Source organism: Euprymna scolopes, chromosome 46 (assembly GCF_053919585.1).
Source record: "Euprymna scolopes isolate OS-2025 chromosome 46, ASM5391958v1, whole genome shotgun sequence".
Classification (NCBI taxonomy): Eukaryota; Metazoa; Mollusca; class Cephalopoda; order Sepiida; family Sepiolidae; genus Euprymna; species Euprymna scolopes.
The window spans coordinates 60,740,239-60,812,327 of NC_136527.1; the positions used below are offsets into that span (position 1 = coordinate 60,740,239).

Below are 72,089 nucleotides of genomic sequence, written 5' to 3' on the forward strand. Positions count from 1 at the left end.
TTTTTTAAACAGTAATGAATTTTCCGAACTCAATATTTTTCAATTTTTAAACTTTAAAAATCTATCAAAATTTTTCTATTGATTCTTTTTTTACGATATTTTCAGGGTCAATGTGAAATTTTATGTTCTTTCCAATAAATCGAATATAATATTTTAGACAAACGTTTTTTTTTTTATTCACGCCCCCCCCATTTTTAAGTGTCTATTAAAAAGTAACTAATTAATTTAGTCACCGAAAAGTAAATAATTAATTTACTCACAAATTGAAGAGAAAAGGTCAATAAATAATATATTCAAATTTAAAAAAAAACAAAAAAACATAGTGTTGTTTTAGAATTTTACCTGTAAAGTTTGAAGTTTAAAACCTTTTTTTTTAAACCACGTTATTTGTTTTTTCTTTTTTTTTTTTAATGGAACCTTGGTCCTTGCTCCTTTAATTGAAAATAAAATTAGGGCTTGAATTACATTTTTCGAGGAGTTATAAGCTTGGAAAGACAGGGGGTCGAATAATTCACGCCTCCCATTTTGAAATGTCTAATAATAATTAATTTAGACACCGAAAAGTAAATAATTATTTACTCACAAATTGAAGAGAAAAGGTCAATACATAATATATTCAAATTTAAAACCAAAAAAATGTACTGTTTTTTAGAAATTTACCTGTAAAGTCCGAAGTTAAAAACCTTTTTAAAAAAAAAACACGTTTTTTTTTTTTTTTTTTTTTAATGAAACCTTGGTCCTTGCTCCTTTAATTGAAAAAAAATTAGGGCGTGAATTGCATTTTTCGAGGAGTTATAAGCTTGGAAAGATGGGGTGGAGTTATTCACTATTTTCACGAAATTTCTGACACACATGCCGTGTTCATCCATTCATAATAGGATCTATGTATTTTTAGGACCGACGTTACAGGTTGCAGGAATCTCTTAAAGTCAAAAGTAGTAGAGTATCTGCAGGACCGTTAAAAGTAAATTTAACCAGATCGTCGATTAATAGAAGGCAAACGCAGATCCTCACACAAATAAAATAAAAATATAGAAATATTTCTGGAAAATAACGACACCTGACAAAGATCTCGAAACTACTGTATTAAGATGAAATAACATTTATTTACGCTAGGAAATAGCTTTCGATATATAAACACCTGTATTATACACTGTATTTCACTGGCCTCTCCATGTTCGCAGGACGATAAGCAAATCTACTTCTCGTCGACCAGTACTGGTACCTAGCGGAAACAAATTCACTTTTTTTTTTTCACAACCGAGAAATTAGTAATAATGTGCATGCGTGTAACTATGGACACCCTGAACTTCCCCATGTTAAGAACGGTTCTTAGAATCGCCATCCTTAACCTCCCCATGTTAAATGCTTTATTTTTATAAAAAAAAAAAAAAAAACAGAAATTCATGCGGATTTTTGAATTGAAAAAATATGATTCGGAGAAAGTTATAAAATAACATCAGAAATTGCAACACAATCTTTTTTTTTTTCTAAAACTTTTTAGTTTTTAGCAATCGAATTTAAAGAGAGAAATTTGCGACTTTATTCATCATATCTGTGTCATCCATAAAAATAAAGTTTTTAAAGAAAAGGAAATAATAAAATCCATTCAATAATTGATATTTTAAAATATCAATTATTGAATGGATTTTATTATTTCAGTTTATTATCCATTTTTATATTAAGTTAAATGAAATGACAAAAACAAAAAATAAAACACGATAAAATATTTAGTTTAAAACAAATAACGATTTATTAAACGACGTTTTATTTACTGGATAATTTTCGGCATTCACCGAAAAGTATTATCTCCCTTTGTAAGTTCGATTGGTTTATATTTTTAACCCTCTTAACACACGAAAAAAAAGAAGAGGAGTGGCAGTTTCCATCGCAGATTTGTTTATCGCTCGCACATACAACATGGCGACCAGTGAAGAAAGTTACAAAAATAACATTTGAAATTACCACACAAAATATTTTTTCTAAAACTTTGTACTTTTTGAGAAATCGGCATTCACCGGAAGTTATTATCTCCCCTAAATAAGTTCGATTTGTTTATATTATAAATATTTATCAACTATCAAGTTATCAACTATGAAAAAAACTTTTATAATTATTGGAATTTGTTTATATTTAAATATTAGTTGGAGTTTTTTTTAAAGCGAACACACGGTTTAAGAGTTAATCTTGGAATTTGACACTACTTTTAATTTAATAAATTTCGAAATTTGAAAAAAAGTAATAATCGGTTTTCATAAAATCATTCATCTTTTCTTATAAAAAAAATAAATTCTATTTCTATGCAACTTTTCTTGAAAAAAATGAATATATATTCAGTAAATAGGTTTTTTAAATTTTTTTAAAATATTGTATTTTTTATTTTTCTGGCTTATTTGTTCTGAAATTCGTCTGCATCTCTTACTTTGATCCACTCCAGTGACTGCCGGTTGATGGAAAATCTCAAGGATCCAGGTCAAATTCTGCAAGAGTGTCAGAATTTTATTTTATTTTTTTTTATCGAAGTAGTCACCTTCAGCAGTGCAAAGGTAAGTGGGAGGTCAGCATTTTTTATTAGCCTGTAGCATTCATGTTACCCCCTCCCTTCTCATCTTGGCCCCGTTGTTCAGTAGTCATACTAACTGTGAAGCCTTTTCAGCTGGGGAATGTGTGTGCGTGCGTGCATCTCTCTCTCTCTTTCTCTCTCTCTCTCTCTCTCTCTCTCTCTCTCTCTCTGTTTTTTGTCATTTACGTCCTTGCGGACATTTCTCCACCCCCTCTCTCTCTCTCTCATTATTTAGTGTCTTTCCTTTTCTTAGCAGTCTCCATCATCATTACATTCCCTTCTTGATTGTGATTGGCTGCTGATAAACAGTCCCAGAAATCCCCTCTCTTGCGTCTTTTTCAAATTAGTTTCGGATAGGATTTCTAGCGAACAGGAGTCTTTTTCCAGGCTCTCGACCGCAACGTAAATTCATTAGAACACTTCACTAAAGGTAGAGAGCCTTTATTGGAGCAGTTTCAAATTGGTGTTCTAAAATACAAGGAACAAGTGTGATAGGGCTTGTCAACATTTTTATTTCTTCATTTTCCAAGCTGTTGACAGAGAGACTCGTTATCATTGATTTATTTTTTTCATCCCCTTTTTGAAGAAAAGTTTTTTCAGATGAAGAGGAAGCCTGATGGCGTTTTCTGAGAAAATGAATTTTAATTCGGGCGGAAGAAGAAGAAGAAGAAGAAGAAGAAGAAGAAGAAGAATTCTGAGAAAAAGAATTTTATTTTGGACACTCCATACTTCAGAAAAGAGAGAGCTATCCTTTTAAAAAACCTTTTGAAGGTTTCATTAGTTTTGGGGGAAAAAAATAAATAAATAAAAAGAGCCTTGCACGTTTTTCTTCCTGAAAAAATCGCTTTTGTTAAAAGAAACTGAACTTGAGACGAAGTTTCAAAAGAACTGTTTCTGTTTTTGTATGTTCTTTCCCTTTCAGCCTTTCAAGTAAGAATTATTGTTTTCTGGTTTTTGTTTTTATATGTTACCTGAACGGTTTTTTAAACCCGAGTTTTCGAAAATAAAAACAACAATAACATTTTAATTTCTTTTAATAAAATTCGGATCATTTTAAATCATTTCGGGTCTTCATTTGCTCATTTTTTTAATTTACATGTTTATTTTTTCTTATTTTCTCTTTCAATTCCAGTAGTTGCTGACCCTGATAATAGCCCCCTACCCCAGAGTGGCAATGTGCCTTGTTTGGGGTGAAAATGTAATAATAATAAAAACTTTTTTAAAAATGAAAAGCTTGAGTTTCCAGAAGTTCCTTCACTGTCTTGAGGGGTCTGTCAATAAAGAAGATGATCCTCTATTAGTTGGAGGAAACACTGACGGAAATCTCAGAAATGTTGTACAAATTCGCAAATGTGGAATGCAACTGAATGCAAAAAAAAAATGACCGTGTAACTAACATCTCCATCATTACTGGGACACATGACAGCAAATGAGGGTTTACGTCCTGATCCTTAAAAAGTAAAGACTATAAGAAATATAAAGTGATTGAAAAGCTTGGGATGATTTGTGAATTTGTGAATTATCTGCAAAGTTTTTATTTCACATTTCTAATGTTTTGACTCCAATTCTCAATTCAACAAAGAAACGGCTGCCACTTTCTCATACTATTCTGAAAAATCTACTAAATTCTCCACTAAGTACAACAATTTGTCCTAAATAACTAATTACTGTAACATCTGCAAACAACCCCCCCTTACCTCAGTCTTCCTCTACCCTATCCCATCCTATCTTTTACTGGTTTATCCTCTCCCTTCTCCTCCCAGATTAACTTATATCTCAAATTTAATTTTAGTCCCATTTAATCCACCATACAATTATCCGGTGTCATATGTCTGTTGTTCCATTTCGTTAAATTTACCTCACCAATTCCTCCAACACCTCCATCACTAATATTATGAAGTGCACGACATTCCCATATATCCCACCCCTGTGTATATATATATATATATATATATATATATATATATATATATATAGTCATCCACATAAAGTACTGTTTCGCAGTTTAACAGCTCATCAGTGCAGCTAGACAAGCAACTACGTCAAGCCAGGATCGAAACCCGATCCCAAAGTAGCACAGATATGAACACCAATATTCTTCCAGCTTCTAGCTGCGCACTACACCTGAGGGTGTTATAATATTCCCATAACCCTTCATCTAGGCTCACCTGGAGGTGTAGACGCAACAGTAACTTTTGTCTTATATCCTCTAGAACCTTTCACAGCTGATCCGGGCTTATTATACTGGGGGACAAATGCCCCAACGCTAGTTCATCCAATTGTGCCCTTATATGATTGGGCCATTTGACTAGCGACTGCTTGGTTCGCTGTAACTGGCATAACATATGAATTAGTAGCTCTGTAGGAAAGCTTCTCCCCTTAAAAATTCGTTTTTATTTGTTTTGTTTTTTTACATAGGCATCACCACATTATCAAGGCCAAGAGGCCACTCAAGGATAAGGGTTAAAGAGTGTACAGTAGAAATTGGACAATATAGTAATCATTAGTAATGAAAATTTGGTAAATTTGATAACTTATATGGAACGGCTCATCAAGAATTTATTTACGTTAGACTTGAGGACAACCATATTGTAGTCAGCCGGAAAGCAGGAAAACGGAAGACAATTCCACAGGCTGCACGAAAGAAGCTTTGTTCATGGAATCTACGTTTAGATTTAGGCACAGATAAAGAGTGGGGGGAATTATTGATAGTGTTTACAGCTAGACGAGTGTTTCTTGTGAAAGTTTGGCAAGGGGGGACCATAGATTGAAGCTCAGTCAAACACTTTCCATGAAAATAACGATATATCAGAGACAAACTCGCAACATCTCTTCTGTGAGATAGAGGTTGCAAGGAAGAGAAAATGACATCTACGAGGCTATGAAGTCTATTTTGAACTCTATCAAGGCAGGCCAAGTCCTTTCTAGCAGCTCCTGCCCAGATGTGGCAACAGTATTCCATCCTTGGACGTACCTGGCTCTTATATAGATAGAGAATAGCATCAGCAGTGAGATATCTACCGGATCGATAGAAAGATCCCACCATTTTTCCAGCGGCCTTGGCAACAGATTTGATGTACGTGTTCCATTTAAGATCAGGAGTATTGGTGAAGCCAAGAAGCTTGTCAAAACTTGAGGCCTCCTGAAGACGAGAGCCATTCATTTCAAATGATGCCAGATGGGGATCAGAATGTTGATGATGTAAAGAGAGAAGCTTGGTTTTAGATGCATTAAAAGTAACCAGCCACTCCTTACCCCATTGTACTACGTGCTCAAGATCAGAGGAGAGAAAATTGGAGAGAACTTAGTCGTATACTGTCTTAGATGTGCTACCATAAATGGTAGTGTCGTCAGCATAAATGTCTACAAATGATGTAAGGATGTGATTTGGAAGATCATTAATATAGATCAAGAAAAGAGTTGGCCCCAGGATGGACCCCTGAGGGACACCGGCATTAATACTGTGAGCTTCTGATTTTTGCCCCTCAACTACTACTCTTATTAACCTATCAGAAAGAAATGATTTAATAATTAAGAAGACATTTCCAGCAATACCATAGCTAGAGATCTTATGAAGTAAACCTTTATGCCATACCCTATCAAAGGCCTTAGATATGTCAAGAGCAATTGCCCTAGAAAGGTTGCCTCCGTCGAGAGATTTTCTAATCCTATGAGATATAACTGTAAGCACATTTGCTGTAGATCTGCAGAACGGAAACCATATTGAGTGTCACTAAGAAGGTTATTTTTGTTGAGATGGTTGATTACTTCTGTATTTAACACAGATTCCAGCAACTTACTCATGACGCACAGGAGACTTAATGGCCTGTACTGAGAGGGTGATGAGCGATCCCCTGAATTCTTAAATACAGGGCATACTGATGAGATTTTCCAGGGAGATGGGAAACTATTCTCCTTAAGACAACGTTTAAACAGTTTTGTAAGTATGGGCGCTAGTTTAGGTTGAAGTTTTTTGAGTACTATAATTGGAATACCGTCAGGGCCAGTTGCTTTACTGGAATCAAGGTTTTTGATTAGCTTGGCAACATCACGTACAGATATACGTATATCACATAGCATGTTTTCTGATACAGGAGGAAATATTGGGGGTTGGTGGCCTTGATCGCAAAGGGTAGAATTAGCTGCGAAGTTCTTGACAAAGAGTTTGGCTTTGTCTGATGCTGACGAGATTACCTCAGGTCCATTGATAATAGTTGGGATGGAGCACACGCTTCTGTTCAGGATTCTGTTTGCTATTTGCCAAAACTGGTGGGAACCAAGCCGCTGCTCAGCTACTTTGGACTTAACAGATTGAGCATACAACTCTCTTGCATTCTTTATTACTTTCTTACAATGGTTGCTGGCAGTCCTGAAAGCGGCTTTAGTTTCCATACATCTATTACGTTGGAAACAGTGGAAAAAGTGATTTCTGTGCGCAATGGCAGCAGCACATTCTGGAGAGAACCATAGCTGGCTGTTAGGTTTTTGCTGAAACTTTTTCGAGGGTATGAAACGGTCAATACCTACAATTAACCATTCCGTCAGATCTAATACTATAGAGGACACATCCTTTTTAAACATGGAATGCAGAGGTAGATCAGATATAAATGTACGGAAGCTATCCCAATCAGCCTTAGTGTATCAATATACTGTACGATGGAGAGGTACGTATGGGGACTTATTACATTTCATTTTTATCTTAATTGATACAACAGAGTGGTCGGAAGATCCAAGAGGCGACAGAACAGAAACTGAACATAGTTCAGGGCAAGTTGTGAGAAAAAGGTCTAGTAGGCTCGCATACTGGCCGTCATTATCGGGCACACGGGTGGGTTCGTGAACAATCTGAGTGAGGTCATAGGCAATGGAGAAATCATGACAGAACCTCCCCTCATCATCGGTCTTGTTTGAGTGGGTCAACCATTCGACGTTGTGAACATTGAAGTCACCACATACGTGAATGTTAGCTGAAAGATAAGCAGATAGGACTTGGTCAATTTTCTCAGATATGCTTTGAATGATAGTAACTCCGCTGTTATGGGGGCGATAGAAAGTAAATATAAATGCAGTAGTGTGAGCTAAAGCAACCCGGAAGCACATATAGGGTAAGTTAGGATCTTCCCTGGAGATGTCCCTACCACATGGAAAGCTATCCCTAATATAGGCACATATTCCATGTCCATGGCGATCTTGGGGGTCAGATTTAGAAGTTAAGTTAGAGTATCCTTTAATTGCGAACTCTTCTAGGGAAATAGCCTGTCCAATGCCAGTTTCACTTAAAAAATAAAAGGTCTGGTTTAGTCTCCTGTAATTGGGTTTCAACCTCTGGAAGGTTAGAACGTAGACCCCTGATGTTGGAGAAGGAGACATGGTAGTAGGGGCCTACGTTGGAAGTTGGAGAACCGGGTTTAATCGTGTATTTTTTCTTGAAACTTGTCATGATGAAATTTTGGAATTTGTGGACTAGGTCGTCAGATTTACTTAGTTTCCCCTCTCTGTCCTGCTCTAAGAGAGAAAAAGAAACGAAGAATTTTTTTTTATTTTTTTTTATTTGTAGCTAATGATAAGGTAAAGCCGTAACAATTACCCACTAGTATGGCATCGAGAGACCCCACCAGAAGCTACTGCATGGTCCAGAATCCATTCACCAAATGGCAATACAGCAGCCCCAGTACTTTGCACCTGCTGATAGGACAGCCTCCTTAGTGGTTAATCCAAGGTTCGGGTCCCTGACTATCAGGCGGATAACGTTAGCCCAGACAAAACGTTTACCTCCAGCACTCTTACTAGTGACATGGCTACAAGGATAGACATAGAAACAGAAAATTTCCGCCATCTCTGCCAACTGTTCGCGCAAAATACTGCCAACCTAGAAAACAGCTTTTTCTTCTTCCTTTGTCAGAAAAATCACTCATTAAAAAATGAGGACTGAGGGACAAAATAGAAGAAGCGAGAGTAACAGGAGCTGCCGATAACGCATCCACAATGCGTTTTTTAGTCTCCATTAAAAAAAACAAAAAGAAAACATTAAGTATTCTACTTAATAAAAGTCCAACAGACGTGTTTAAGGGAAAGTATGGTGATAGATTCCTCTCTCACGAACTAAAAATGAGTACAATTTCGTAATCTATTTTTGCAATCAACTTGGTAGCTAAATAAACATTTATGGACGATAAAAAAAGCTAGCATTTAATAAAACAGAAATACATAAATTAAATACTGAAATAAAATAGAGTTATTAATATTTGAATCTAAAAATATAAAGTATGATTAAAATTGAAATCACTTATCTCAACAAAAACACGTCCGTCTCCAAAATGTAAACTGAAGTGAGGAATTTATGTTAACGGTTTCGATTTGACTAGACACATTCCAAATTTTCGCATATAAAACTTCCCTTGCATCTCTACTCTAGTAATATTTTATATTCATAAACCCTCTTTGGTAAGTTGTACCAATGTCTTCTTTCCATTTTCTAATTCCTCTATTCATGATCTTACTAATCCAAGGTGTTCCTCACTGACCACCCTGAATAACGTCTCCAAGGCTTTGCTTATTATAAGAATAACTGCTCTTTTAGGCTTCGGCTCCAGGTTCCTAAATCTCTGATAGTGACCCTTTGGGTCAGCCCAGTAGCACCTTAAGATGTGCAACTCATCCTCCAAGGGATTTAATATCCGGCTATATTGTTCTACATGCCCATACATGCCAACCGGTGCCCGGAAAACTCGTCCCGGGAAAACTCGTCTCGGGAAAACTCGTCTCCGGAAAACTCGTCTCGGGAAAACTCGTCCCCTTTCGCTAGGTAGGAAAACTGGTCCCTTATTGAATAAATATCGATTGAAAACACATTTTATGATCGTTCTTGAAGGAGATATTGTTTTTTTTTTAAATAGACTATAGCCCCCCCCCCCCCCAATAATATTTAAAAAGAAATATTTTACTTGTTTAATGTTTTTTTGTTTTTTTTTAAAATAAAATCGATTTTCTAAGTGTCCGTTTTCTACCTAACTGGCTAAGTTCTTAGTGGTTCACTTATTTTAAAGCGTTTATTATGTTCATAAACGAGACCGCATATTTTTTATACTAATATAAAAAGAATTTACTTATTTACTGTTGTTATAAAAGGGTAAAATCGAGTTTTCTACTTCGCCGACTATGTTGTGTGTTGTTTAATTTATTTGGAATCGTTTATTCGGTAAATAAAAAAAAAACACAGAAAACAAACAAAAAAACATGTCGAGTGTTACGTGAGAACGAGAAATAATGTCCGGTATATCACATCTTAAGAGTCTTGATAATCGCTAAAAAATAGAAAATTAAAGAAATTACTGAGGGAGATTTGGTTTTAAAAAGAAAATAATAAATTTTAGGGTTGTATTACTGTACACATAGATTCGAAAATGTTGTCAAAAAAACAAATATATAACAAATAAATGTTATCAAAGGCAAGATAAGTTACTTTCCTATCAAACTGGATATATTTTTTGTGTTTTTATTCAATGTAACATGTTTATTCAGCTCGAAAAACATACAGTGTTTACCGATGTATTGGACAATTCAAAATGGCGGCCGACTCTCTCTTAAACGCGGTAAGTTCGGGAAAAGGTGTTATAAATAATAAACTAGACAAAATACTATTAAAAAAACACCGAATATATGTCAACATATGTCACGGTAATATATATTGAGCGAATTTCTAACAGGATTTTGTCTAGTTTATTATTTATAACACCTTTTCCCGAACTTACCGTGTTTAAGAGAGAGTCGGCCGCCATTTTGAATTTTCCAATACATCGGTAAACACTGCATGTTTTTCGAGCTGAATAAACATGTTAAATTGAATAAAAACACGAGAATTATATCCAGTTTGGTAGAAAAGTAACTTATCTTGCCTTTGATAACATTTATTTGTTATATATTTGTTTTTTAACTACTTTTTCGAATCTATGTGTACAGCAATACAAACCCAAATTTTAATATTTTTTAAAATATAATTTAGAGAGGGGGGGGGGGTTAAAACTATATCTCCCTCCGAAAAACAACCAACAAAAAATGAAATTAAAAAGATTCTTGATAAACGATAGCGGAGTTTTCAATAAAATTTATTAATAAATTTATTTAGTGATTACTTTTTCTCTGAATGATTGATTTTAGAATTTTGAAGTAAAAATTTAAAAAATTAAAAATGAGTTAACAATAACATGGCATCTCTCGCGCCAAAAAAATATTTCGCTTTTAATTTATTAGTTAATTTTTGCAAACTTTTACAGGACGACAATAAATGTGGATAATTTTAAATAACGCATATGAGAGAAAACGAAAACATAACAACAAAAAACTATCATAATTAAAAAACCAAAACAAAAAAGTAACGCTCCCAGTTTTTAATTTTTTTGTTTTGTTTTTTATTATTGTTTTTATGACTCCAAAAAACATCGTTAAAATAAGAACCAAAAAAATTGTAATTAACTTTGTATGAACATAATAAACGCTTTAAAATAAGTGAAACCACTAAGAACTTAGCCAGTTAGGTAGAAAAAAAAAAAAAAACATTAAACAAATAAAAATATTTTTTTTAAAATATTATGGGGAGAGGCTATAGTCTATTTTAAAAAGCAATATCTCCTTCAAGAACGATCATAAAATGTGTTTTCAATCGATATTTATTCAATAAGGGACCAGTTTTCCTACCTAGCGAAAGGGGACGAGTTTTCCCGAGACGAGTTTTCCGGAGACGAGTTTTCCCGAGACGAGTTTTCCCGAGACGAGTTTTCCCGGGACGAGTTTTCCTAAATTCATGCCAACCAGCTGCCCTCTCGTCAAATTGATCGATTCCTTCTCGATGTGTGTTAATTAGTTTTCTATAAACTCGAAGATCATTCACTAATGTCACTGAGTTGATTGTGTTATCATCACCTCAATGGTTTTTTGAAGATGGCACCCGTTCTCACTATCAGTGTGGTGGACGTGGACGTCCATATCAGTCCCAACAGGAACATCCCCATGATCTCCTTCATCCCTGCAACGACAGGAAGAAATTTCTCGGTCAGTGACTCAGCCGTCCAAATGATTCACTAAATAACAACAATAATACGGGCGCAACAGTATGATTTCTCTATCAGATACAAGCCAGGGAAAGAAATCCCATTAGCAGACACTCTCTCACGTGTGCCCATAGACAAACCAAAATCAGAAGAGCTCATGACTGTAAATAATTTGACGATGCATCCCATCAAAGACCGCAGACTTTCTGAGATCAGATTCAAGACACTGGAGGATCCTATCATGAAGATATTAGCCGAGGTTATTGCGACAGGCTGGCCCAGTGACAAAAAACTGTTGCCCGACTCAGTAAAACCTTTTTTTGACTACAGGGACGAGTTGACAGCACAAGATGGACTAATACTAAGAGGACAAAGAATAGTCGTACCTCAATCTATGAGTGTGGAAATGAAACAAAAATGTCATGTGGGCCACCTAGGCATAAACTCTTGTCTCAGAAGAGCGAGAGAGCTATTGTTTTGGCCAGGTATGTCCGCTGAAATACGCCAATATGTCCAAGCCTGTGCCACATGTGCAACATATGCAGACTGTCAACCAGCGGAGCCCCTCATAATCACAGAAGTACCAAAGAGACCCTGGCAACGAGTTGCTACCGACATTTTCTCATGGGGTGGAAATGAATATTTGGTCACGGTAGACCAGCATAGCAGTTTTTTTGAGGTGGACAAGTTGAATGGCTCAACGTCAGATGCAGTGATCAGTCGTCTTAGAGGCCATTTTGCTAGATATGGTATACCAGACATCCTCATTTCTGATAATGGACCCCAATTCTCATCTAGCATGTTTCAGAAGTTCGTAAAAGATTGGGCGTTTACTCACGAAACAATATCCCCTGGGAACAATCAAGCAAATGGTGCTGCTGAGGCAGCTGTGAAAATTATGAAGCGTCTAATGCGAAAGTGCAAAGCTTCGGGAGAGGACCTATTACTTGGGCTACTGAACATGCGAAATATACCCACTGAAGGTCTCAATACTAGTCCAGCACAGAGACTGCTAGGCCGACGGACAAAGGCAACAGTACCAACCACCGAGGCCCTACTGAGGCCCAGCTACACTTACTCACATTATGAGGCACAAAAGAAAGAAGATAAGAAGCTGAGGCGGCAGGGCAAAGGCAGAGAACTGAGCCAACTTCATGTGGGCAGCAATGTCTGGATCCAGCCTCTAAGACCTCACGCAAGAGAGTGGGAGGAATCCACGGTAAGAAAAAGGTTGACTGGTCGGTCGTACGAAGTTGAAAATGCAAGCGGACAACGATACCGCCACAACCGTCGTTTCATATGCCAAACAATACAACCAAAACACTCTTTCCCCATACACCAACCAAGAGGCACCATCTACAACCACTCTGAGATAGAAAGACTCAGCCCAGACAATGCAACAAATAGACAAAATGAGATGGAAACACCAGCAGATCAACAAGACCCAAACGAGAGAACAATATCACCGATACAGACAAGATCGGGCAGAGTCATAAGAAAGCCTGTCAGATATTGTGAATGATCTACCTGAATTTTGAAAAGGACACACTTTCTCTCTTCCCCTGTAAGGAGGGAGATGTTACGTGCATAAACAATACCCCCCCTTAGGTGTAACTCTCCTAGTAGAGGTACACTTCCCCTACTTACCTCCCTTGGCCGGCATAACTCACCTTGGTGTGGGGTGTCTGTAAGATAGCCATTATGGAGAATAAACTACAATATGAATCCCTAGCATCCGTGTTTGTTGTCCATATTATATGCATGTCTACACATATAACAACAGCGACATGCGTCCTACTCCCACGTCCACCCTGAAACTCAGTCCGTAGGAAACAAAAACACTAAAGAAATAAATTTTGGGCACTAACCTCCCTGTCCACATTGGTCATTAATTTTTCAACTCAACGTCTTGCTAAGGAACTTAACACGACTCGACTTACGTAATGATTAAGTCCTCCTTTTAACTAAAATAAAAAAAAAAAAAAATCAAATGCTAAAAATGCGTAGTTTTACTCCCAAGCTGACATATTATTCATAATTACTCTCCGCGCTAATATTTTGCTCTCATTCAGGTTTTCCTAGGAAAAACGTCTCTTTTGTTTTTCACATCGAACAACAATACTCTACTCTGAACAAAAATAATTTCCAATGCTTCACAAAGGAAATTCTTCCAACTGAAAAAAATAAATAAAAAAAAAAAATTCAATTTACTCGCCAACATTAACATTCAATTTCCAAATTGCAATTCATTTTGTAATTTTGTAATAAGAGACGCTCAGAGTTATTCACCCTTATTGAAAATTCATTTTCCCACAATTGCGTGAACAGCGGGGGGGGGGGAGGGGGGTAAGAATTGAATTCACAACAACAGACCTCCTCCCCATGCCACTCCTATATCCTACCAACATCAGATAGCCGGCCGAAGCGCGCGCACCCACACAGTCACACACACACATACCAACCCCTGTCCCTGCTAAGCGGGATTTGTTCTCTCTTTTTTGTTCCTAAGCGCTAACAAACTTTAATTCAACGGTTTAAAGCATCGCGTTTTTTTACAAAACTTAAATGATTCATTGATTCACTCGTTTAGCTCACAGTGGAAAAGAAAAAAAAAAACAACTTTATACAATTTTATAAGAGGCGTTCAACTCAATTTCCCCCCTTAATAAATTACCAGCACTCTTTTTTTTTTTTTTTTTTTTTTAATTTCTTCTCTTCTCCATTTAATCTCTTCTGGAGCTATTGAAGAACAGTTAGGGTATAATTTAATCCAATCGACAACAATCCCTCACAACCTTGTCCAGTTTTTTTTTTTTTTTTTTTTTTTGTAACGGGTGCCCATATAGGTAGAATCCAATTTTAGCATTACAAATTCCAGAGAATTATTTGAGGATGGGCACTAATCCCAAACGAATTATTTTTTGCTAAATAGTATTTTTTGTTAAAAAAAAAAACTAACTATAGTAAGTGTAGAACAAAATATCGAAGTTGTTCATTTTATTTAAATTGAAAAAAAAAAAAAATGTCCGCGTCTCTCCTTCATAAAGTCATCCTTTAATCTGATTGGTCAATTTTCTTTTCTTCGAGAGTGACCTGCCCTTGGAGGTGGAGATTTTCCCTTTTTTTGAACGGAATGAATTTTTTTTTTTACAAGGTAGTCACCACTTATCAAGGCACGGAAGCCACTCGTGTACAGTACGTTAGTGTTGGGATTTGATAAAGTGTCTTACTTAAAGGGGGCGATTCATCAGGAATTTGTTTATGTTGGGCTTGAAGACATCCAGGTTTATTTTATTTTATTTTTTTCAATGGAGAGTAGATAATGCATGCGGATGTGTTATCGGCAGCTTCAGTAACTCTTGCTTCTCCTTTTTTGTCCTTCAGTCCTCATTTCCAATGAATGATTTTTCTGACAAAGGGTGAAGAAAAATCTGTTTTCTAGGTCGGTAGTACTTTGTAAAGAGTAGCCTGAGATGTCAGAAAATTTCTGTTTCTATGTCTATCCTTGTGGTCATGTAACTAGTAAGGGTGCTGGAGGTAAACGTTTCATCTGGGCTGACGTTACCCGCCTGGTAGTCAGGGACCCGAACCTTGGATTAACCACTAAGGAGGCTGTCCTATCAGTAGGTGCAAAGTACTGGGGCTGCTGTATTGTCATTTGGTGAATGGATTCTGGACCATACAGTAGTTTCTGGTAGGGCCTCTCGATGCCATACTAGTGGGTAATTGTTACGACTTTACCTTTTCATGTGCCACAAAAAAAAAAATTCTTGTCTTTTTCTCTCTTACTTTCCCTCTCTGTCCTGCTCCAACCAAGTCTACTGACCTGCTCCACAAACCCCAAAATCTCATTCATGACAAATCTCCAAAAAAGAAACATGAATAAACCTAGAACCCCATCCACCAACGTAGACCCATACTATTAGGTCTCCTTCTCCAACATTAGGGGTCTACGTTCCAACCTTCCAGAGGTTGAAACACAATTACAGGAGACGAAACTGGACATATTCTTTCTGAGTGAAACTGGCATAGGGCCAACCACTTCTGCAGACGAATTCATAATTAAAGGATACTCCAACTTAACATCTAAATCTGATCCCCAAGATCGCCATGGGCATGGAATATGTGCCTACATCAAAGATGGCTTTCCATGTGGTAGGGATATCTCCAGAGAAGACCCTAATTTACCATATATGTGCTTCCGGGTTAACCTAGCTTACACCACTGCATTTATATTTGCCCTCTATCGTCCCCACAACAGTGGGGTTACTATCTTTAAGAGCATATCTGAGAAAATTACCACATCCTGTCTGCTCATCCTTTGGCTAACATTCACATTTGTGGTGACTTCATTGTCCATAATGTGGAATGGCTGACCCACTCAAATAAAACCGACGATGAGGGGAGGTTTTGTCATGATTTTGCCATTGCCTATGACCTCATTCAGATTGTTCACGAACCCACCCGTGTGCCCGATACACCCGGTCAATATGCAAGCCTTCTAGACCTTTTCCTCACAACTTCCCCTGAACTGTGTTCATGTTCCGTTCTATCTCCTCTGGGATCCTCTGACCACTCCGTCGTATCAGTTAAGATAAAAATGAAATGTAATAAGTCTTCAGACGTACCGCTTCACCGTACTGTATACCGATACTCTATGGCTGACTGGGATAGCTTCCGTACATTCCTATCTGACTTACCTCTTCATTCCATGTTTAAAAAGGATGTGTCCTCTATAGTATCAGACCTGACCGAATGGTTAATTGTAGGCATAGACCGATTCATACCATCCAAAAAGTTCCAACAAAAACCTAACAGCCAGCCATGGTTCTCTCCAGAATGTGCTGCTGCCATCGCACAGAAATCACTTTTGCTATAGCTACCAACGTAATAGATGTATTGAGACTAAAGCTGCTTTCAGGACTGCCAGCAACCATTGTAAAAGAGTAATAAAACATGCAAGAGAGCTATATGCTCAGTCTGTTAAATCCAAAGTAGCTGAGCAGTGGTTTGGTTCCCACCAATTCTGGCAAATAGCAAACAGGATCTTGAACAGAAGCATGCATGCTATCCCAACTATCATCAATGGATCATCTCGTCAGCATCAGACAAGGCCAGACTATTTGCCAAGAACTTTGCAGCTAATTCTACCCTATGTGACAATGACCATCAATTCCCTGTATTTCCTCCTATAACAGACAGTACGCTATGCAACATAGAAATATCTGTGCGTGAGGTCGCCAAGCTAATCAAGAACCTTGATTCCAGTAAAGCAACTGGCCCTGATGGCATTCCAGTTATAGTGCTGAAAAAGCTGCAACCAGAACTTGCCCCCATACTTACAAAACTGTTTAAGTGTTGCCTTAAGGAGAAGTGCTTTCCAACACCCTGGAAAACCTCATCAGTATGCCCTGTATTTAAGAATTTAGGTGAAAAGTCACCTCCTTCTCAGTACAGACCAATAAGTCTCCTATTTGTCATGAGTAAGTTGTTGGAATCCATATTAAATAAAGAAGTAGTCAACCACCTCCACAGAAACAACCTTTTTAGTGACACACAATATGGTTTCTGCTCTGCAAGATCTACAGCAGATGTGCTAACGGTTATATCACATAGGATTAATGAATCTCTTGACAAAGGTTTCCTTTCAAGGGCAATTGCTCTTGACATATCGAAGGCCTTCAATAAGGTATGGTATAAGGGCCTACTTCATAAGATTTTCAGCTATGGTATTACTTGAAATGTTTTCTCAATCATTAAATCATTTCTCTCTGATAGGTTCATAAGAGTAGTGGTTGATGGGCAGAAATCAGAGGCCCACAGTGTTAATGCTGGAGTCCCTCAGTGGTCCATCCTGGGCCCAACTCTCTTCCTGATCTACATCAATGATCTCCCAAAACACATACTTAAATCATTTTTGACATCTATACTGATGACACGACCATCTATGGCAACACATCAAACGCCATAAATGACAAAGTTCTCTAAAATTCTCTCTCCTCTGATCTTGAATGCATGGTACAATGGGGAAAGAGGTGGCTGGTCACTTTTAATGCATCCAAAACCAAGCTTCTATCTTTACATCATCAACGCTCTGATCCCCATCTGGCATCAATTGAAATGGATGGATCTCATCTTGGGGAGGCTCCATGTTTTGACAAGCTCCTGGGTTTGACCTTTACTCCTGATCTGAAATGGAACACGTACATCAAATCAGTTGCCAGGGACGCTGGGAAAATGGGATCCTTCTACCGTTCCAAAGATATCTCACTACTGATGCAATTCTCTATCTGTATAAAAGCCAAGTACGTCCAAGGATGGAGTACTGCTGCCACATCTGGGCAGGAGCTGCTAAAAACAGCTTATCCTGCCTTGACAGAGTACAAAATAGACTTCATGGTTTAGTGAGGGATGCCCTTTTCTCTTCCCTGCAGCCTCTCTCAGGTTTTATTGTTATTTCCATGGCAAGTGCTCATCTGAGCTCCAATCTCTCATCCCCCCTTGCTAATCTTTCACGAGAAACACCCATCTGGCTGAAACTACTGTCAATAATTTTCCCCACTCTTTATCTGTGCCTAAATCCAAACGTAGATTCCATGAGCAGAGCTTCTTTCTCAGAAGTGCACGATTGTGGAACTCTCTTCTGTTCGCCTGTTTCCCACCTGACTACAACTTGGATGTCTTCAAATCCAACATAAACAAATTCCTGACAAACCGCCCCCTTAAGTAAGACACTCTATCAAATCTCCAATACTAATGATTACTAAAATAATATCTCATTGATTAATGTACACACAATAACCCTTATCCCTGATTGGCCTCTGGGCCTTGATAAGTGCTGACCCCCATGCAAAAAAAAAAAATTATTATAATGTTATATACTTGGAAACAGGATGCAGCTTTTCTAATTTTGTTCGTTTTCCATCAAATGCTTTCACATTTTTACCTTACCTGTTATTTTGATGTCCTTGTCTTTCTATGCATCAATTAATATTCAAATCACTTGTGTATAATCACTCGTTACTGCATCATTAGTTGTTATTTTGATATAAAGAATTATATGGAAAGAACAGAAAACATAAAATCTGGCAATGATTACAATCTTTAATGTTCTGTGTTCCTGCTCAATTATTTCAATTTTCAACAATTAAAACAAATTTACAAAATTTTTTTAATTCAATTTTCACCCCAAACAAGGCACAGTGCCACTTTGAAGTGGGGGGCTACTATCAGAGACATAAGTTGCAGGTGTATTATGAAGAGAGATGGGATCAAGTAAAGATTAGATATCCCGTAGCAGACGACAAAAATAAGTGAACAATTCAAGGGGCACTGGTTGTTCGCCCTTGATATTGCCGTTAGTTGTTTCTAAACTTGTAAACACGTCAAATAGCAGACATATTCGAATGTTCGCGAGCAAGATTTTTTGAAAATATATTTACAAAACTTTTAAAGATTTAAAAGAAAAAATAAATATTTACAAAACATTTTCTTTAATATTAAATATTCACAAAACTTTTAAGGATGAAAAAAACAACTTTTTCTATTTACGCAAAACTTTTTAATGTAAGTAATAAAACGAACGTATTTAAACAAAATATATTTAAATAAATGGGTGTCTTTCTAAGTGCGTTATTTTTATATATTTATAGAGCTTTTAATAAAACTATGAATAATAATAATAATATAAATGGTAAATTTTTACGATGTGCCCCAGCATATTATAAACACTCCACCCTCCCTATGTTAAGAACGGCTTTGGTGAATAAACACTCCTAACATCAAAAGCCGTTCTTAACATGGGGAGGTTGGGAGGTGTTTATTTCGAAAGCCATTCTTAACATAGAGTGGTTGGGGTGTTTATACTACGCTGGGGCAGGTCCTAAAATAATACCAAATAAATAAATAAACCAAGGTTATAACTGAGAATTTCAGATGATGTCAATAAAAAAATACATAATTAAAAAAAAAATGCAATAAAATTATTATAACCAAACTTTTTATGGCAGAAACACTAAGTTTAGAAACAACTAACGGCAATGTCAAGGTCGAACAACCCGTGCCCTTTGAATTGTTCGCCTATTTTTGTCATCTGCTATGGGATATCTAATCTTTACTTGATCCAAAAGGTATTATAAAGAGAGATGAGTAGCAAGATGTTTATTCACATTACATTTCTGTAGGTCAGTACAGTTGGGAAAGCTTGCAGTCCATACATGGGCGAATGGTGGCCTTATAGAGGTACAGGATACTTTCAGGCATAAGTAATTTTCTAGCATGGTAGAGAGAGACCACCTTCTTTGCAGCAGTCTTGGCAATGCTCTCAATGTATATGTTCCAGTTCATGTTCCCTGTAAATGTTAGACTGAGGAGTTTAAAGGAAGTACTTTTGGGTAATGTCTTCTTGACCATTGCTATTGGTGGTAGAGAAGGTTTCTTGTGGTTATTGAAGGAAACAAGCTTAGTCTTGGCAGCATTGAATATGAACATCCATTTTCGTCCCCATTTCACTACAGATTGGAAGTCATCCTCTAGTGTTTCTGCCATTTCCTTAGATATGTGTTCATTTGTTTCCCCCCGTGCCTGTTATAGAGAGTGGTGTCATCAGCAAATATACCCATTTCTGAAATTATTTTATCAGAGAGGTTATTTATGAATATCAAGAATAATGAAGATCCAAGGATAGATCCTTGAGGTACTCCCACATTTATATATTGTTTAGATGTACAACGATTAATGACAACCTGGATTTTTCTTTTACTTAAAGGATTTAATTACATTATGTATTCTTCCAGTGATACCGTAGAAGACAATCGTGCCATACCCTGTCAAAAGCCTTAGATATATTGAGGGCTACCCCTCTATCCTCCCCTGTTTTGTCCAGTGAACGGTATATACGTTCAGAGACTACAGTTAAGATATCTGCTGTTGAACGGGCTTGTCTGAATCCATATTGTTTGTCGGTCAGGAGTTTAGCAGCTGTTAGGTGTTGGACTAGGGCTTGATTACTTAAGGCCTAAAATATTTTGGCAAAAAGTGGAAGAAGGCTAATGAGGCAATAATTTAATTGGTCAGTTCTTTCACCAGAATTCTTGAAAACTTGTACCACAGAAGCAGTTTTCCAGCAGTCAGGAGAACAAGATTCGTTAAGGCATTTGTTGCAAAGTTTGGAGAGAACTGAAGAACCTCAGAGGACCATTTTTTTTAATAGCACAGTGGGGATGAGATCGGGTTTTGAGGTGTTTTTTCATGATACCATATACCTGATAAAGGGTGATTTTCAAATCATCTAGTGTGGCGTCTGTCCGCAAAGGAAAGTCAGGGAGGGAGTGGTGTGCCAGGTCAAATGTGAAGTTTTGAGGCAAACCGACTAGCAAGCAGGTTAGCCTTCACGGTTCCCATGCAAACAACCTCATGATTGTTTGATAGTGGGGGTATATTTTGGGTTGGATTCATTATTTCTTCTGTAACAACTAAGTAGGGTACATCAATCTTGATATCTGCATATCAACACTAGCAGGCACTACTGACTGTGCAGTTATTTCTATCAATGCATATCAATAGATAAAGCTACGGTGAAAAGTATGATAAACACTAACAATATCCACTTGTACAATTTGAACACGATTGGATCGCAATCGAGTATTTCACTCATCATGTGCTATTTGTTATTTTTTGGTTGGTTGCTTAAATTCATTCATTAAATTGGCATTTTTCCACCATTGATTACATTAACTTTTAGTAAAGCTGTAATAATTATATGTGACAAGTTCTGCAAACCATCAAAAATAGATTTGATGAGAATTTTTATTGAAGAATCCAAGAGGGATTGGCTGATTTATCTTTCAATTGAGCCAGTGTTTCTCCAAGTGTCATTAGAATTATCTGTTACAAGCTGGTGAGTTTGGGAGATGTTTTTTTAAGATATTTTGGTTTAGGATTGATTTTTTTATAAGTTACATTTTTATCTGATTATATTTAAAACTATTTCTTAAGACTAATTTTCATCTAGTTGAGTAGCTTCTATTTGGATTAGAATCTATAATAGATAAAGCAACATTACTTTCTTAGTATGAGCCAGTGTGTTATTTGAGCTTAGAATATAGAATGTAGAAGCAAATATTCATAAATTGATGAGGGGACTCGAGCATTCGACTGCTGTATATAATCATTTAATTAAATTTTGATTTTTCAGATATTTTCAAATATAGTTTATTTCTTATGTGGATTGTAGGTTGACATATCTGTAAAGCAGATTTCACAAAGAACATTACTTCTTTACAGTACAAGTTTTGATAGGTCAATTTCAATTTCTTTTATTTAAGAATGACTTGCTGCATATTTCACAAGTATATGGCTTTTCATCAGTGTGTCATCTCATGTGTAAAACTTATTTGCAAATGACATCCAACATTCATAGGTATTTTCTCCAATATAGAATTTGATTACATTGAGTTCTTTCTATGAGATCATGTTTTCTCCCCAGTATGTATTCTCAAGTGATATTTCATATTTAATTGACGTGTAAATGACGCTCCACACAAGTCACAAGAATATGGCTTATCACCAGAATGACTTCGGATGTGTATAGTTAGATGCCCTTGAGTTCTAAATGGTTTATTACATAATTCACAAGAATATGGTTTCTCTCCAGTGTGTGTTCTTATGTGTATAGTTAAACTCGATTTATGTGCAAATGACGTCCCACATATGTCACAAGAATATGGTTTATCTCCAGTGTGTATCCTCATATGCGTTTTTAAGCTCGATTTATGTGCAAAAAATGTTGCACACATGTCACATTCATATGGCTTTTCTCCAGTATGACTTCGGATATGTTGAGTTAATGTTATTCTTTCCGAAAAACATTTACCACATACATTACATTCATATGGTTTCTCTCCGGTGTGTGTTTTTAAGTGTCTTTTCAATTGAGATTGACGTGCAAATGAGTTCCCACACACTTCACAAGAATATTGCTTCTCTCCCGTGTGTATTCGCATGTGCTTTGTTAAAACTGACTTGTATGCAAAAGACGTCAAACACACTTCACATTTAAATGGTTTATCTCCAGTATGAGTTCGGATATGTACAGTTAAGTCTCCACTTTCTGAAAAAGATTTACCACATATTTTACAAGAATATGGTTTTTCTTTAGTGTGTTTTCTTTTATGCCTATTTAAATTTGTTTTTTTCAAAAATGATTTACTGCATATTTCACAAGCATGTTGCTTCTCTTCAGTGTGTTTTCTAATATGTTGCTTTAAAGTAGTTTTCTTAGAAAATCCTATCCCACAAATATCGCAAGAAGACTTTGACATTTTAAAATAATGTTACTTCCTTTCTCTCAAGACAAATAAAATTTCTATCAAACTAGATTGCAGTTTTGCAGTATCACTTTTCTTTAGTGCTGTCTCATGTTCAAAGGATATTTTTTCTGAAGTATCTGTAAAACAAAATAAAACAAAATACATTATGATACATATTTTTCAATGCCAACAATATTACATAAAATAAAGGGATAATTTTAGACAGTATTTCATTTAGTCTTTTAAAAATATTATACTGAAATATTAGAAATTAATGAATTCGTAATGTTTTCATTTTAAATACATTACATACATTTGTGTAAAATTAAGACAAAATTGTCTCAACTATTTCGGAGCCCATGGAGAATGAACTCTCACAAAGAGAAAATGCATTATATATATATATATATATATATATATATATCAATAGATATATACATGCATGTGTGTGTATGTGTGTACATATACTTTTTGCACACAAGCACACACACACATGTATATATGTACACATGTTTTCATTGTATGGGTGTGTATAATAGAACGTAGTGAATGTAAGTTCAACACGAATTTTTCACAAATCATTTTAAATTTATAGAAATATACTTGATTAAAAATATTGAATTACAATCTCAAGGACATTTCGATAATTTATTTTGTTTTAATCAAAGAGTGAACAACAGTATTTTAGAGTTGGGGTTAGGGTTAAAACAACAAAAAATGTCGAAACACAATTGTAACAGCTGATCAGGAGATTATTTTGTTGCACAGAAGTTTTTGAACTTTTATTCTTTGTTTTCCTCATTTCCTTTTGTCCTTAATCTTCATTACTTTATTGCTATAACAAATAATTGCCATAATAATCGCTATAAATAATTGCTACGATAAATAATTACTACAATAAATAATTGCTACAATAAATAACTGCTACAAAAGAAATTTGCTGGAATAAATAATTGCTATATGCTGAAATAATAATGATGAAATACAATGAATAATAAAAAAAATTAACGACTATCCAATCATCGTGAAGTCACTTTCATGACAATGCTAAACTGCCTTTCCAGCCACCTTGAACTCTGCATAAAAAACTTGGCATCTTCAAAGCATGTTAATCAGATCTTACATCTGTTATAATGTTAAATTATATAATGAGTCACTTTTCCCTTCAAACTCTATAACAAATGCTTTAGTAAATCTTTACTGGGAGCTGAAAAATCATCTGTGAGAACAGTTTGCAAGAATTTATTTCTTCAAATGAACTAGCAAATTACTTCATATGTTTCTGCAACACAAAAAAGGAAAAAAGTGACTCAGTGACATACAATAACAGGTGACAAGGATCCTCCTACAAGTGTTTCTGCGTTCTCTACACAGCCTACTTTTATGCAGTCAAAGCTCACCTAATCTGCGCATGAGTAGCAGCATTTTGAGTGAGATCACTAGTCATGAGAGTTGGGGCATCTCGATTCTTTCTTCTTTCCAGCAGCTTGACATGCAGATGCTTCAACAGCAAGTCCTTTTATTAGATTTCACAATTTTAGAATTATTCATCAATCTTGCCATTGTTTCCGACTTTGGAAATGCGAAACGTCTCTGACTAACAATATATATTCATGTAATCCTATTCTATTACAGACATTTGACATGAAGCTCTTTTCAGGATGATCAACTTATCTAGTATTACTTGACTAATATTTGAAGTATTCAGATGTTTTTAAGCTAAAACAGGTCCAGGTAGTTGTTGATGGCAATGCACCCAACCAGTACAACATTTACCTAAAAAAAAATCTTATCAAAGCAAACTTTTAAAAAATGTGGTATTTGTTATTGATAATATTTTCAATCCAATTTTTTTATATCTTTTAATTATTGCATTGTTAGGTAAAAAGTACAAACAAAACGACATCCTCCTCTCCCAATGTTAAGAATGCATTTCTTAATAATTATTTCAGCAGCAATCTGTATTCTACAAGTATAGATATATTAACAGCTTTTATTATGATGTGAGGCCTCATTATCTGAATTGCATTCAAATCAAATGAACTGTTAAATATAATCAAAACTTGATGTTTAACAACTTAGCGTTTCCATAGAACTAGAAAAACAATGAAGATTCTTCATATTCTTTACTAAAAATCTTGCAAATATAGCGTTCATTCACCACTTTGGAAATGCTAAACTTCTGACTAACTACATACATTTATGCCATATATGGTATTTTTCATTCTTTGACAGTGTGGCATGAAGCATTTATCAAGAAAATAAATTTATCTGGTATTACTTGATAAATATTTGATATATTCCGATTTTTTAAGCTAAAAAATGTATACAGTTGTTGATAGCCATACATCCAACCAGTACAACATTTACCAAATCTTAACAAAGCAAACTTTTTAAAAATGTGGTATTTGTTATTGATAATATTTTCAAGTTTCATTCAATTTTGATATCTTTTAATTATTGCATTGTTAGGTTAAAGTACAAAATACTTACAAAACGATATCCTCCTCTCCCAATGTTCAAAATTCATTTCTTAATAATGACTATTATTTCAGCAATCAGTATTCTGCCAATATATCAATATATTAACAACTTTTATTATAAAAGAAGCAATTCTATTTTGATTAAATAGAAAATATCCATCATCAGCAGCAGGCATGTCTGAAAGATTTTGGATGGTTATTCTTTGCAAATATATTTTGTTGGAAAAAAAATGTTTTCTTTGCAAATATATTTTGTTAGAAAAAAATGTTTTCTTTGCAAATATATTTTGTTAGAAAAAATGTTTTCTTTGCAAATATATTTTGTTAGAAAAAAATGTTTTCTTTGCAAATATATTTTGTTAGAAAAAAATGTTTTCTTTGCAAATATATTTTGTTAGAAAAAAATGTTTTCTTTGCAAATATCTTTTGTTAGAAAAAAATGTTTTCTTTGCAAATATTTTTTGTTAGAAAAAAATGTTTTCTTTGCAAATATATTTTGTTAGAAAAAAATGTTTTCTTTGCAAATATATTTTGTTAGAAAAAAAATGTTTTCTATGCAAATATATTTTGTTAGAAAAAAATGTTTTCTTTGCAAATATTTTTTGTTAGAAAAAAATGTTTTCTTTGCAAATATTTTTTGTTAGAAAAAAATGTTTTCTTTGCAAATATTTTTTGTTAGAAAAAAATGTTTTCTTTGCAAATATATTTTGTTAGAAAAAAATGTTTTCTTTGCAAATATATTTTGTTAGAAAAAAAATGTTTTCTTTGCAAATATATTTTGTTAGAAAAAAATGTTTTCTTTGCAAATATATTTTGTTAGAAAAAAATGTTTTCTTTGCAAATATTTTTTGTTAGAAAAAAATGTTTTCTTTGCAAACATATTTTGTTAGAAAAAAATGTTTTCCAGCAAAGTGTGTTACAAGCATTATGCAAACTGTTTTGAACATTTTTTTTGCCGTTTTGTTATATATTTATTTTTTTTATGAAGACACTAAATTTTCATTTACTTTTATTATTTAATTTTTTTCTTTTAGGAGACGGAAGCATCAAAACTGCAAGATAAAGCCAGTAGAAGGAAAGATTTTCAATGAGGGCATTATAAATTTGATATTTTTTTCGATGTTTAAGAAATAGGTGGAAGTAGATATATGATAAGAAAGTGAAGATGTCAACAATTATCTACAACTCAACGTAGCAGTGGTTAGTGATCACAAGTGTGAATTTAAACTCTCTACAATAATAATTCACATTTCTTCTGATTTTGTTCATTTTTAGTCTTCTTCTCCATTTTCCATTAATTGTCCATTGTAGAACTTGGTTGGCAATTATCTCTGGCATAGATAATGTTTATATATCTGTTTATATATTTTAGTGTTTTATAAATATTTTCGTTAAAATTATTTATATATCTGTGTTTATATATTTCAATTCATATTTTAATATTTTCATTAAAATTACTTATATATCCGTCTTTATACATTCAAATTTATATGTTTATATTTTAGTTTAAATTATTTATATCTGTTTACACTTCTCGATTAGTATTTTAATATTTTAGTAAAAATCATTTATATGTCTGTGTTTATATATTTTGTTAGTATTTTAATATTTTAATAAACATTTCTATATCTGTGTTTATATATTTTGTTAGTATTTTAATATTTAGTAAAAATCATTTATATGTCTGTGATTATATATTGTTAGTATTTTAATATTTTAATAAAAATCATTTATATGTCTGTGTTTATATATTTTGTTAGTATTTTAATATTTAGTAAAAATAATTTATATGTCTGTGATTATATATTGTTAGTATTTTAATATTTGAATAAAAATCATTTATATGTCTGTGTTTATATATTTTGTTAGTATTTTAATATTTAGTAAAAATCATTTATATGTCTGTGATTATATATTGTTAGTATTTTAATATTTTAGTAAAACTCGTTTATATGTCTATGTTTATATATTTTTAGTATTTTTATATTTTAGTAAAAATCATTTATATGTCTGTGTTTATATATTGTTAGTATTTTAATATTTTAGTAACAATTATTTATATATCTGATGATATATTGGTACTATTTTAACATTTTAGTAAAAATCATTTATATGTCTGTGATTATATATTGTTAGTATTTTAATATTTTTTTAAAAATGATATATATGTCTGTGTGTATATTTTGTTAGTATTTTAATATTTTAGTAAAAATCATTTATATGTCTGTGTTTATATATTGTTAGTATTTTAATATTTAGTAAAAATCATTAATCTGTCTCTGTTTATATATTGTTAGTATTTTAATATTTGAATAAAAATTATTTATATATCTGTGATTATATATTTTGTTAGTATTTTAATATTTTAGTAAAAATCATTTATATGTCTGTGTCTATATATTGTTAGTATTTTTATATTTTAATAAAAATCATTTCCATATCTGTGTTTATATATTGTTAGTATTTTAATATTTTAGTAAAAATCATTTATATGTCTGTGATTATATATTGTTAGTATTTTTATATTTTAATAAAAATCATTTATATATCTGTGTTTATATATTTTGTTAGTATTTTAATATTTAGTAAAAATCATTTATATGTTTGTGATTATATATTGTTAGTATTTTAATATTTTAGTAAAACTCGTTTATATGTCTATGTTTATATACTTTTAGTATTTTTATATTTTAGTAAAAATCATTTATATGTCTGTGTGTATATATTGTTAGTATTTTAATATTTTAGTAAGAATTATTTATACATCTGATGATATATTGGTACTATTTTAACATTTTAGTAAAAATCATTTATATGTCTGTGATTATATATTGTTAGTATTTTAATATTTTTTAAAAATCATATATATGTCTGTGTGTATATTTTGTTAGTATTTTAATATTTTAGTAAAAATCATTTATATGTCTGTGTTTATATATTGTTAGTATTTTAATATTTTAGTAAAAATCATTTATATGTCTGTGTTTATATATTGTTAGTATTTTAGTAAAAATCATTTATATGTCTGTGTTTATATATTGTTAGTATTTTAATATTTAGTAAATATCATTTATATGTCTGTGTTTATATATTGTTAGTATTTTAATATTTAGTAAAAATCATTTATATGTCTGTGTTTATATATTGTTAGTATTTTAATATTTTAGTAAAAATCATTTATACGTCTGTGATTATATATTGTTAGTATTTTAATATTTTAGTAAAACTCGTTTATATGGATGTGTTTATATATTGTCAGTATTTTAATAGTTTACTAAAAATCATTTATATATCTGATATTTTAATAAAAATCATTTATATGTTTGGTATTATATATTGTTAGTATTTTATAATTTTTGTAAAACTCGTTTATATGTCTCTGTTTATATATTGTTGGTATTTTAATATTTGAATAAAAATCATTTATATATCTGTGTTTATTTATTTTGTTAGTATTTTAATATTTAGTAAAAATCATTTATATGTCTGTGTTTATATATTGTTAGTATTTTAATCTTTAGTATAAATCATTTATATGTCTGTGTTTATATATTTTTAGTATTTTTATATTTTAATAAAAATCATTCATATATCTGTGTTTATATATTTTGTTAGTATTTTAATATTTTAGTAAAAATCATTTATATATATTATATTATATATAGTTATATATTTTGTTAGTATTTTAATATTTTAGTAAAAATCATGTATATGTCTGTGTTTATATATTTTGTTAGTATTTTAATATTTAGTAAAAATCATTTATATGTCTGTGATTATATTTTGTTAGTATTTTAACATTTTAGTAAAACTCGTTTATATGTCTATGTTTATATATTTTTAGTATTTTTATATTTTAAAAAAAATCATTTATATGTCTGTGTTTATATATTGTTAGTATTTTAATATTTTAATAAAAATCATTTATATGTTTGTGTTTATATATTGTTCGTATTTAAATATTTTAATAAACATCATTTACATATCTGTGTTTATATATTGTTAGTATTTTAATATTTTATTAAAAATCATTTATATGTCTGTGTTTATATATTGTTAGTATTTTAATATTTTAGTAAAAATTATTTATATGTCTGTGCTAATATATAGTTAGTATTTTAATATTTTAGTAAAAATCATTTATATGTCTGTGTTTATATATTTTATTAGTATTTTAATATTTTAGTAAAAATCATTTATATGTCTGTGTTTATATATTTTGTTAGTATTTTAATATTTAGTAAAAATCATATATATGTCCGTGTTTATATATTGTTAGTATTTTAATATTTGAATAAAAATTATTTATAAATCTGTGTTTATATATTTTGTTAGTATTTTAATATTTAGTAAAAATCATTTATATGTCTGTTATTATATATTGTTAGTATTTTAATATTTTAGTAAAAATCGTTTATATGTCTGTGTTTATATATTGTTAGTATTTTAATATTTTAGTAAAAATTATTTATATATCTGATGATATATTGGTACTATTTTAACATTTTAGTAAAAATCATTTATATGTCTGTGATTATATATTGTTTGTATTTTAATATTTTTTTAAAAATCATATATATGTCTGTGTGTATATTTTGTTAGTATTTTAATATTTTAGTAAAAATCATTTATATGTCTGTTTTTATATATTGTTAGTATTTTAATATTTTAGTAAAAATCATTTATATGTCTGTTTTTATATATTGTTAGTATTTTAATATTTTAGTAAAAATCATTTATATATCTCTGTTTATATATAATTTTTTAGTATTTTAATATTTAGTAAAAATCGTTTATATGTCTGTGTTTATATATTGTTAGTATTTTAATATTTTAGTAAAAATTATTTATATATCTGATGATATATTGGTACTATTTTAACATTTTAGTAAAAATCATTTATATGTCTGTGATTATATATTGTTTGTATTTTAATATTTTTTTAAAAATCATATATATGTCTGTGTGTATATTTTGTTAGTATTTTAATATTTTAGTAAAAATCATTTATATGTCTGTGATTATATATTGTTAGTATTTTAATATTTTAGTAAAAATCATTTATATTTCTCTGTTTATATATAATTGTTTAGTATTTTAATATTTAGTAAAAATCATTTATATGTCTGTGTTTATATATTGTTTGTATTTTAATATTTGAATAAAAATCATTTATATATCTGTGTTTATTTATTTTGTTAGTATTTTAATATTTAGTAAAAATCATTTATATGTCTGTGTTTATATATTGTTAGTATTTTAATATTTGAATAAAAATCATTTATATATCTGTGTTTATTTATTTTGTTAGTATTTTAATATTTAGTAAAAATCATTTATATGTCTGTCTTTATATATTGTTAGTATTTTAATATTTTAATAAAAATCATTTATATATCTGTGTTTATATATTTTGTTAGTATTTTAATATTTTAGTAAAAATCATTTATATATTTGTGATTTTTACTAAAATATTAAAATACTGACAAAATATATAAATATTTTGTTAGTATTTTAATATTTTAGTAAAAATCATTAATATATCTGTGGTTATATATTTTGTTAGTATTTTAATATTTTAGTAAAAATCATTTATATATTTGTGATTTTTACTTAAATATTAAAATACTGACAAAATATATAAATATTTTGTTAGTATTTTAATATTTTAATAACAATCCTTTATATATCTGTGTTTATATATTTTGTTAGTATTTTAATATTTTAGTAAAAATCATTAATATATCTGTGTTTATATATTTAATTAGTATTTTAATATTTTAGTAAAAATCATTTATATATCTATGATTTTTACTAAAATATTAAAATACTAACAAAATATATAAATATTTTGTTAGTATTTTAATATTTTAGTAAAAATCATTTATATATCTGTGTTTATATATTGTTAGTATTTCAATATTTTAGTAAAAATCATTTATATGTGTGATTATATATTGTTAGTATTTTAATATTTAGTAAAAATCATTTATATATCTGTGTTTATATATTGTTAGTATTTTAATAAAAAAATAATTTATATGTCTGTGTTTATATATTGTTAGTATTTTAATATTTTTGTAAAAATCATTTATATGTCTGTGATTATATATTGTTAGCATTTTAATATTTTAGTAAAAATCATTTATATGTTTGTGTTTATATATTGTTAGTATTTCAATATTTTAGTAAAAATCATTTATACGTCTGTTTTTATATATTGTTAGTATTTTAATATATAGTAAAAATAATTTATATATTCGTGTTTACACTTTTCAATTTGTATTTTAATATTTTTGATTAAATTCTTTATACATCCGTGTTTACACTGTTCAGGTTTTATTTTAACATTTTACTACAAATTATTTATATATCTGTGTTTACACATTTAATTTATTATGTATAATTTTCGTTAAAATTATTTATACATTAGAATTTATACATTTCAATTTGTATTTTTATATTTTCGTTTAGATTATTTATTTAAACATTGAACATTATATGTTAATACTTTGCATTAAAATTATTTTACACATTTTGATTTGTATTTAGTAAAATTTCTTTATACATGTGTTTATAAATTAAATTTTTATTGTAATATTTTGGTAAAAATTTAATATATCTGTTTATAAAATTCAATTTGTATTTTAATATTTTAGTTGAAATTATTTATATTACTTTGTTTACACATTTCAATTTGTATTTTAATACTTTTGTCAAAATGATTTCTATATCTCAGGTTTTACATTTTTAATTGCATTTTAATACTTTCATTAAAATTATGTCTGCTTTAATATTTGCATTGAACTTTATATATTTTTGTTTACACATTTTGATTTGTATTTGAATATTTTCATTAAAATTCTGTTTATACATTTTAATTTGCATTTTAATAATTTGGTTTCAATTTTTATATATAATGTTAATAATTTGTTAAAATTATTTATATATCATTTTAATAATTTGTTAAAATTATTTATATGTCATTTTTAATAATTTATTAAATTTATTTATATATCATTTTAATAATTTAGTTATTTAGATATCATTTGATTAGTTTAATTTATATTTAATTTTAATATTTTGTTAAATTTTTCCATAATTTAGTTTTAATTATTTATATCATTTTAATTAGTTAAAAAATATCCGTTGAAATATCTGTTGAAATTATTTAGATATCATTTTTATAATTTAAGTAAAATTATTTATATCATTTGTATTATTTAGTTAAAATTATTTATATACCATTTTATAAATTAGTGGAAATAATATCTGTTTAACATTATTCAAATATTATTTTTATAATTTAGTTAAAATTATTTATGCATCATTTTAATAATTTTGTAAAAATTATTCGTGTATCATTTGAATAATTTATTTACCATTTCAATAATCTGTTTAAATATATATTTTAGTAATTTGCTTAACATTATTCATATATCATTTTAATAATTTAGTTAAGATTTCATTAATTTTAATAAGTTTGTTAACATTTTTCATATATTATTTTAATAATTTTGTTAACATTTTACAAAGAACATTTTAATAATTTGGTTGATATTTTTCATCAATTTAATAATGTGCTTAATATTTTTCATATATCATTTTAATAATATGCTTAATATTTTTCATATATCATTTTAATAATGTGGTTGAAATGTTTCAGATATTTTAATAATTTTGTCACAATTGTCATTTTAATAATTTCAGTACAATTATTCATATATCATCTTAATAACTTTTCAAAAATTATTCATATTAATAATTTGTGGAAAATTATTCATATATCATTTTAATAATTTGGTTAAAAATCATTAATATATCATTTTAATAATTTGGTTAAAACTCATTCATATATAAGGCGACATAAATAGGTTTCCAGACCTTTTTTGTACAGGCATTTAAAATTGTCATATATACTTGAAAATTCAGTATGTTATAGCTATACATATTATGAGATAACTAAGGTTTATGATTTCAGGTTCAAACGAACAGCTATATCAGGAATTGGAAGACACCATACTACAGCCTGATTGTCACAGCTAGTGAATTTTCAAAATTCAATCTGGACGAGAGGACAGATTTGATGAACTATATGCAATAAAATTGTTTTAAACTTGGAAAAAGTTCCAAAGAAGTGCATGGATTGCTTCAGACTGCTTTTGGACCATCTTGTAAGAATCTCGCATCCACCAACCCCTGTCATCATCTCTAAGAGACTTCCTTCCTTCCTTGAATCTCTTATACTCCTCAAAACCTGATGCTAGATTAGATAGAAGTCAAAACACCAAAGTTGATTGGGTAAATAAAGAATTTCATGGATAAAGATCGTTGTGCGTCTGTAGATATCAGTGTAGGAACTGTACACAGTTATTCATAAGAAGATGAAGAGGTTGAAAATATGTGCAAATGCAGCCACAACTCCATACTTGTCACAGACTATTTGACCAAGATGGACATCAAGATAGTTCTTAACTCTTCTTATAGTGCAGAGCTCCCTGTAACTTTTTGTTATTTTTTGTCTTTGATTTTTGAATGATTATTGAGAGTTATTCCATATCAAATCATCCAGAAATTTGGAACCCATTTCCACAGATCTAATTGTAGTTAGCACTGCAGATAAAAAAAACTAAGAAATCCTGAATATTTAAGCACACAACTCCAAGTGGTTTCTGATTTAGAGAATTTTATATTTTGGCGTAAGTTGCATAACGTGACACCTGGGAAACTTTTTGTATATTTTCAAATTGAAAGATTGTATGGCTCTAAAAATTCACCTAGATAAGTTTTTTGACCCAAAGAATCCAAAAATGGCATCAGATTTGGTAAAAATTGAAATCTTAAAGAAATATTAAGTGTTTTTGGATTTTCCACATGTGCCTCAAGATCCAATAAAAAAGGTTCATGGTATGGTAACACATTACTTTTTTTATATATTTTTTTGACAATAAATTGCCTCTCGGCTAAAAATGGTTAAAAGTTCTTCATTTGCTCATGCAGTGTCTGTTGGAAGTCAGGTATATTTGGAAAATATTCCCTATTTATTCCCTTTCTCAACCACTATTGGATGTGATAATCAATTTAGACATTTGTTAAACTCACGTCACACCTTAATTTTGTAATAAATTTGCAAGTAAGCCAGATAGTAAAACAGTTATGGTCTGGTCACAATTTCAAAGATCTAGCAATCTTTAAGAATAGTTGATGAGGGTTGCAAACATGAAACTCTTATAAAAGTATAAGAAACTTTTTATAAGAAACTAGTAATAGGATGCTAAAAACTTTTTATAAGAAACTAGTAATAGGATGGTAAAAATCTGAAGAAAATTTTAGTACTATCTCAAGCAAACAATTTTGATTGAGAATTTTTTTTTGAGAAACTTTAACACTAAAAACACCATGGGTGGTCATTTTAACCCAACTTTTTAAACTTTTGCCAATATCTTCCTGAAAACAAGAGTTTTTTGCTCTGATTTTCTATGTAGCTTCCTGAATATTTTCTATATAGCTTCCTATCATATAGTGTCAAAAAATCATAAATTTACAAAATATTTTTTCTCCAGGGGTGTCCTTAAAAGTAACCCCTATCAAATTTTTCACAAATTCCAAAATAATAAAATTTACCTAAAATGATCAAAATACAAAATTTTATTTGTTTTCATGATGGGATACTCCGAACTATGTGGAATCTATCTGAAAACATAAAAAAGTTGATTATGGTAGCAAAATCTGAAATATAGCCAAAAATCGGTTTTCTTGAAAATCAGCATTTTTATTAAAATCACAAGATTTCTTGGCTTGACCATACTTCTTTTTGAAGCCACTGCATATCAATAAAATGCAAATAACTGCTAATTATTGTTGATAAAGAGGTTAAGGAATGCATAGGATATAAAATTGCTTCAATTTTTTTAATTCTGGATCAAGTTGTTGACCCTTCCCTGTTCACTGTACTTCAGAAAAAACACACATGGTTTTGCAAGGGTTAAGAAACAAATCCAACATTACCTTATTGGCTCCCATGAAAAAAGTGAAAATGGCATAGTTGTACCATAAAGCCCCAAATATTCACATCTACACTACGTTTACCTTACAAAATGTCCTTAAATTACATTTCCAAAGTACTTGAGAATTTTGATCAAGAAACTAATAAGAAACTTTTTGAACTGTTTGTGTCAAAAATTAAGAAACTTCTTGTACTAGGAGGCCAACTCATAAAAGCATGTAAGAAAATTATAGTGCAACTAGGTCCTAATTTCCTTTTTTACCTTTCTTCAGAAAAACGGATGACTTACGAGGCTTGCTCTATTGGAGTTCAACTCAATTTAGAGTGTCACAAGTTTGACTATAATATATATATCCAAGGCAAGACTATAATATATATATCCAAAGAACTTGAGAATCCATCGAACTTTGAAGCAAGAAATTCTTTAGACATTGTTGTAGAGAGCTGAACTGAAAAAAATGAAGGTGAATTATCAACCATTTGCATCACAAACAATATTTCGCAAATGTGTTCGAGCATAGAGCGAAAGGCCACAAAAAAATGTTGTGGTGGATTTTTCTGGTCTCATGAATACAGCTCCAAATTCTTCAAGATGTCTGAGTATGTTCGAACTGCCAGAGAACTAACAAATAGTATTTTCTCAAAACCTAACTCTAAAAAGGGGAAACAACTGGAGACAATCGACGTGATAATCCAAATGTATGAGAATGATGAATGCAACCACCAAATACAAAAGGCAAAAAGGACTTTGTTAGGATAGAAAAGGGTGTTCACAAACAAAAACGCTTGATAATGTGTAATTTGCATTAACTGTATGTTGCTTTTAAACAGAAGTGTCCTGATGTCAAGGTAAGGTTTTCCAAATTTGCAGAGAGCCATCCAAAGTGGTGTGTTTTAGCTGGATCCACGGTTACACATTCTGTTTGTGGCTGTGGCATACATCACAATGAAAAAGTTCTTGTCGATGCCATGAAATGGAACATCACTTACAAAGATTTGATTTCCAAGTTAGTTTGTGATACTTCTAAGAAAGGGTATATGATACATCACTGTGAAAACTGAGAAGCATCGCAGAAATTCTTCGATAAGGAGCTGTATGACATGAACCGCAATGATAAATTTTATTTCACTTAATGGGACACAACCGGCCATGCAACATTAAGTACCCATACAACATATGCAGAATATAAAGATCTGTTGATTGACACCATTGATAATCTTACAAAATCTAACAAAATGCCAAGCCAGATACTTGAATCAAAAGAGAATCTTTGTTCCAATGAGATCCTTGTTCTGGGAGACTATGCAGAAAACTTCCAATTTTAAATTCAATTTATTTGAATTCAAAGTTATCGTGCATCAAACTCAAGCACTTACTGTTCACTTAATCCAAACCTCATGTGAACAAAATAATTTACTACAAGATGTTTCCGATCCGTTTCAGGAAACTATGGAGAAGGTGAGAACGTCGCTTGAATCAGGGTGTTTCAGGGAAGATACAATGCTAGTCACTATTTCATCCCATTGTCAACATCACAAATTGGCCATAAGTTGTTCAGTGTAAATAAACTATTTATTGATATTCATCTTGCCATCAATTCTTTATATCTCTGACATCACACTAACCCTAACCCTAACCCTGACATCACATGAAATATATAACCTGTATTTATAACTCTTTCTTTCGGTTGGTGAATGAAATAAATGCAGTAAATGCAGGCGATGTAACTCTCAAGTTCATGCATTCCCATAGACCACACAAGATATTCAGTTGGTTGGATTCATGTTTTTTTCCCATCAGAAGGACATACACAATAACTGAGTATCAAAAAACCATTTCAATGGCATAAAATGCACTAAAATGTAAAATGTTGAATTATTTTCACTGTAACTGTTTTATCTTTATTTTTACATGTTCAGGTTTTTTTAATGGACGGCTGATTGAAGATGAAATTTACAGAATTTGGCATGAATGGCCACTCCCCTGACTTAACCCCATACAAATTGAAACTAGTCGGTTGGATGCTTCTCAGGGAATAGTTCAAGCTAGCTTTTGTGTATGAACTGGTGCTCAGAAAACTCGTCCATGGAAAGATAAAATTTATTTTTCTAAGTGTTCGTTTTCTCCCTGGCTAAGTTTTTAGTGGTTTAACTTATTTTTAAGCTTTTATTCAGTTAAAAACTAGTAGTGTCGAGTGTTACTTTAGAACAAAAAAAATGTTCAACATAGAAGGATCACACATTAGGAGTCTCGATAATTGCTCAAAAATAGAAAATTAAAGAAAATGCTGAGGTGTAATATAGTTCTAAAAAGAGCCCCCTCCAAAAGAAAATACATTTTAATATTTTTTAAATATAATTTAGGGCGGCGCGAATTTTTTGAAAACTATATCTCCCTCAAAAACGAAACTATAAATATCAAAAAAATAAAATTAAAATAATTTTTGAATAATGCAAATAGATTTTTTTAACAATGAGATTGTGCATTTAGTATTAGTAAAAACAATATCTATTAGTTAACTACAATTTTTATATTTCTAGTGTTTACGCATTTCATTTTTGGTAATGTCCAAAATCATTGCTTGGAAAAATCAAATAACTGGAAGTGGGTACGGTTGATTATGGAATGGAGTCACAGAGTTAAAACACAAAAAACAAAATCATATTTATTTTTAAAAAATACTTTAGTTTTACCACTTCTTATGTTATCAGAAAACAAAAAATTAACTTTTAAACAAAAAGCAAACACTTGTATTAACATTTATTGGCTTTCTACCATCATTTGGTTTTTAAAGTTTTTTTTTAATATTTTTTGTTTCATCATAAAACAAGTGTAAAAACTAAATAAATACATGGTTTCAATTTTAGTATCTTGACACCCTGACTGTTCCATTCCGTATCCACTTCTGGTAGCTTGGTTTTTCTTAGCATTAATCTTGGACATTACCCATTTTTCTTATTTATAACGATATCTTTTTTAGTATTAAAAAATAATTTTACAAAAGAGGCAAGGTTCGATTCTTTTATGGGATTTTATGGTAGTTTTGTTTTGTATTTTTTTTTAAAATTTGATTAATTTTTTTAAATACACAAACTCGTCATTTTTAATTTAAATTTTTATTTTACTCATTGTTAAAAAAACTCTATTCCTGCTATTAAAAATTATTTTTAATTTCAATCATTTTTTTTATGTTTATTGTTTCCTTTTTGAGGGAGATATAGTTTTTTAAAAGTCCTCCCCCTCTCTAAATTATATGTAAAAATATTTGAATTTACTTTCTTTTGGCAGGGGGAGGGGTCCACTATATTTATCTCAATATTTTCTTTAAGTTTCTACTTTTCAGTGATTCTCGAGACTTTCAAGATGTGATCCTCTTAAGTCATACATTTTTTATTCTAAAGAAACACTCGACACCACTAGTTTTTTTTACTGTATTCAGTAAACAAAAATTAGTTGTGTCGAGTGTTTCTTTAGAATTAATGTTGAGTGCTTCAAAAAAAGTTAAACCACTAAAAACTTAGCTAGGGAGAAAATGAACAAAATAGCAAAAATCAATTTTATCTTTTTTAAAAACCGGTAAACAAGTAAAAATATTTTGAAAAAATATTATGGAGGTTTTAGTCTCTTTTAAAAACAATATATCCTTTAAAAACGGTAAGAAAATGTTTTCAATTGAGATTTATTCAATAATGGACAAGTTTTGCTACCTAGCAAAAATGGATGAGTTTTCCGTGGAGGAGTCTTCCTAAATTCGTATAAAATAGTATGTTTGCTCAGGGAGGCACCTAGCTAAAACAAACAGCCCTTATCAAAATTGCCATTTTTTGTGCAATAAAGGGAACAAGGGAAGGGTAAAATCGGCAGAAAATGAGTGTAAATAGTTTTTGAAAAAGTCTTTAATTTCAACAGATAATGTGAGTGAACAAAACAAGAACTTTTAACCATTTTTGGTGGAAACACAATTTAATGTGTGAGATAAATATATGGAGAAAGCCTTTGTGAGAATTACTTTCATTGTATCTGATTGAATTGAGCCTGTTTACTTTTAGCATCTGGCTTACTCAAACATTTATTCAAAAATGAAGGTGTGTCTAATTAATTATCACATCCAATAAGGGGAAGGAATATTTTTCATTATCATCGAAAATATAACCGACTTTCAACACAAGCTGTGAGTGAACAAAACGAACTTTTAACCATTTTTGGTCTCGTGGCAATTTATTATGTCTAAAAAAAATATATGAAAAAAGTAATGTGTTTCCATGCCAGCTACACTTTTTTTTATTGGATTTTGCGGCAAATGTGGAAAAATCCAAAAATCCTTAACCTGTATTTATCACTTGTTGTACTTAAGGTAGAATTGTGTTGTTTAGTGGTAAATTTACATTATTGAACAAATCTGATGCCATTTTTCGGTTCAGTGGTTTCAAAAAACTTGCCTAGGTGAATTTTCAGGATTTTCATTTTTTATTTTGAGTTTGTCAATTTAAAAAACATTATTTTCGAGTTTTTCAAATTTGATTTCCAAACAATAATTTTTTGTTGTTTTTAACGCTTTTAGTGCACGTGCACTAAAAGCGTTAAAAAACAAAAAAAATGTACTATTAAAAAAACAAAAAAATGTACTATTAAAAAAACAAAAAAATGTACTATTAAAAACACAAAAAAATGTACTATTAAAAAAACAAAAAAATGTACTATTAAAAAAAAATGTACTATTAAAAAAACAAAAAAATGTACTATTAAAAAAACAAAAAAATGTACTATTAAAAAAACAAAAAAAATGTACTATTAAAAAAACAAAAAAAATGTACTATTAAAAAAACAAAAAAATGTACTATTAAAAAAACAAAAAAATGTACTATTAAAAAAACAAAAAAATGTACTATTAAAAAAACAAAAAAAATGTACTATTAAAAAAACAAAAAAAATGTACTATTAAAAAAACAAAAAAAATGTACTATTAAAAAAACAAAAAAAATGTACTATTAAAAAAACAAAAAAATGTACTATTAAAAAAACAATGTACTATTAAAAAAAATGTACTATTAAAAAAAAAATGTACTATTAAAAAAAAAATGTACTATTAAAAAAACAAAAAAATGCTATTATTGTATCACTTGTTGTACTTAAGGTAGAATTGTGTTGTTTAGTGGTAAAAAAATTAAAAAAACAAATATATAAAAATAAAAGGTACTTGTGCACTTATGCTACGCTGCTGAAATAATAACATTATTATTTAGAAACCCATTCTTAACATGAGGAAGGAAGGGTGTTTTGTTAACTATTCTGTACTTTCACCTACCAATTAAAATATACTGTGAAACTTGAATGTATTTTTAACTCATTCTCAAGACCATTTTTTCAAATCTGTAAAACAAACCCGTTTTTTTTTAACTGAGGATAACTAAATAATAACAATAATAATAACAATAATAACAAAAATAATAATAACAATAATGATAATAATAATTAGGCGGTTCAATAAAGAATTTCATTGTAATGGATTTAGTAAATTTTTACCTTGTTGTGAAGGATCAGGAAGGATGGAAAGTCCGAGGTGGAAGTGTGCAGTTCAAATCTGGTACCTTGGGGAGGCATTTTGTCACCCAAATCCCAGGAAACACCAATAGCCAATGCCAATGAGAAATTGATGGCAAACAGCTGTTGCGATAATGTGCAATCATCTGCATGAGCAGTCAAGAGGTGAACATTGGAAATCTGGGGAGACTTGTTGTCCTGCAGTCTCCAGCGAATACCACAGGTTACTGCCAGGGAGTGATCACTGATGATGGTCTGTGAGACAACTTGTAGTGAGTGAAATAATAATGTCTCCTCCCAAATTCACCACCATCCTGACTTAATATTGTAGATGTGTACTATATTTGCTTACTTTTTAAGCAATGTTTACATCATGGTATGATTGTGTTTTAGTAGTATTGTGAACTTCATTTTCGTATTCATGTATTCTGCACAGATATGAAAATGAAGACTATAGTGAAGTATAGGTTCCTAACCATGTAACTGATGAAAATATGCTACACATTTTGATGAAAAACATGGGAAAAAATGAACATAACAGAACAGAAAACCAAAACTTTAAACGTAATTTCTGTACTAAAAGTAATAGTTATTTAAATATTTCAACATATACCCTTGTGGGAAAAAATCCAGCTCCCTAATAAGGGGCACTCTGATAGGAACAAAAATAAAAATTGTCTTAGTCATGAAAGATTTCTCTTCCACGGGCCGAAGACAGAAAATGTGAATTGTAGCATAAGAACAGATACTACTACACTGTGATCGTATTCCCGAAGGCCAAGAATTTTGTGTTTTATGTTTCTTTGTTCCCTAAATTCATAATTCAATTTTACCAATATTAGATTGTATATTGCTTTAAAATTACTTAATTTTACATAGATAATATTTATATTTTATATTGAATACAGTTCAGTTTCAGTATTAATCGAATTGGGTACCTTTCTTTTCTTTTTTCACATGTTTTTAAAAATGCCGTCAGTAACAGTTTTACAAATCTTACCTACATTGCCTGCAGGCATTTTTCAGTGAACGGGTAGCAGTGTCAGAAACCAACATTAAAAATGTGTGATAAAAAATAATTCGACCTTCTATCTTTCCAAGCTTAAAAGTACTTGAAAAATGTAATTCAAACCCTAATTTTTTTTCAATTAAAGGAGCAAAGACCAAATTTTCCAAAAATAAAAGGTTTAATAGCAAATTATGCAATATTTTTTTTTTTTTTTTAATCGGTTTTCTTTAAAAAAAGAAAATCAACAAATTTAACTTGCTTCGATAAATATATGTAAATATAAATTCCAAAAACTCACTTACCTATAAAAAAATACTATTCAATGAGTACTTCCATTATTCATTGTAAAGAATTTATCCATATTTATATTTTAAATTCCATGTATTTTTTAAATAAAAGAATTTTTTTAAACAACTATTTGAAAATAGCGCCATTATGTAAGCATTGTTATGTTTTAGCGAAACACCGGAAGTGGTGTTTAATCATGTTTTGAAATATGGATGGACAGAAGAAAATAAAAACCACATGTTTGCATTAGCTGTCTAGCCTGTGCGTGGAGAAATTTGTGTCTCCATAGTTAAAAAAAATACTCAGTCGAAGAATTTTTTTTTTCTTTTCTCAAAGAAAAACATAAGTTTTTGATTTAATATATTTTATTACTTCTTTATGGAGTGATTTTTTTTTTAATATTTAAAAAAAAAAACATTGAATGAAACAGAAATAAGTGTTGTAATTAAACAAAACTTTCTGTGCAGTAAGGTTTCAATTAAAAAAAAATTCAACGTGGTTTTTAAAAAAAGGCTTCAGACTTTGGACTTTACAGATAAATTGCAAATAACTGTACTTTTTGTTTTAAATTAGCTTATTTTATTTATTGATCTTTTATCTTCAATTTGTAATATATACATTTGAGATGAGAAAATTATTTTAATCTTAATAGCCATTTCAAAATGGCGGGGGGGGGGGTGAATTAAAAAAAAACCTTGTCTAGAATATTATATTCGGTTTATTGGAAATAGCATAAAATTTCACATTGAACCTGAAAATATCGTAAAAATTGAACCAATAGAAAAATTTGGATAGATTTTTAAAGTGAAAAAATTGAAAAAAATTAACTCGTAAAATTCAATTGATTTCATTACGTAAACAAAATGGCTGCATGAAGGCCCGCAGGCACTTTGTAAACACTGTTTCCAAAAAATAAAAAATAATATTTCTATTTTTTTTAACGCCTTTAATAGTTTATTTTGGAAGTATATTGAATAAAGAAAATAAACAACCACTTTTAAAAGAGAAATTACGAGTTTTTTTTTTAATATTTTATTCGCAGTTTTTTTTGTTAGGGATGTCAAAAATTCCCCAAAAATTCTGACACACCTAGTGAACAGGCTTTCTATATCTCGGTGGCCTGGTCAAACCCGTGATGATTTGACCGGAATAAACCTCGAGCCTCTAAGTACGGTACCATTTGTTTCATTCTAACTCAACAACTTTAAACTACAATTGTTTTTTTGGTTTTTTTTTAATGAAAAAAACACAAAAAGAATAAAAAAATACTTCACAATAAGTTAAACACACACACACACACAAAAAAATTATCCAAATAGGTACCTATTTACTATGCCTCCCCACGGGACAGAGTTAGACACCAGGGTCGTTTTTTAACGTGGAGAAAAGGTACAAAAATAAAAAATTGCCTCAGTCGTGAAGGATTTCTCCTCCACTGAAAGAGAACAAGAAATAGAAGTACAGCATCTGAAGAACAGATGGTATTTATTTGCTCCCCCACTGAGCAAATTAGGCACAAGGCCGTTTTTAATGTGAGGTAAAAACCAGCTCCCCTAAAAGGGGTCACTCTGGTTACCAAAAATAATAATTGTCCCAGTATAGAGGGTTTCCCCTCCATTGACTGGTACAAATTATCTTAAGTGCAGCATCTGAAGAACAGATACTACACTTTGATCTTGTCCCGAAGGCCAAGTTATGCTTATTATCCAAATAGGTAGATAAGTAACTTAGATTGTCTGTGCTAACATTTGTAGGTATGTGAAAATGGCAAGGCTTTTGCGAGGGTTAAGTGGCACTGGTAACTTGAGTAAGCCGTAATTCTGTGCACTGGGGTATGTGTCATAGATTTGCGCTTGCGTGGGGTTAACTACACAGCACGGATACTAATGACATAGCACACATGTTTCGCTACATGCTGGTATTTGAATTATTTTCATACGTTCAGTAGAAGTGAAAAAAATTTTTGAAGTGAAGTTTTGTGTCATTTAAGTCATCATTATTCGACCTGAAGGTAAGTTGTAATAGTTTTGAAACTATATATATTCGTTAATATAGATATTAAACCTTATTTGTGCGAAATATGAAGCCTATATGACTTTACCTTCATTGGTTTTGAGTTTACCTAAAATGTGAAGCCGTTACGAAAATTTTCAAAATTTCACTAACGCCATCTTTAACCTACGCACTTTGTTTACAAATATTTTCCATCACTTTGTTTACAAATATTTTCCATCACTTTGTTTACAAATATTTTCCGACGGCAATAACACCAGACTACGGCTAGCTAAAAGTATAAAATTTCTTTAAGCATATAAATTAAAATTTATTTCAGCATAATGAACTTTTAGGATTTAAATTATTTTAATTTCTTTAAACCAAAACATTTCTCCCCGGCAAAATCAAACGTCAATGTATTTTTTTCTATTTTATCATTTCGAGCTGCTTTTTTTTCTTCCATTTGTTACTTTGCTTTTTTTTCTATAATAAACTAATAAATCAATTTACAATTAAAAAGAAATACAAGAGTTATTTTTAAAATTAAAAATAAAACTTTCATAAATATATTTTTTATTATGCACATTTTGCAAACTTTAAATTCTAAAAGTTTTAATAATTTAAAAGAAATTTTAATTTATATGCTAAAAGAAATTTTAATAATTTATATGCTAAAATAAATTTTGATAATTTATATGAGAAATGTAAAAAAAAAATTATATTTATTGGCGTTTGTATGAGAAATAAAAAAACGGTGCTTCTGCAGTTTATTCATGGCATTAAAAAAAATGGAAATATTAAAAACATATACATCGTACGTACTCGTCACGGGATAAAGTATTCATACAGAAAAAATCATTTAATTTGATCAGACTTCATATGCGGGGATGTAATATTGCCTTAGAAATTGACTGTATCTTCCGCCCCCGCATTCCCCCTTCACCTCTTAATCTTGTAAATAATTGATTAATAAATTTTCAAAATATATTTTTCTTGTTCTCCATTCAATAAGCTCTCCAGTGATATTTGTCTTTTTGAAATCGGACAAGAAATAAGAAAGTTATGACAAAATAACTGTGAAAAATCTTGATATCGGTCACAACTTTGTTAAGGAAATCCATTGATTCTATTATCCAAAATTAGCCTCAAATTTCAGCTTTAGAATTGTTGTAACTTTCTTATTATTTGTCCTACAGAGATGGTTCAAGTATCATTAGAATGGAGACCATTCTAATGATACTTGAACCATCTCTGCATACTCTTTCTGCTGAGCTGTTCCATTTGGAGATATGTTAACTTTGAAATTTTCTTTCACGTACCTAACATTTGTATTTGTATATTTATCTTTTCATATCTTTTTGTTGGTTATTCTAATGAATGTCCAAGCAACCTAATAATTAACAAATTTGAGAATTTAATGATTTCAAATTTATTGTAACGTTGTGAATATCTCATCATAGCCCAAGCGATATTTTTAAACAAAACAAAAAAAAACAATGAATTTTCAAAGCAAAAGCTTTGAAAATTCATTGTTTTTAGTGTGTGAAAAATCTTACCTTTCAATTAATAGAGAAAATTTGATTAGTTTGTTGACATTTCTTAATCTCCATTAATCGACATTAATTGTGTCTATTAATTATTAATTATTAAACACACGCGTTTCGATAACAACATGGCTGCCAATCTCGTTTAAATCTCGTCGTCAACGTTTCCTGCATCGCTAAGGGACGTAACTAGGGTTTGCATTAAAAATGTCGGCTTTTGGAGAAATTTTAAAACAATACAATTTCCTTCTTTTCTTAGTCCGGTTCATAAACAAATAATAAAATAAAAAGACGTTGTTTTACTTTGGCATACTCGTTGTTTCTGCGAGACTGCGAACATGTCGCCCCGGCAATGTAAGTCAAACGTCAATGTTTTTTTGTTTTTTTTTTCAAGGCCGAAATTTAAAAGAGGGGAAATATTTAAAAATTACATTGTTTAAAGAAATAAAATTGGAGTCCATCAAGAAGCGTTGTGTACATCATTATCATTAAGTTCCTTGTGTAGTTGTTGTTGACTCAAATTAGACAGAGAAAAATCGGTATTGGTGCAGGTTCACTTATTGATCCGTGCTGAAATAATAACGTTATTATTTAAAAAGCCGTTCTTAACATGGGGAGGGGAGGGTGCTTTGTAACTATTCTATACTTTAAACTTACAACTGAATAAAAAAAAAACATACCAGAAAACTTTAATTAAACTTGGGAAATACGATTTAAAAAAAAATAGCGCGGATCAGTAAGTGCACTCACAAGCACCGAAAAATCAAGTTCATGTTTTTTTTTTAACTACTTAAAATCTACTAAACTCCGGTATTTCTTAACAAATCTTGTTTTACTCAGAAAGATAAAACCCTGAAGTACAACACTTTTTCAATAATTTTTAATAGAAATTTAAATTTACTTTTTGGTAAGTATTTACTTTAACTACAACAGAATACCGACTAAAGCCGTTTCACAAGTAAGTCGGATTCTACCTTTTTAGGCGACTACGTGTGAAAAGAAAGAAAAGGCTTGAAGTTTTGTTCCAAGTTCTGCAGAAGGGCAGGTCCTGTAGAATCAGCAGAAAGGAAAGTCCTGTAAAGTCAGCAGATGAGCAAGTCCCAAAAAATTACACACACACACTAAAGTACTCTTAAAGCTGCAGCAGTTCACCGATACGATCACACTGACGTCGATCCTAGAAAAAAGACACGTGGGCGCTTCCTCTCTTCATTTTCTTCGACTCTACACCCCCCCCTGGTCTCAAGATCACACATGCGGCATTGCGGCCGCGGTCGTTTGATGCGGGCGCTCTTACGGAGGGGGATTAGCTGGGCTTCTTCATCTCCACCAGTGCCACCCGGGTCAGTGTCCACAGTCCTACCATCTGGCTGCACTTCATCTTCCTCCGAACTACCTGGGTCAGTGTCCACAGTCCTACCATCTGGCTGCGCTTCATCTTCATCTTCATCCGAGCTCTCAGAAGTGGTGCTGGAGCTATTGCCATCCGTGCTGAGGTTCTCAGCCATAGGCCGGATCCACATTTCATCACTGGATGATTCATTACTTTCACTGTTCACCATTTGGTTTATATCAAGGGCGGGCCGGACATCCCTTACATGGCGTGGGACACCATCAACCAGCACAGCCTGCTCACCGATTATGCCGGTGATCCGTCCCTGTCTGAACCTGGTCGTGCATCGATTATTGGGAGGCCTTACCCAGACGGTGTCCCCTGACTTGTACCGTCCTTGCGTCTTCTTCTGATTAGGCGGGCAGGCGTCAATGCCCTTAACACACACTCGATAGTGATGTATCGCATTAGCAGGTGCACTTTCAGCAGTCGCGTCATCCTTTGGCATTGTACCTATATACCGCCTCCGCAATCGTGCATTGCTTCCTTGCTGCTATCCGTTTCACACTTCGGTGGCACCGCTCTGCTATACCGTTGCCACTCGGCACATACGCACACCTGTGTCTAAGCCGGGTCCCCCACTCGTCCATGAAACGCCTGAATTCCCCGCTGCAAAAGGCTGTGTCATTGTCCGTGAGAATCTCTTTGGGTGGCCCCCGCTCGTAAAATGTAGACTCTAATTGGCGGATGACACTAGCCGAGTCCTGTCTTGTTAACAGTCGCCAGATCGCAAACCTCGTCGGTCCACAATCGATTATTGTGAGGAAGTGCTGACCACCATAGTGGGTTATGTCCATGCCCAGCCGGCTCCAAGTCCCGTCGACTTCCAGCCGACCTTTCTGCCATTTGGTGGGAGCCGGGTCGATTGACTGGCATATTTGGCATTCCTTGACCACTGATTCTACTCTGTTTTTGGACACTGACGGGTTGGTTAAGTGTGCGAAATAATATGTCCATCTCACTTGTGGCGGCCAAGCGTTCGTAGCGACGTCGCTTTTTGATCCTTCGATGTCGGCTCTTCCTATCATTGAGAAGCAGAATTCGCCAAGCGTTGGATTGTTCACGCACTGACAGGGAACGTGAGCTGGGGTTAGACCGTCGTGAGACAGGTTAGTTTTATCCTACCGATCGACACGTGTGTTACGTCGGCCGTGGCCACGGCTATCCCGTCCAGTACGAGAGGAACCACGGGATCAGAGCAACGGTTCGCGTGCTCGCTCGAACGAGCGGCGGTGCCACGCTGACTCTGCGCGATAACGGCTGAAAGCCTCTAAGCCGGAACCGCGACCGGTGCCGTCACGGTATTATGAAAGGCGTCTCTTTCCATTCCGCTGGAGCCTGCCATAGCGGTCGTCGTCGCTTGTGGTGGTGGTGGCGGTGGTGGTTTCGTCGGCGGTCTTTGGGCCGTCGTCGGGTCGCTGTCATCGTTGCTGCTTACGCCGCGGCGTGTGTGAACGGGTCTGTGATTGAGGACGCCTGCTGGTTGCGACCACTGGATGGGCAGGTCCTGTAGAATCAGCAGAAAGGAAAGTCCTGTAAAGTCAGCAGACGAGCAAGTCCCAAAAAATCACACACACACTAAAGTACTCTTAAAGCTGCAGCAGTTCACCGATATGATCACACTGACGTCGATCCTAGAAAAAAGACACGTGGGCGCTTCCTCCCTTCATTTTCTTCGACTCTACACCGACCAATACATTTGTTTTTATACAGGTTTTCGGGGTCGGTGACAACGAATTTGACATTCAGACTCATCGCAAATTTACCGTTTGCATAGTATTATCCCCTGGATCCTCGGACTATTTTGCGCCATATCACCATATTCGTTAATGCTATGCGTGATCAGTTCTTATTGAAATGTACGTATGCACGTACTCACGTGGTCTTTCACAAGGCGCATGGATACATGGCGGACATTTAAAATGACAGAAAATATTTTTTCATAAAATAAAAAAAATAGTTTTCATCTAATTAGTAATTAGATGAAATACTTTAAATGAAAATTATGCTGTCACACACACACACACACACACACACACACACACACACACTCACACGCAAATAAACTAACATTCATTGATTTTAATTTTCCCAAACATTTTGCAACGACATAGTTTTAATAATTTCAAATACGCCCACGCACTTTTCTCACAACAACAAAAGCAAAATAGACATATTTCTGGCAGACATAGGCGACCAATGAGAAATTTTAGAAGATTGTTTTTTAACGCTTTTCGAAACCAAATATCAGCAGCAGCAATCTTATGCTGGAATCCGATTCAAAAAGTATTGAAACGCAACAAACATTCTCTCTCTCTCTCTCTCTCTCTCTCTCTCTCTCTCTCTCTCTCTCTCTTTTCGCTCCAACTTGACACAAGAACATGACTCTTGTGTTCATCTCATTGTCATTTTCAAATCTGTCGAAACCGTAATTATGCATGCCATGCGGGCATCCAAAAAACCACACTTATGCACACATGCATCCATTCCGTACATTTTCCATAAGAATTACTAACAACGGACTACTTTCCTCATTAGACTTTAGAATAAGGCGAATTTCGCCAGTTAAAACAAAAACCTTGAAATAAGGACATTATTTTCACAAAAGACTTTCACCTTCCAATCTTATTATTTTAACAAAAGAGGAGCAATTATTAAATATAAACACCATTTATGCAGGGTCCACGTTTTCCGTGAAGAACCAATTTTTCTAAATAAAATATTTGTTTTATTATTTGATAATACAAAAAGTGTTTTCTTTTTGTTTGTTTGTTTCATAATAACACAAGAAATGTTAAAAACTAAAGTATTTTTTAAATAAATATATGGTTTCGTTTTTTTGTGTCTTCCATTCAGTTTCGTTACATAATCAACCATATCCACTTGTGGTAGCTTGATTTTTTTCCGAGCAGTGATCTTGGACATTACTTAAAAATATACAAAGCACCGGATTTTTTATATAAATGTTATACTACTCGAATATATTACATGATTTTCGATTTTGATAACTTATGTACGTCACAGATAAGAATTTCTTTGTTTTCATTTTGATACTTCACTGTAAAAGTACCTTATTTCCTGGATTGGATATTGTAGGAGTATCATTTTTTTCTAATTTTAAACTAAAAGAAGTCGATACTTTTAAGTGATTTTCTGTTGTGCTAAATTTTCTGTGCGTCTAGAGTAAGAATTTGTTTGTTTTTTCATCTATTGCTATAGTGAAGAAGCACCTTATTAAAAAGTGATCATTATATGTGATTTTTGGTATATGACATCTATACAAATATACAAACATATATACTACTTTTAATTTATAATGACAGTTAATTAGTAAAGGAGTGACTCCAATACATACAAATATATAATTATATGCGCATACTAATCATTCATAATGATCGGTTAATTAGTTTAGGATTGAATCCAATACATAGAAATATATAATCATATATGCATAATTAAAATTCATAATGATCGGTTAATTAGTTTAGGATTGAATCCAATACATAGAAATATATAATCATATATGCATAATTAAAATTCATAATGATCGGTTAATTAGTTTAGGATTGAATCCAATACATAGAAATATATAATCATATATGCATAATTAAAATTCATAATGATCGGTTAATTAGTTTAGGATTGAATCCAATACATAGAAATATATAATCATATATGCATAATTAAAATTCATAATGATCGGTTAATTAGTTTAGGATTGAATCCAATACATAGAAATATATAATCATATATGCATAATTAAAATTCATAATGATCGGTTAATTAGTTTAGGATTGAATCCAATACATAGAAATATATAATCATATATGCATAATTAAAATTCATAATGATCGGTTAATTAGTTTAGGATTGAATTCAATACATAGAAATATATAATCATATATGCATAATTAAAATTCATAATGATCGGTTAATTAGTTTAGGATTGAATTCAATACATAGAAATATATAATCATATATGCATAATTAAAATTCATAATGATCGGTTAATTAGTTTAGGATTGAATCCAATACATAGAAATATATAATCATATATGCATAATTAAAATTCATAATGATCGGTTAATTAGTTTAGGATTGAATCCAATACATAGAAATATATAATCATATATGCATAATTAAAATTCATAATGATCGGTTAATTAGTTTAGGATTGAATCCAATACATAGAAATATATAATCATATATGCATAATTAAAATTCATAATGATCGGTTAATTAGTTTAGGATTGAATTCAATACATAGAAATATATAATCATATATGCATAATTAAAATTCATAATGATCAGTTAATTAGTTTAGGATTGAATCCAATACATAGAAATATATAAACATATATGCATAATTAAAATTCATAATGATCGGTTAATTAGTTTAGGATTGAATCCAATACATAGAAATATATAAACATAAACATAATTAATATTCTTAATGATCGGTTTAGGAGTAAATTCAATACAAATGCCATTACTGTATATATATACATTTAGTACTCTTTCTCAATTTGTAAAGTGGGGGTTTCTTGCCCACAGAGCCAAGCTCAACGTTTGCCAGATAATACCATTATATCTTTCTGCTTGTCCATTACCTAGAGGATTGAAGATAGTCGTTCGACCAGTACCTCAAGAAAGCAAGAATTCCTCTATTCATCCGACATGAAAGCAGTTCCGCGATCAGAATGTACGAAAAAAGGATTTCCAAATACAAAAAATAAGTTAATTAGGTGTTTCCAAACAGTTGCAGCACATTGGCACAGGGGAAAGTGAAAAGAAAGCACGATTATTCATCAACAATTGTCTGTATGTATTGGTTGCAAGAATTTGAAGGTAAAGGTCCTTTGAAATCCACACTTAGTCTTCCAAAAGGCTGACTTGCTTTTACAAGAGTCTGAGGTGCCATCTTAAGAAACTATGTTTTACTTCGGAACAGACCCGGCAAGGGCAGATTTTTGGTTCTGACGAAATGTAGCATCCTGGCTAGCCCTGGGTGGCATAGGTCTGTGTGCAAGGAGTGTAATTTATCAGAAGAACAAATACAAGACAAGGTATCTGCCGCAACATTTTGTTTCTCTGGGCAATAGGCGATATCATAGCTAAAACAGGCAAGTTCTAGCTTCCATCTTGTAATCTTCTCATTTTTTATTTTGCTCTTTCCTTTGGGGTTGAACATAAAAGAGACAGATTTTTGGTCAGTGATCAACTTAAGATGCTTCCCAAGCAGTAAATGTCGCCATTTTCAAATCGCCTCTACAATTGCATAGGCCTTCGTTTTCAACCACAGAATGCTTCTGTTTGGTGGAGGTTAAAGTTCTTGAAAAGAAGGCCACTGGCCGATAGTTCTGGGTTAAAGAGGCAGCGATAGCATGCTCTGAAGCATCGGTTTTGACCTCAAGGGGAAGAGAAAGACTATGGCTGTTAATGTAGACATTGGTTACCTCCCTTGCTTCAGTTACATGGTTACCTCCCTTGCTTGTGGTGATATAAATAGGAGTCGGCCATCTTGGTTTAGTCAGTTCGTTCGTACAGTTTAGACAGACTACAAGTGTCTTAACAAATGGTAGCAGAGATATCCCTCTGTGTGCGACAAAACGAAAAAAAAAAAAAAAAAATTTTTTTTTTTTTTACAGCTTGTCTGTAGCACTAGACAGATCGAATATCGGATATGGCAACTTCGAACAAACAACCTCCATTGTTGGAGGGGGAGGATGTTTACGAGAACTGGAAACAAGACGTTGAAATGTGGTCGTTGTTCACGGATCTTTCTGAGGAAAAAAAAGGGCCAGCAGTGTTTTTGACGCTACCACCGAATATTAGAGAATGTGTCCGTGAATTGCCAACAAGTGACATCGGCGGACGAGATGGCTTGAAGATCTTAATAAAGAAACTGGATGACATATATTTAAAGGATGAACACACGCGCGCTTACATGACTTTTAAGGAATTTTACACTTATAAAAGATCGTCAGGTACCAGTATAAATGACTTTCTTGTTCGTTATGAGTTTTTGTACCAAAGATTAAAAAAATTCCACATTATTCTACCGGAAGGAGTGCAAGCTTTTCTTGTTTTGAACGCGGTTAACATATCGGAAGAGAACGAAAAATTAGCGCGGACAACGTGTTCTGTTTTGACGTATCAAAACATGAAGGAATCGATAAAGAAAGTATTTGGTGACATTTATCGTGATGAAAATGTACCGGCAGTGAAATCAGAGCCCGAAATCGTCAACTATAATTATTCTAAACCGGGTAACAACAAAAGGCGTTTTCGTCGAGGACAATCTAATCCATGTGACCGAAGTGGAAACGTGTTGTTGTGTTACAAATGTCAGTCTCCGAACCATCTAATTAGAGAGTGTCCTAGAAATACGCCCAGGTTTACGGAAGCGACAGAACAAATACACATTACGTTGTTCATTCAAGAAAATATTTATTTGAACAGTACAAATGAAAAAATTTCAAATCTTGTAAAGGAAACATTTGGAATGGCAGTCTTGGATTCTGCTTGTACTCGCACACTGGCTGGCGAAGTGTGGCTTGATGTTTATTTGGATACTTTAAATGAAAGTGACCTGCAACTAGTGAAGTATACGAACTCAGACCGGAGTTTTTGTTTTGGTGATGGAGTGGCTGTCACAGCAATTAAAGTTGCTAAATTTCCGGTTACACTCGGAGGTATAAGAGTTTATATCGAAGCAGATATTGTGAAAAACGACTTGCCTCTTCTATTAAGTCACAAATCAATGAAGACAGCAGGAATAGTGCTAGATTTCCGGAAAGATATGTGCTGGATTTTTGATAAATGTATTGAACTAAAGACCACAACTTCAGGGCACTATTGTCTCCCCTTAACAAATAAGTTGTTGGATCATAGTGGTACTAAGAACATTGTATTACATGTTCAGAATTTTGGTCAGTGTTCTTTCACAGAAAAAAAAAAAAAAAGCAGAAAAACTTCATCGACAGTTTGCTCATGCCTCGAAGGAAAAACTTGTTTCCTTGGTTAAAAAAAGTGGCAAATTCAATGACAAGGAATTTATAAAGGCGATTGAGGAGGTTTGTGAAAACTGTCAAATTTGCCTTAGATTTAAAAAAGCTCCACTGCGACCGGTTGTGGGATTGCCTCTTGGCAATAGATTTAATCACACAGTTTGCATGGATTTGAAAGAGTTCATCCACAATGAGGTGTGGATACTACATCTCATTGATGCCGCTACCAGGTATTCAGCGACAACATTGATCAAAACAAAGAAGAAGGAGGAGATCATCAAAAACATCTTTATGATGTGGATTACCTATTTCGGATCTCCTGTTCGTTTTCTGAGTGATAATGGGGGTGAATTCAACAACGAACACTATAGACAGATGAATGAAAAACTCAACATAGAGACCTGTACTACTGCCGCAGAAAGTCCATTCAGCAACGGTACTGTAGAACGTCATAATTTGATAGTTGCTGAGGCAATGAAAAAAACAATTGACGATGAGAAGTGTGAACCTGAAATTGCCTTGGCATGGGCTATTTGTGCAAAAAATGCCCTCCTCAATTACTCTGGACACAGTCCAAATGAACTTGTATTCGGTTTCAATGTTAATACACCCTCAATTCTGACAGACCAGTTACCTGCTATGGAGTCCTCTACTACAAGTGACATGGTGAGAAAAAATTTAAATGATCTCCATAGTGCAAGGAGAAACTTTTTGGAAGCTGAGTCCAGTGAGAGAATTAGGAGAGCTCTCAGGTCTAATGTCAGAACTTATGCTGATGAAGATTATGCTACCGGAGACCAAATCTATTATCGGAGGCAGGGTTTTAAAGGATGGCGTGGTCCAGCAAAAGTGTTAGGCAGAGAAGGCCAGTTTGTCTTAATCAGACATGGCGGAGCATTTTATAGGATGCATCCGTGCCAATTGATGAAAGTGAATAAAAACAACGAAAAAAGAACAAAAAAAGCTGAAATGCTGGGAAACACTACAGAAGGGAAGAATGAATACCTTACAGTTGAGGAGGAGGAGTTGCAGAATCAAGTGGTAGAAAATGAAGATATAGACAGAGAAGAAGTTGTTGATAGTTCTACCAGTTTAAGAGATAAGACTGAAAAACCTGGCCGAAATAAGACCATAACTTATAAAATAAATGGAAGTGGGGAGTGGAAGAAAGGAAAGGTTATGTCAGTACAGCCTAAATCAACTGGCAAATATAGTCATTGGATCAATATAGAACCTGAGGATGAAAACGAGGATCAAGTTTGTATCAACTGGAATCATATTGATCATTGGAGAGAAGTGCCCCAATATACTGAACAGGAAAATGTAGTCCTGCTCACCGCTGAACAAGAGCAGTCGAAAGCTGTAATGGATGCCAAGCATAAAGAAATAAAAAACATGAACACCTATGAAGTATTTGAATGTGTGCCATACACAGGTCAAAAAACAATATCCACAAGATGGGTGATTACTGAAAAATTCAAGGATAATCAGAAAACAATGAAAGCTCGCCTTGTAGCACGAGGCTATGAAGAAAATAGTAATCTGAAAACGGACTCCCCAACATGTAGCCGTGAAGCTATGCGAATGGTCATGCTAACCGCATCAATAAAGAATTGGATGCTGCAGACCATAGATTTTACCTCAGCCTTTTTGCAAGGTGGTATTTTAGAGAGAGATGTGTACCTGAGGCCACCATCTGATGTTTGTCCTAAATCTCAAGTGTGGAAATTAAAAAGATGCATCTATGGATTGAATGATGCTCCACGGGCATGGTACAAGAGAGTTACTCAGGCTTTGATTGAATTAAAAGGAGTAGCAAGTGCTTATGATAATGCATTGTTTTTGTGGCATGATATTAAATTTATTGGAGGAAGTACTGACAAAATGGCCCACATGTGTTGGGCGTCAAAGAAATTGGACAGAGTGACAAAAAGCCCATTGGCCTCAGAGACTCTTGCTCTGAATGAGGGAGCTGATGCTGGTGTTTTGACTGCGGTTATGATACAAGAGGTATTTCAGTTATCTAAATTGCCAGACGTTCTCTGCAAGACAGATAATGCATCACTTGTGGAGACATTGAATTCCAACAATCTGGTAAGCGATCGACGATTGAGAATAGATGTAGCAAGGCTGAAGGAAATGAAGAGTAGAGGAGAGATACAGATAGAATGGATCAAGGGTTGTGATCAGGTCTCTGATTGTTTGACCAAGGCAGGAGCTTCGTCTGAGCTTCTAAGGGACTTGTTAAATCAGAAATAAATTATTCACTTGAGGACAGCAGCAATGTTAATGTAGACATTGGTTACCTCCCTTGCTTCAGTTACATGGTTACCTCCCTTGCTTGTGGTGATATAAATAGGAGTCGGCCATCTTGGTTTAGTCAGTTCGTTCGTACAGTTTAGACAGACTACAAGTGTCTTAACAATGGCTACTAGGGATGATTTAGGAATTTCTTTCTTCAGTTCTCTAAAGGCGTTGGTTTGTTCCTTAGTGAGAGGAAACTCGGTAATTTGGTAAGGGGGTGCAATTTCTCAGAGAAGTTGGATATCCATTTTGAATAACGAGAAAACATTCCCATCGCTCGACGAAGAGAAGGAAGGTCTTCAGGGACAAGAAGGTCCATCAATCCTTTGAGCCTGTCAGAGTCTGCTTTTACCAAACCTTTGCTTATAGTGTACCCAAGCAGGTCTACAGAAGCAAGAGAGTAGTGACACTTGTTTTCGTTCAGGATGAGTCCATACTTTGCCACTGCGTTCATAAAACTTTTTGAATTAGTCTCATGCTCAGCCTGATTTTCTCCACAAACCGCAGTATTGTGATATTGGAGGTCCTCTCATTTGATGATGTCATCGATGACTCATTGGAAGCTTGCTACTCCATTGGTCACTCCAAATGAAATTCGAGGAAACTAGTAGAGGGATCCAGAAACACTGGCAATTTCATTTACTATGTCCTCCATTCAAGGAAGAAGATAAGCATCTAGGAGAGTGAAACGATTTATCGTTTGAGAATAATCGACAAGTCTCTTCTGGTGATTCTCAAATCTCCACACTAACGTAGTGTACTTGCAATAACCCTTATCCCTGAGTGGCTTCCGGGCCTTGATAGGTGGTGATCACTGTGTAAAAAAAAAGAAAAAAAAAGACACTACAAGCGTCTAGGCTCGCCATGGAGATTGAGAGGGCTTTATAATACCATCCTTAAGCATACGGGTTATTTCTGATTTAATAAATTCAGCATCAGGTAGAGTATGTCTCTGGAATTTAACTGCCATTAGATTTGTAAAGAGAAAGGAGTAAGGGACATTTTTAATGGTGGTTAGTCCACAAACCGTGAGAGATGGGGAGAGGTCCTCCGAAAGGTATTTTTATGGACAACTCAAGAATAATGTCACTACATAGGTCTGCCATAATCGACAGCTTGATATCATTGTACTCCCTTCCATTCAGACTGAGAGATACTGTGGGAACATGATGAGAATTGGCAGCCAATCTGATGTTAACGCATCCACCATGAGAGACAAAATGGAAAATCGTTGTTTGCACATGGCTCCATGTATCGCTTCCGCTTGGGAAGAAAAAATAAGATAACCATAAAAGAATTATTAACCAATGGCAGAGCTCTGCGCCTAAAATAAAGGCTTAAAATATCACAGTCACTGGGAGCCGGTTTGCCACTATAAAATGAGGGGACCAAAAAGGAGAAGGAGGAGATTTGCCCTACTGCGTCAGTGAACGCACGGACGGATTCTCCCACCCGACCTAAACAGATGAAGAAGAAAAAGAAATAAGGCACCAGTGAACTGAAGCTGACTACGCTCTCATGTTATGGGCCAAAACGCCTTCAATTCTAAACAATGCCTAATTCACACAAACCAAAGAAGAAAAAGGAGAAAAACATAGGAGGCAAAGACGCCGTGCTGCTAGCTGTTGAGGAAAGAAGTCGCTGCTCTCACGTTAAAAGCCAGGGCACATATCACCGACAGTAGCACGACCGGCCACCCACTTACCACCCCCATCGTCTGAAAAGATAACTTTTCAGAGCTCCTGGTATCTACGAGTATCCTCATAAGTTCACCTCTGATTTTTCCTCATAAGGACGAACGAGATAGACTTTGCAAGAAATTTAGAAAAGGAACCGATGAAGCAAGAAGTGACTCACCATAATTTATAGTAGCTGCTATCAGAGATCTGCAGACACGTATGAAATACCTTTTCTTCTTGCAGTTTTTACATATAGAGTTTCTGACAGAGCACGTCGCCCAGTCATGTCTTGGGTTTGTTGGCGACGAGTAACCAATAAATGCTTGCAGTTTTTAGGTTGAACAAAATCTTCTCGAGGTTGTCTGGTTGTTGTTAATATTGGAAATGTGTTTAAATATTGCAGCGCCCATTTTTGTAGGATCCAAATCAAGCCGTTCGGGTTTTAAGTATTTCTCCTTTAGTTAAGTTTTAAGTGTTCTCAATAAAAAAAATTGTAATAAAAAAGTCTGGGACTGGAGGGAGCTGTGAAGAAGCTTTATTTTACTGAGAACAACGCAGGAAACAAGTTGCTGCCAGTCTGCAGTTTATTTCAAAGAAAGAAGAAAAAAAAGAAAGAAAACTCAAGGGAAGTTACTCACTTCTGAATAGTACAAACGGAAGTTAAAAGTTCTTTTTCTTTCAGCACTATATATATATATATATATATATATATATATATATATATATATATATATATATATATATATATATATATATATATATATATAATTTAAAGGAGATTAGAATAATAGTCTAAAGAGCTAAGTGTATTTTAATGTACTAGTGAAATTACTAGTTTAATTAAAATACAGGAAATGCTCGTTGTAATTTAGATATATAATAAGCTCGATAGTTAAATGTCCTAGAGCTAATTCAATATTAAGTAATGTGATTTATAATTTAAAAATTTAAAAAAAAATTTTGAAATTTAAAAATCAAATTTTAATTAAATTAAAAATCAGTTTCATAAGAAGGAACAACAACAAAGTCAATTATCTGTACGATCGTTTCGGAAATCCGTGCTTTTTATTTGTTGTATACATGAAGTCACGTAGAACAATTATACATAGTTTTTTTGGCAAGCACGGTCTCCTCATCAGCAAATTTAGGAGGATTTCTATTGAATTGAAAAGACACCAAAAATAAACCTAGCATTAAAAGTAAGGCAGATGAATCTGAAAAATTGAAGTAAAAGGTTTGGATTTAAAATTTATAAGAAAATTAGTATAGGTTAGAGATAGAAATGAGTAGAAAAAATATATATATTTTTTTTGTAATTTACATAATAAATTTGATTTAAAAATATATAGATATAGTTACCTTTTAATTTTTCTTTTTTTGAAATCAGGAACTGTATTTAAAGTAGTCATTTAGATGTTTGCTATAGCTTTTTATTTTATTGAATGATGAATTTTAAAAGGGCGACGCTCGTGCAGTAAATTGTTTCCGTTAGCGTATTTTGATTTAAAGACGCTACAGTTAATATCTATAGAGAGAGAATATTTATTTTGCAAGTTTTTAAGGGGAGATAATTGTCATGTGTTATTGGCTTTATTTATTATTTGATTTACGAGTCTAAGGGCGGTAATTGGTCTAACTTAATTTATTAAAAAAAAAAAAAAAGTAATCTATTTTTACTAATGAGTAATTTTTAATGATTTAAGGTGGTTTATATTTATTAAATTTAAACCAACGTTTATGATTACATGATAGAAGCTCATGTCTTGAATTTACTAGTTTGGTTGTGCTTTTTATATCTTCATATTTTAAAATTTTTAGGGTTTCTTTTGTACATAATGTACAAAATTTATCTCCTGGTTTATATGATTTGCAAGTCTCAATTATTTGCCATTTTAAGTTGAAAGAAATATTGCTATTTTTTAGTTGCCAAATATAGTTGGATAGATTAGTTTGGTTTGATAGAGAGTTATTTTTAAAAGAATGTTTGTGCGTTGAAATTCTATGTTTTATTGGGCCAGATGTGGAACCAATATATATTACCTCTTGATTATTATGATTATTTTCCGTTAGGTCTATTGTTGGATTATAATGTGGTGGGTTGGTTAGTAATTGATCGGTAGATTGATTTAAGTTGGTGTTATTATTTAATCTGGTAGTTGAGTTATGGCTGTTGATAGGTTCTTGTATATTTGGAGTTTTTGATACTGTGCAGCTATAGATAGCATTTTTAATTTTACATGAGCCTTGTAGGGGACATTTATTTTTTCTTCTACAGTTACAGTCCGATGTATTTTGTATAGTTGTATTTTGTAGTTTATTAATTTTATTATTATTAGAGCTAATTATTTTCTGATGAAGGTTAGGCATAGTAGAGTAAGAGACTTTAATTGTGTTCTTATTGAAAATCTTATTATATCTATGGGGGGCTTTAAAGTTCTTATCTAATATTTTAAAAAATTCTCTAGCTATGTTTGTTTCTAGGTTTTTGGAATACGGGGGGTTGAACCATAGGATCTCCTTGTGTCTATTCTTACGTTTGCGGGTTTTAGTTTGTTGTTTATTTATATTATTATCTAATATTTGTAGTTTGGTTTTATCTTTTTTTGTCTCCTGGTTATTTTTCTTAACTCGTATACGGGAAGACATTGCCATATTATATGTTATTACGCTCTTAATAGGTTTATTTTTAATGCAGTTTATGTTTCTATCATTTTCATTTATGAATTTAATTTGTGAATTATATCCAGAGTTTTTAAGGGCTTCATTATAGTATTTTTTCATTTTTGGTAAATATTGATTTAGTAGAAGACAGTCTAGAAATTCTTAGAGCGATATTGGGAACTATTGATTTTAATATTGATTTAGGGTGGTTTGATTGATTGTGGACATATAGAAGTGATTGGTTAGGTTTATGGTATGGTTCAAAGGTAGAATTTTCAAGATTTAAGGTTATGTCTAAGAAATTAACAATTTTTTTTATTAGGGTTGATTTTTATACTAAGTCCATAATTTTTAAATAATTTATGTAGAGCTTTAATTGCATTTTCATAATTTTTATTAGTAGAATTCGTTATGAAAAGTGCATCATCTCTATATAGCCCTCCTTCAAATTTGAATTGTTTATGGAGTATACAATGTATTTCATTTAAAAGGAAAAGGCCAACTAGATCAGTGACCTGAGTCGAGTCCGTCGATCCCATTAAAATGTTGAAGTGGTTAGGGGTATTTTTCCTGGTCCAATATTTATTATCAAATGTTATTAAAGACTGTCTAGCTATAAGTATTAGTTTAGTTTCGTCTTGAGTTATATTAGTTAATTTTCGTGCCATTAATAGAGATTTATTAAGTAGGATATGTGATATAGATTGGTAATATGATTCAATGTCAAAAGAAAGAAATTTAATATTATTTTTATTTTGAATGTTAGAAAACCAGTCGATTACTTGGTTGGAAGATTGCCATAGTGGGTATTTTATTATGGATTTAATTTTGGGGATAATTCTATCTAATATGTTTTTACTAACCAGTCCTATATCTGATTTCGAGGGGCAAATGAGTCTAATAGTAGGGTTAATATTGAAGCTGTGTTTGTGGTCTTTTAAAGTAAATCTCGGGGTACCTGGTACCGTTATTTCTGTGTATTTATCTATTTTAAGTTTAGTTAAAATGTTTTTTGCATCATTATTTATTTTATTTAGTGCTGATTTATTAGTAGTTTTATAATTTTTATTAAGTTCTTTATATATTAGATTTTTATATTGTATATAGTCCATTGTGTAGAAATTTCCAGTTTTATCTGCCGGTACTATGAGTTTATTTTGGTGGCTTGTAGAAATAGATTTTGAAAATTTATTTATTTTTTTAAGTGTTGGAGTGATATATTTTTTATTTTTCTTAAATTTAATATTTTTAATCAGGTTGATTAAGTCATTTTCAAAATTTTCAGTGTCTATGTTTCTCTTAGGGTTTTTGTATGTTTTTAGTCTGTAGTATTTCGCTGCTTTTCTTTCTTCATTGTCTTGTCTGAGGATGGTTTCTTTTATTTCTCCAGGTTGGTGGTGTATTGGTTCTGTGGTTTCACTTTGGTAATTATCAAAATGGTAGGCTTTCCATCTCAAGTTCCTTATAAATGTATTTATACTTGTAATTAAGCTGGTTATAAAGGTGTCTTTAGGGGGTATGGGGATGCATTTAGTTGATAATTGTATGTCCTTCTTATGAAACATATCTACAATTACGTATATAAACTCAACCTGTTATAGGGAGCTAATAATTTAAAGGAGATTAGAATAATAGTCTAAAGAGCTAAGTGTATTTTAATGTACTAGTGAAATTACTAGTTTAATTAAAATACAGGAAATGCTCGTTGTAATTTAGATATATAATAAGCTCGATAGTTAAATGTCCTAGAGCTAATTCAATATTAAGTAATGTGATTTATAATTTAAAAATTTAAAAAAAAATTTTGAAATTTAAAAATCAAATTTTAATTAAATTAAAAATCAGTTTCATAAGAAGGAACAACAACAAAGTCAATTATCTGTACAATCGTTTCGGAAATCCGTGCTTTTTATTTGTGGTATACATGAAGTCATGTAGAACAATTATACATAGTTTTTTTGGTAAGCACGGTCTCCTCATCAGCAAATTTAGGAGGATTTCTATTGAATTGAAAAGACACCAAAAATAAACCTAGCATTAAAAGTAAGGCAGATGAATCTGAAAAATTGAAGTAAAAGGTTTGGATTTAAAATTTATAAGAAAATTAGTATAGGTTAGAGATAGAAATGAGTAGAAAAAAAAAATATTTTTTTTTGAATTTACATAATAAATTTGATTTAAAAATATATAGATATAGTTACCTTTTAATTTTTCTTTTTTTGAAATCAGGAACTGTATTTAAAGTAGTCATTTAGATGTTTGCTATAGCTTTTTATTTTATTGAATGATGAATTTTAAAAGGGCGACGCTCGTGCAGTAAATTGTTTCCGTTAGCGTATTTTGATTTAAAGACGCTACAGTTAATATCTATAGAGAGAGAATATTTATTTTGCAAGTTTTTAAGGGGAGATAATTGTCATGTGTTATTGGCTTTATTTATTATTTGATTTACGAGTCTAAGGGCGGTAATTGGTCTAACTTAATTTATTAAAAAAAAAAAAAAAAAGTAATCTATTTTTACTAATGAGTAATTTTTAATGATTTAAGGTGGTTTATATTTATTAAATTTAAACCAACGTTTATGATTACATGATAGAAGCTCATGTCTTGAATTTACTAGTTTGGTTGTGCTTTTTATATCTTCATATTTTAAAATTTTTAGGGTTTCTTTTGTACATAATGTACAAAATTTATCTCCTGGTTTATATGATTTGCAAGTCTCAATTATTTGCCATTTTAAGTTGAAAGAAATATTGCTATTTTTAAAATTCATCATTCAATAAAATAAAAAGCTATAGCAAACATCTAAATGACTACTTTAAATACAGTTCCTGATTTCAAAAAAAGAAAAACTAAAAGGTAACTATATCTATATATTTTTAAATCAAATTTATTATGTAAATTCAAAAAAAAAAAATATTTTTTCTACTCATTTCTATCTCTAACCTATACTAATTTTCTTATAAATTTTAAATCCAAACCTTTTACTTCAATTTTTCAGATTCATCTGCCTTACTTTTAATGCTAGGTTTATTTTTGGTGTCTTTTCAATTCAATAGAAATCCTCCTAAATTTGCTGATGAGGAGACCGTGCTTACCAAAAAAACTATGTATAATTGTTCTACATGACTTCATGTATACCACAAATAAAAAGCACGGATTTCCGAAACGATCGTACAGATAATTGACTTTGTTGTTGTTCCTTCTTATGAAACTGATTTTTAATTTAATTAAAATTTGATTTTTAAATTAAAAATTTTTTTTTTAAATTATAAATCACATTACTTAATATATATATATATATATATATATATATATATATATATATATATATATCATCATCAAATTAGCCTTCTACATTGTGAAATTTACATTATGTATACGAACCAAAGCAGCAAGTTTTTGTCCCCCCCTCCATATCAGATATTTGTAATTCATATACAAAACTAGGAAAATAAATGATTATGATTACCACTATTATAGGTTTTCGACATAGGATACATAGGAGTTTTGAAGACATGAAGAAATTATAAAGTGGGGGATCACTTTACTATATTAATTTATCGTAAATTAAACATTCACTTTATAGCCAAGGTAGCCATAAAATTGGTGCTCATTTTACATTAAATTAATATAGAAAAGTGATCCCCCACTTCTTGAAACAGTAATGTGCGACCTTAAGGGCAAATGTCACATAGTCTTCTTCCAGGTCATGAGCTTTCCAACGAGCCTTCAATTATTAAATTCTGATCAGTAATTGTCGAGATTTCGAACATAAATTTACCCCCAAAAGTGGTATATCTATATATGGATTTATGTATACGTGGCACCAAATTGAATATTGAAATGCTCACATCTTTTGTTCTGTGGGTCAAAACTACATGAAAATTTGCAGTCTTTTAGATTTTAATACTATTTTATGGTTAAAATTTTATGACATTTGATTAAAAAGAACCTATATTTTCAGACCAGTTTTTATTTTGAAATTAATAAACAATTTAAATGTAATGATAAGAATGAGTTTGGTCGACTTTGAATGAGAAGCGCCATCTGGCACCAATTAGTGAAACGCACAAGAAAAAAGAAATGCTGGCCACCAGCAATTTAAAAGTGCCATTTTTTTTAAATGAGTCGTCTCGTCTTTATGTCAAACTGGTAACATAGAATTAGTTTTCCAGCAATCATGAAAGCAAGATTCGTTAAGGCATTTGTTGTTTTTGTATAGAAATGAGAGACAACGAAATGAATGTTTCATTCTATTTTAATAAGCAAACTTTATTTGTCATTTTCGTTAGTAGCTCTTCTACCAAAAGAGAGAAACGTATTAGTATGAGAGTTTAGTGTTCTCTTAGTAGTCGTGAAGAGTTCGTTGTGTAGAGACGAAGATTAGATATCCGACAATTAGATACAGGTAAGGCCTGTTGAAGGAGAAAGAAAGAGACAGGTGTTCTTGGTATATAAAGATAGATTTAATATCATGCCGGCTGGTTGAAGAAGAGAATAGTTCAGTGTTTGTGTGCACACATGGTTATAGCTAGTAGTCACCAGGGCAAAAGAGAAAGAAAGGACAAAGTCTTCAGTGTGTTGGCGTGTTGGCGTGTTGTCATGGGTGTGTGTGAGTTGTCTCGACGAGGACAGTTCTTTAGCATAACAAAGAATGTTCGTTTGGGTATAGCACGTGGAAGCAAGTAGGAGTTTGAAGAGAAGCTTGCTTTGTAGCCACGCTCGGCAGAACAGCAGGAAAGGAAATTAAGGGTTTGTGATTTCGTCTTTTATATACTCGGTCACGTGACTGAGAGCTGGCTTGTGATTGGACAAACCAAAGAGAAATTGATTTCAAATCTCGAAGTTGTGAGAAGTAGTATCTGCCTATTGTAGTGGTTGCTACAGTTGTAAAGCTTGGAGAGGTCTGGAGCAACCACAGCAGAGCATTTTTTTATAGCCCAGCTGGGATGAGATCGGGTCCACTTGCTTTTGAGGTGTCTACGTTTTTTATGATATCATGCACATGAGAAGGGGTGATTTTCAGATCATCTAGTGTGGTGTCTATCCGCAAAGTAAAGTCAGGGAGGGAGTGGTTTGTTGGGTCCAATGTGGAGTTTAAGGCAAAACGGTTGGAAAGCATGTTAACCTTCTCAGTTGGCAAACAACCTCATGATTTTGGTGGAATTGTTAATTGTCCATTTATCTTTTTTTTTGTTTTTTTTACATAGGAATCACCAACTATCAAGGCTCAGACACTACTCGAGGATAAGGGTTATGAGTGTACAGTAGTCAATTGGACAATATACTAATCGTTAGTAATAGAAATTCAGTAAATTAGTTAATTTAAGTGGAACAGCTCATCAAGAACTTGTTTACGTTGGACTTGAAGACAATCAGATTGTAGTCTGCTGGAAAGCAGGAAAACGGAAGACAGTTCCACAGGCAGGCACTTTTAAGAAAGAAGTTTTTTGATGGAATCTACGTTTAGGTTTAGGCACAGATAAAGAGTGGGAGGAATTATTGCTGGTGTTTTCAGCTGAAGGAGTGTTTCTTTTGAAAGTTTGGCGAGGTGGGGGACCATAGATTGAAGCTCAGTCGACACTTGCCATGAAAATAACGATAAAGCAGAGACAAACTCGCAACATCTCTTCTAAAAAGGTTGCAGGGAAGAGAAAAGGACATCTTCTACAAGGCCACAAAGTCTATTTTGAACTCTATCAAGGCAGGACAAGTCCTTTTCTTGCAGCTCCTGCCCAGATGTGGCAACAGTACTCCATCCTTGGACGTACCTGGCTCTTATATAGATAGAGAATTGCATCAGGATAGAAGGATCCCACCATTTTTCCAGCGGCCTTGGCAGCAGATTTGATGTACGTGTTCTATTTCAGATCAGGAGTAAAGATCAAGCCCAGAAGCTTGTCAAAACATGACACCTCTCCAAGACGAGAGCCATTCATTTCAATTGATACCAGATGGGGATCAGAGCGTAAATATAGAAGCTTGGTTTTAGATGCATTAAAAGTAACCAGCCACTCCTTTACTCATTGTACCATGTCCTCAAGATCAGAGGAGAGAGAATCGAAGATAATCTGATCGTTTACAGTCTTAGATGTGCTACCATAAATGATAGTGTCTTCAGCAAAAATGTCTACAAATGATGTAAGGATGTGATTTGGAAAATCATTAATGTAGATCAGGAAAAGACTTGGGCCCAGGATGGACCCCTGAGGGACTCCAGCATTAATACTGTGAGCTTCTGATTTTTGCCCATCAACCACTACTCTTATGAATCTATCAGAGATAAATGATTTAAAATTGAGAAGACATTTCCAGCTATACCATAGCTGGAGATCTTATGAAGTAAACCTTTATGCCATACCCTATGCCTTTGATATGTTATGTCCTAGAAATATTGCCTCTGTTGCGAGATTTGCTAATCCTATGAGATATAACTGTAAGCAGATCTGCTGTAGATCTAGCAGAACGGAAACCATATTGTGTGTCACTAAGAAGGTTATTTTTGCTGAGATAGTTGATTACTTCTCTATTTAACACAGATTCCAACAACTTACTCATGATGCACAGGAAACTTATTGGCCTGTACTGAGAGGAAGATGAGCGATCACCTGAATTCTTAAATACAGGGCATACTGATGAGATGTTCCAGGGTGATGGGAAGCAATTCTCCTTAAGACAACGTTTAAACAGTTTTGTAAGGATGGGCGCTAGTTCTGGTTGAAGTTTTTTGAGTACTATAATTGGAATACCGTCAGGGCCAGTTGCTTTACTGGAATCAAGGTTTTTGATTAGCTTGGCAACATCACGTACATATATTTGTATATCACATAGCGTGTTTTCTGATACAGGAGGAAATATTGGGTTGGCGGCTTTGGTCACAAAAGGTAGAATTAGCTGCAAAATTCTTGGCAAAGAGTTTGGCTTTGTCTGATGCTGACATGATTACCTCAGGTCCATTGATGATATCCCATCCTCATCATTCGTAGACATTTATGCTGTTTTAGATTTTCCAGAAATCACAGGTTCCTAAATTCTGTGCTTGATGTGTTTTCTGGTGATTTCGCTATAAACTCTCTCAGCTGTTTCTATTACTTTCTTACAATTATTTCGAACTTCTATAAACTTTTGTGTGTTTGTACTGGACTTATGTCGGTTAAATCTGCGGTTTGCATGCTGCCATTAAGCACAAATAGAAGTAAACCATTGGGGAGAGTGAGGTTTGCTATAGAATTTCCACGTCGGAATATGTGCTTCAATTGCCGTTTTGAACCATTCAATGGTCACGTTCACACTGTTCAGAGGGAAGAGAAAAAATATTTCCACATGGACATCAGATGAGATTCCTGATGGCTTCCCGGTCAGCCTTCATATGATACCTCGTTGCTTTTTAGGTCACTTTTGTTATGGCTTGCCAAGTTTTGTATTTTTTTTTAATTTATTGTAAGGGAACTGAACAAGAATTCGTTGACAAAATATGACGTCATTCAAAATGATGTCAAAATATCATGCGAACGCGGAATACATCAAATACAACAACAACAAAAAAAAGAGATGTGCAAAGTGGTATTGTTGAGATTAAAAGTGACTGCATATAAGGACTTTTTTTGTTTTTGTTTTTTTTTGCGAGAGAAACTGAACGTAATCTCGTTGGCGCGATCGAACGGAATTGTGATTTTGTGGAGGAGGAGAAGAAGAAGAAGACTGTTGACTGCGTGGGCGACGAAAGATGAGCAAGGAAAAGTTCTGCCCCCCTTTTTTTGTCGTAATTTATTCATTATATTGTCACAACAAAAAAAGAAAAAGAAAAATAGCGCTTCTACAGAATTGAGACGATATTTTGTAGTCGATAAATTGAGTTTTCAGATTAAAAAAAATAGTTTCAACTGATTTTTTTTGTCAATTCTAATAAGTTACAATGGTACCTTCCGTATTAAGCAGTTGAAATTATCTGAATTTTACTGAATTATTAAACAAAAGAATTTTAATCATGTTAGCAGATGAAAAATTGCCGCCATCTTGTTTAAATCAAAACGGAAATTTACCCCCCCCCCCTTTGAACTCTTCTGTGTCTTACGATCGTTTTCATCAAATTCTATTTTTTATTTTCTTTAATAAATAATTTCCTGCCTTATCGATTTCTGTAATTTTGGGATACAACCATCTTAAAACTACGGGGAATACGTAAATACCATTGTTTTCATGTGAAATTCAGTTTTACGATTTCCGACATTTTGTCCAAATAGTGTAGAAACGCTAAAAAAACAAAAAAACAAAAAAAAACATGCTAGAAAATTAATGTTATTATTTAGAAAGCCTTTCTTAACATGGAGAGAGAGAGAGGCACTTTCATTTACCAATTTAATAAAATAATTAATAAATTTGGGAAACTGAACGTGAACGACTCGTCGGGTGTAATAAACTGAATATGACCGGACACCGTTTACAGCAGACTTGGAGTCGGGCGTTCTTCTGGTTTGCTACAATTTTGCCCCTCCCTTATTTACTTTGTAAAAACAAACGGGGATCATTAAATTCTCCACATCAATCTTCCGAACACAAGTGATTTTTTAATAATCACCATTTATCGATTCTTTTTGCTGACATACTTTAATATACTGTCGTTGTTTTGTTCAATTTGAATTTCGCACTTTTTTCCTCAGCGAAACAACGCACAGAAAATGTTTGATTTTTTTCCATACTCATATTAAAAATAGTTATTTTTGTTGTTGTTTACATAAAAACATAGATTTTCTTTTTATTGTTAAAATTTTTTTTTCTACAATAAAAACATAATTTTTAATTTAACAACATACGTAATAACAAAAAAAGTAAAAGCAAAACTTGAAATCACAATAAATGAAAACAATTATTTTAATTTTCTGCGAACTTGATTTTACGGTCGCCATCTTAAATGTCGCCTGCCACGCTTGGATGCATCGTGTTTTAATTAACACAGCTTATAATCGTTTCTTTGTTGGTACAGATTGTCAAACAGAAAGTAAGTATTACTTTAATTTAATTGCTTTTTTATCGTTCTTACTTAGTACAGGGGCGCCTCCTGACCATTATGCTTCCCTTTGTTTTTGATATAGAAAGAGTCTACATTCTATGTTGGAATATAAATTAATAGCAATTTTATAAAAATCTTAACAATAGGATTTTTTAAATAGTTTGTTTTTTTCGTGCGTGGAGGGTAGTAGAGAGGCCAACAAACGAAGAAAAAAGGAGTCAAGCATTTCAAATTACAATAAATAAATGTTTCCACAGTTAATAAAATTGGGCTTGTACACATAGATTCGAAAAAGTTGTCAAAAAACAAATATATAACAAATAAATGTTATCAAAGGCAAGATAAGTTACTTTTCTGCCTAACTGGATATATTTTTTTGTATTTTTATTCAATGTAACATGTTTATTCAGCTCGAAAAACATGCAGTGTTTACCGATGTATTGGAAAATTCAAAATGGCACCCGACTGTCTCTTTAACACGCTAAGTTTGGGAGAAGATGTTATAAATAATAAACTAGACAAAATACTATTAAAAAACAACCAAATATATGTCAAGGTAACATATATTGAGCGAATTTCTAACAGTATTTTGTCTAGTTTATTATTTATACTACCTTTTCCCAAACTTACCCTCTCCGAGAGAGAGTCGGCCGCCATTTTGAATTTGCCAATACATCGGTAAACACTGCATGTTTTTCGAGCTGAATAAACATGTTACATTGAATAAAAACACAAAATATATATCCAGTTAGGTAGAAAAGTAACTTATCTTGCCTTTGATAACATTTAGTTGTTATATATTTGTTTTTTGACAACTTTTTCGAATCTATGTGTACAGTAATACAAACCCATAAATTACTTTTGTATTCAATTGACTCATTTTTGTGTGTGTGTTTGAAATGCTCTTTTTTTTTTTTATCTCAAATATTCAATGTTTTTCGAACAATGTGGCGGCACGTTTGTTTCCCATGACTAAGATTCTAGGCCACCATCTGATTTGCAAAACAGCTCGTAAAAACTAATATTTGAGATTTCAAAATATAATTTAAAACTACTTTAACACACACACACACACACACACACACACAAACCAGTAACGTTTATTGGCTATGAGAACATTTATTTATTTTACATTTTTTGTATTTTTTCTCTTAGTCTTCTCTGCTAAATCCTTTTTCTTTTTTTTTCTTTACATCTTTTGTCACCCCAAACCAATTTGAATATTGAAAACGTCGCAAATACATTACGTTTTTTTTTAATGTATTCTTATCTAAACTCTAACAGCTAAAATACATTTATAAAAAAAATGTTTGAAGATGGAAATGCTTCAGTTTAAATACACTCATCCTCCGCTCGCGCTAGGTAAAGTATCACACACACACGCACACACACACACACATTACTGAATGTAAAGGAAAATATATTTATTAAACAAAGTATATTATTGCTTGGCAGTGTTACAATGTTCATCTACTGTTAATTTATTCTCTTTTCAAGTGAGCGGCTGCTTTTCTAAGTATTATTCATTTACTAGAAAATCTTTGCTGCTATTGTGATTTTATTCCCTAAATGAGCAACCCTAAGGGGTGTACCCGTGGGTACACCCCTGAGGGTTGCTCATTCATCTGAAATTCTTTAGTAACCTGGTTTTACAAGTGTGATTTTATTCACCTGCCAAACACATACCTAACCTTAGTTCTAATAAAATTTTCAGGTTCTATTAATGATATGCACTAATTTTCGACACCGAATAAGCAACAAAAAAAATACAAGTAAAATCTAGTAAAATGAAATTAATTGTAAATTTCGTTATATTTTAAGGAAAAGGAATGCAGGTTTAAATCCCATATAAACTTCATTTTAAACTCCATAAAAACTGTGGAAAGTAGATTTTAAGGTTGCTGAAAAAAAAAAAAAAAATTGAGAAAAATATAATGGTGGCAGTGATTTTCGATATTAAAAAATTTTTTTAGTTTTTTTTTTAATTTTACGTATCAGACATTTCAATTTTCTTTTTTTAAATTTTACGTATTAGACACATTTAATTTTAATTTTAATTTTTAATTTTACGTATCAGACACATTTCAATTTTTTTTTTTAATTTTACGTATCAGACACATTTAATTTTTTTTTTTAAATTTTACGTATCGGACACATTTCAATATTTTTTTTAATTTTACGTATCAGACACATTTCAATTTTTTTTTTTAAAGTTTACGTATCAGGCACATTTCATTTTCCTT

The 72,089-nt window shown here is 32.1% G+C and overlaps 1 long non-coding RNA gene across 1 annotated transcript; it reads right to left on the minus strand.

Annotated features, from left to right (window-relative positions):
- Positions 1 to 21,808: 21,808 nt before the first annotated feature.
- On the minus strand, positions 21,809 to 45,936 carry LOC145270498 (uncharacterized). Its single transcript, XR_013865400.1, has 2 exons — positions 45,799 to 45,936; positions 21,809 to 23,056 (listed from the first exon to the last, which is right to left on the minus strand). It is a non-coding gene; the product is annotated as an uncharacterized LOC145270498 (long non-coding RNA).
- Between the last annotated feature and the right edge of the window lie 26,153 nt (positions 45,937 to 72,089).